The 72,089-nt window shown below is 40.5% G+C and overlaps 1 protein-coding gene across 1 annotated transcript; it reads right to left on the bottom strand.

The window, feature by feature from the left end:
• Positions 1-15,313: 15,313 nt before the first annotated feature.
• Positions 15,314-64,195, bottom strand: ninj1 (ninjurin 1). The gene is made up of 4 exons (XM_060835565.1): positions 63,933-64,195; positions 32,733-32,958; positions 28,672-28,848; positions 15,314-19,391 (listed from the first exon to the last, which is right to left on the bottom strand). The coding sequence occupies exons 1-3, from the start codon at positions 63,999-64,001 to the stop codon at positions 28,688-28,690; spliced, it is 456 nt and encodes a 151-aa protein (XP_060691548.1). The 5' UTR covers positions 64,002-64,195; the 3' UTR covers positions 15,314-19,391; positions 28,672-28,687.
• Positions 64,196-72,089: the final 7,894 nt, after the last annotated feature.

The following is a 72,089-nucleotide window of genomic DNA, read 5'->3' as shown; positions in this document are numbered from 1 at the left end:
TTGGCCATGCTAAATTGCCCGTAGTGTTAGGTAAGGGGTAAATGTAGGGGTATGGGTGGGTAGCGCGTCGGTGTGGACTTGTTGGGCCGAAGGGCCTGTTTCCACACTGTAAGTAATCTAAACAAAATCACTCTTCAGTTCCTTTAATTTTCCTATTATTGATTATTTATTACAGCTAATTTTATTTCAACCCTGTCCCCAATCCTCTTTTAATTTCTTTAGGACCTCCAGCAAGCAATCCTCTCTTTCTGCTCTGAACATTGCAACAAAATAATCAGTCAGCATGTCTGCCATTTCTCCATGGCCACAGACAATATCCCCACTCTCAGCTTTCAGTGGGCCAATAGTATTCTTAACCAGCTGCTTTTCATTTATGTAACTGTAAAATCTTCTCTTCTCGTCTTTTATATCTCTTGCAAGTTTCCTTTTATAATCTTTCGTAGCTGCATTCACGGCCCATGAATGAATTAAAACAAAACCTACATCACTTCCTGTGGACTTTGCTAACATTAACTGGGAGAATAAACTACCAACTCCTTGACTAATTTTGTAATGCCTAATAGAAATTAGTGAAGAATTAACGTGCAAATGGTTATTGGGCCTTCTCTGGCACTGGCTGGTGAATGTATGTTCAGAGATGATTGAGGTTAGGAGTGGGTTAGTTGGAGGCAAGACCAAATGTATTACTAGTATCACAATCTGCCTACTCTACATTTTATTACAAGCAAATTAGGAGGGGTGAATGAACTCTTTTTCTGTGCTGTATCTGAAGTAGCTAGAGCAGAGTTTGCATTTAAAATGGAAGTAGTTTAGTGTAAGAAATAAGCCAACTGGAACCTTGAAGTTGACAAGAGCCAGTTTTATTTCAAAATGTACTCAGGTAAAAATGCAGAAATCATTAACCAAAGGTTTCAAATGTACAAACACACCCAATTACTCACTAATGAAGGAAACAATGCCCACTCCCACTCATACATGTAAAAAACAAAGGCAAAACTGCGGAATATCAGATTTTAAAACTTAGCAAAGCAACAAAGTATTATACAGTGAATATCCAGAGACCTACTTGTAGCTGAAGGACTTTTCCTGTAGTCTCTACTGGTACAGTAATGGAGTTTCTCACCAAAACAGCCACTTTGCAGTTGTGGCTGGGGTCAATTCCCTTGTTCCCTTGGAGATGGTAGAGCTGATTCAGAATTCTCCTTCAAGAGCTCTCAGATTGCAGCAATGAAGACTTCTGAAAGGTCTTAAAATCACAATCACAACCAGCCCAGTTTTAATGGGAGAGATCTCAGAAAAAGAGATTGAGGGAAAAAGATTTTGCTCCTTTTATCCTGCAGCAGTCTCTCTGAATATTGCTTCAAAAACAGTTCATTTTTCACACCCAAGAGCTGGTCATATCATCTTTCTCTGAAAACTCTGTAGAATGTCTCTGATTGAAAACAAATTGTCATAGGTTCATGCAGCACGGAAACAAGACCCTTTGGTCAAATTCATCCAAGTTTCTCAAATCAAACTAGTCCCACTTGTTTACATTTGGTCCATATCCCTCTAAACCTTTCCTATTCATGTTCCTATCCAAATGAGTTTTAAATCTTTGTTACTATAATCTACCACATCCTCTGGAACTGATCTCTTCTGGAAAAGTTGTCCCTCAGGTGCATGTTACATCTTTCTCCTCTCACTTCAAAAATATGCCCCTCTGTTTTGAACTCCCCCCCCCCCAGAGAAAATAACACTCATTGCACCAAATATACGACTACTTTATGCCTAAATGTTGCAACTAATTCATTAAAACTAGGATCAATGTTAGGTTTGACATTTTCTCCATGGATATTGAGACCAATCTCTGCCTGCCTAAATTCTATCAATTTGGTCCAGATCATGAATCAACACAGGAACCTCTCAATATATGGCTTGGTACCACACTTACCAACTTTCCTTTTCAGTTATTTGATGATATTGCATTGCAAATCTTAGTTGCAGTTGATGGGAAACCAAGACAACACGTTATGAAAAGCAAATCAACAGAGCAATCACTCAATATACATTGACTGACTGTGCAGTAAGGAAGGTTTGAAAAGAATGGTTTGTCTTTTAAAACTATTCAGATTGTGCGAGTAAGGAATGATAACTTGTCTTAAATGCTGGTGAATCATAGCGAACATGTCAAACAAAACTGAATGATACATGTGGAAAATGGAAGAAAATGTGACATCCCATTTGCCCCTCATTGTAATTTTGATTATGCAGTGTCATACATGAAGAAAAAGAGAATGGTGTCTTGGGGAATTGACAATTATATTGTCTGTATTACAGTTTAGGGAGTGAGCATGCACATGCTGCTTGGCTGTGAAGTACGAAATATAGTTGATTGAACATAATCCTTGTACTATGTAAAACATTTTGGAAAGTTATCATCTAAGTCTTGTTGGGGAGAATCTGCTATCGGGGTACCTACATTGGGGCTAGGGAGGGGAGCACCATTATTAAAGCAGACACTGTCAGATACCAGCTAAAACACAGCCATGTAAAGTAAACCCAGCCACTGCAGGACTGTCTGCCTGGGGCCACATTCCTGGGGGATTAGAACATGTCCGTCAGTTTCAGATCATCCTGTTACACTCTCATTGTTAATAAAGGAAACCGGTAACTATCGGATAGTGTAAATCGCACCGATACTACACTTGATTGATAAAGTACTTGCTAATGCCTCCGCTGACGTCAAACTCATTCGGGTCCTATGTTAAATGATAATATCTGTATATTCAACTATGGAGAACTATTGTGAACGCCCAGACAGCCAGACGCATGGCAATGAGGAAACCCTTTCAAACAATAAACTTTTAATTTACAAGATCGGAAACTGCCGAACCCAGGATGTCTACCCATTGTTCGGCACAGCAGGAGTGGGACAGGTATCTCGGGGCAGCCAATAGAGACACTAATCCATTCACAGACAGGTGAACCGACCAATGAAAGAGCCGAACAAGGGGAACCTGACCGGGAACTCGAGGAAGCGCGAAGTATAACTGCACCAGATCCGAAGGGAGAGACAGAACGCCTTCTCCAATGAATTTGCATGCTTTTGAATTCGTTGTATAGTTTGCCAGTTTTGATTCTGTAATAAACGGTGTTTTTGCTCCAAACTCTAGCCGGTTTGATCTCTCCTTCCAACGAACACGTGGAGACGAGACCATTCGGTTTCCGTCTCAACAGATGGTGAGCCTGACCGTGGGAAGGGAAAGAGACGACCGCAAGTTGGCCACGTTGGCGGACCGGAGGGCAGACAAACTTTCGGCCGAACTTTTAAAAGTTGAGGAAGCGCCTGTTAAAGCAAAGACTTCCAGTAGGTAAAATTTTTTTTCAGTTAGTCAGTCTTTGTCTGCTCCCTGATCCTCACCAACACAAACAGTACTTTTAAATCAGTTTGGCAGCAACGTTGCAGAGTCCATACTGGTAAGCTATTTTCTCACTTCTTCACTAATACCTGCCTGTTTTCGCGGTACTGAAGTGACTAATTGATCCATGGCTAGCCTTAAGTTAATGCGCTGTTTTTTGAGTTGAGTTTTACGCGTGGATTTCGGATCCTGGACGCGGTTTTTGAGTTCAGTTAATGCGTGGATTTCGGATCCTGGACGCAGTTTTTTGAGTTGAGTTTTACGCGTGGATTTCGGATCCTGGATGCGGTTTTTGAGTTAAGTTAATGTGTGGATTTCGGATCCTGGACGCAGCTTTTTGAGTTTGAGTTTTACGCGTGGATTTCGGATCCTGGACGCGGTTTTTGAGTTAAGTTAATGCGTGGATTTCGGATCCTGGACGCAGTTTTTTGAGTTGAGTTTTACGCGTGGATTTCGGATCCTGGACGCGGTTTTTGAGTTCAGTTAATGCGTGGATTTCGGATCCTGGACGCAGTTTTTTGAGTTCAGTTAATGCGTGGATTTCGGATCCTGGACGCAGTTTTTTGAGTTGAGTTTTACGCGTGGATTTCGGATCCTGGACGCGGTTTTTGAGTTAAGTTAATGCGTGGATTTCGGATCCTGGAAGCAGTTTTTTGAGTTAAGTTAATGCGTGGATTTCGGATCCTGGACGCAGCTTTTTGAGTTTGAGTTTTACGCGTGGATTTCGGATCCTGGACGCGGTTTTTGAGTTAAGTTAATGCGTGGATTTCGGATCCTGGACGCAGCTTTTTGAGTTTGAGTTTTACGCGTGGATTTCGGATCCTGAACGCGGTTTTTGAGTTAAGCTAATGCGTGGATTTCGGATCCTGGACGCAGCTTTCTGAGTTAAGGTAAAAGCGTGGCTTACGGAGCCTGGACGCTTTCTGAAATTAATTAATACAGCGCTGACCGCACTTGACTGATTGGATCCTTTCTTTTTTAATAAGCACTTTAGCTCTGACAACTATCGATAGACACACTCGCTGCTAGCATCCTAAGGGGACAGAGGGCGGATCTCATCTCCTGGATAGGGTTTACCTGCACAGGTGTTTGCCTTAGACCGGTTGTTAAGAGCAGAAATCTGCCACGCGAAGGTCAGGCTTTTGAAAAACGCACTGGGTTTAAAGCAGTACCCACCAGGTGAGATCTGTCATGGGAGACTTGAACTTTGGACCACCAAAAATGACCCACTTTCGACCATTACGCCCCGGAGTGCCCTGGTGGCACCTCACGGTTGGCACAGACGTAACTTGGCATGCCCAATTATTACTGGACAGTGTAACAGTGCACAAGACAGCACTGGATCAAGTGTTTAACCAAGCGCCCGCCCAAAAAGACCTGATATTGACGAGACTAAAAGAGACCTTTACAGATACGGCGCTAATGACCAAAATTTTAAACGGTCTCCTACTCTCGCCGCAGTATTCAGTGCGACAAACCATCGCCCTAGGGCAACCCCCTACTGATTGAGCACCACTGACCGCCGATAAATCCCTGGGGTGGAAGACGAAACTGTTAGTCACATTCAACCCGCAGTGGCATGGGGGCCACTGTATCTCCACCACAGCCCCAGTCATTTCGGACGCCCCTGCCCGAGAATTGCACCACCTCACTGCTGCTGTTTCCATTCCAGCTAATGCACACGCCACTGAACACACCCCACTCCCGAACACCCCGGCACCTCAACCCCTTATGGGAAAGGTGCTGGACGGGATTCGTGCACAGCTCAGAGAAAACAACACCACCAAAGAGGCTCAGCGGACACTCCGCTACATCGACAACAACCTCAATTTCTGGTGGCGCAAGGGCTGCTTCCCTGCTGCTCACCAGCCCTTTTTCACACCAGTACATTCTGAAAACTTCCAAACCAGTCTCCACACCTACTTAGATGGGAAAAGAGATGGGAGGAAGAAAGTTCTTTTCAATCGGTCAGAGCCTTCTGCTAAGGCAGCTGACGAATCTGTCTCCCTACGGGAGCTCTTAGTAAGGTCTCTGACCCATTTGCCAGCCCTGCCCGCAGAGCCGCCGATTCAGAGCGACCACGACCCCCTCCCGGAGTATGAACCCGAGTGGATTCCCCACCAGACCCCACTTTACCCCCTTCCCCACCACACACCCTCAGTTCTACAACCAGCCCAAGCCGAAGTGCACAACATCAGTCCGCCTCCCCCTTCTCCGGATGCGCTGGGCACCCTCAGGCTAAAGTTCGGGGACGGTGTACATGAATATCTGGTGAGGGCCACGGACCTCTGGGAGACTGGCACAGGGGAAAGGCCCAATGGCTCCCCCTTGCCAATAGCCCGTTTTCAACGGGGGTTAATGGAAGAACTTCCCGCCCCCGTACAGAGCAAATTGAATGACCTTGTGGGGGTACACTCAGTGCCGGAGGACCAGTGCGAAAAACAGGCACACCACTATCTATCCAGGTACCGAGCATCAGAAAAGGCGGAAGCCGACAGACAGGCTTCCACACTGCCTATGCAACTTATAGAGCGACTCGAAAAGGTTCTTTTACTGTTGGAGACGAAGTGCGCAGCGCAGGGGCTTATGCCTTCGGCTCCACAGCCGTGCAGTTCCCCTTCGCCCTACGCCCAGGGACTATTGCCCTCGCCCTCCCTTAGCAGGGCAGGCAGTCCTCAGTACCACATGCCTGCCTGCAGTAGACCGACCCGACCGCCCGCTGGGACACGGAAGGGGGGAAGGAGAGATCCATTACCCGGGCGTTGTTGGAAGTGTCGCGAAATTGGACATAATTCTTATAGATGCGATATGGAGACAGATGACTCATGCTGGATTTGTAAAGGGACACGACATAAAGCCCGCCACTGCGGCAGGGAAAGGGTGCAACAAGCGGGGTCCACACTCCCAGCTGGCTCACCCTCTTATAGACACCCTGAGTTTAGACGTGGCAAACCCCGGCAACGGGGGGAAACAACCAAGGGATTATGGAAAAGGGCCCCAGGACGTGGGATAGACAGGAATGGGTGGATGGGTCTTGCCTAAGAATGGAGAACCACAAGGATTACTTGACGGGCCCATGACAAATGGGGACAGCATGGTGAGCTGCGCAACTACTAAGAGCAGTTTTACTGGGGATCGACTGTGTAAGTTTTCCTCCTTGCACCTCACGGTCCGTGCCTGGTTCAGTTGGGACTTCCCTACAATCTCACATTGATTTGTTTTAGGATTGGTAACTTCTGTCCACCCACAACTAAAAAACTGCTTCACTATCAGCCTTTTAGTCAATCTTTTGTCCTTTCACAGCAACAACACACAGGAGATTATACATCATGCTTCCAATTACATCCTTCCCAACAGGTTGAAATCTTTACTTTTTACTGAACACCAAGCAGCGGCATGTTTTTGTAAGGCCGACTTTATTCGGGATTATAGAAACCGGTATTAGGCTACGGTTTCACACAAATTGTCAGTTTCTGCGAGGATGTAATGCCTCGATACATGTCACTAAAACTGGGGACAAGGGACTGCGACAGACTGAGACGAGAGTACTGACATACCGACAGTATGCGTGGGTTGGCATGTATGTGGATGAAAACCAGTGTGGGGCCGGCCCAGTGAGAGAGGGAGTGAGTGAGTGAGTGCAGTGATTTTTAACAGACGTGGCGAACGGAGGTGTCGCAACGAATGTTTCATCCCAGGTCTCGGTGTACAGTGGACCGGCGCCGACAGCCTGAGTGACGGAGACGGCCCGTGGGAAGCCGCCTGGCAGCCGAAAACAGTTTTACAGGTGTCGGAGTGCGTGAGTGTTGTTCTCTACACTTAGCGGTTTGGGATTGATCACTTAACGGTCTGGGATTTTTCTCCATAGTCTCGTCTTGATTTTTAGGATTAAATACCGCTTGCCCCCACTATCACTTTTAATTACTCTTATACTTGGGAAGGAATACCTAGATGTAGGGAGGGGGCGCAGGAAGGGATGGTGGAGCTTTTTATTTTAATAACACTACGGTTGTGGAATCCTAAGACGGTAAATCCCGGGGTGTCCTGTGCTCACCCTAGTTTTAGCGGGTCACCCTTCTCTGGGCGGGTCACCTTAATTCTTGGCGGGCTTTCTTGCTTTTGGCGCGAAGGCTCAGGTTGGGCGGGGCCAGCTGACTTTTGGCGCGAATGCTCAGTTGGGGCGGTGCCCGTTCGCTTTTGGCGCGAATGCTCACTCTTGGCAGGATTGCACAGTCTAGAAGGGGCTGCTCGCCTGCGGACGTTCCGCCACCCTAATAGCTCAACTACCGCGCCACCACTACACCGATGGGTCTCTCAAGCGTCATTGCCCTACTCCATGGGATTGCTCGATGAACAGGTCCACTTCAGTTACTGGGATGTCGATATGATTCATGCCTCTAACCACATCTTCTCTGACAGGTTGCACCTTTTACTTTTAACTATAACGTCCCGACCAACAACATGCGCACTGCCGTATCGCCATACTGTGCGTTTTTCATTTACAATGTTTTGTATGTCCAGTGTTTGGCCGTCCCACTGCCCAAATATCCCCCAACCCACTTATTTTTGTCTCTCTCTCTCTCTCTTTTTCCCCCGCTGGTCACAGGCCTCAGGCCTCCAATTAGGACGTGCTACTCAGCACACAGCAGGGTCCTTGGCCCATCTCTCTTCCTCGCGGCCGCTCACTCATCTTTTTGTCCGCTGACATGGGTGTTTAGGCCATCCCTTTTCCCCTCGTGTTCACAAAGTGCCAAGAATGAGGGGGGCCCACCTACTCCTTCTTCCGTCTATGCCCTCCAAATTTTTCTGCCCCCTCTCACAAACCCATTTTTATCCTTTCTCCCAAGTCCACAGATTTTTTCTTTCGCTAAAGCATTATGGACGCTCATTTTAAAGCAATTTCCTCCTGCTACTTATCCCCCCCCCCTCAAGTTTGCGGCTAGGGAGGGTTGAGCTACTGCTGCCATAGACACTGCCATTTCCAGTCCCTAAAGCGGGTATAGGCAACCATGCGGGGTGAAGATGCCGGCCAGTCTACCTGGCTGAGGCTACACTCTCCAATGCTTTGAACATGCAACCCGTAACTGCCAGTCAGTACCAAACCTTCCCATTGAAATCTAGTACAGACTCCTCTTGCCGATTGTACTGCCCTATCCTACTCCCCGCTCTCCATTCCCCACGCCGTGGTCACGCCCCTTCATCGTCGCCTCCCAAACCTACACACTTTATGGTCACAGCCGGATCTGAGGTCGTCTCAGCTTTGTCCTTCACTCAGCCTGCATTGAATTCACCTGGTTCTCATTGAATTGAGGATCCGCTGATCCCTACGCTCCATCTCTTTTTGAGGTTTTACGCTCCCTGAGGTTTTCTACCAGGACACAGTAACTCATCTTCTGGCCTCATCTCTCCATTAGGGCATTTCACTCACTATGCTTCCACTGCCGTGCTCTGCGCCCCATCTTCTTTCCAAAGTCTTATGCTCCCTGAGGTTTCCTACCAGGATTCGTCACGTCATCTCCAAATAATAAATGGTGCCACCGCCACTGCTAACTTAAAGGTTCCCGACCCCACTGTTGCACTGTGGGCGCTCACGCCTGCCTTTCATTTTCTCTGTTACACTCCTGGCCAATGCTCTTTTTTGTCCTCCACCGCACCTACAGTATCGGCAGCACTTTGCCGTCGCCTTTTGCTTGAAGGCATTATACATACAATCGCCCCCCCACAGGAATCAATACTCAGCTCCTGCCCAAATCCTTCAGTCTCTTCAACTGCGAGTACTCCTCTCCAACTCATCTGTACATATCTTTTGCAAGGCGCTGGTTCGCGCTGAGAACAGCAGGGTCACCAGGTTCCTTTATGATTCTTTTCCCGGGGTATCTTTTATAGGCTGTTACTTCCCTCATACTGATCAAATCCTCAAGTGTCAAACGGAGGAAAGTGCTACACAGACAATTTCTGTCCAGACCTGTCTGACCATCCTTTTATGATTCTCTCTCTCTCCCTCTCCTTTACACAGGGATGAAGTCCGATATGCCCGCAGCACCTGCGCATTCTCTTTTGTCTATGACACACGGCCCTTCACACACAGATTCTTGCATACACAAGGATTATACTTGCACCTCTCGTTCTGTATCTCGTTTGGGGGGTCAAGTCCCCTCAGGCAAACAGTCCAATTTCATCCCACCGCAAATCTCCTAATTGCCCAGAGTTTTACATTGTCCCCCTCTCCATAATCATCATCATCATATCTTATACTGAGCTGGCTGGAAACACATAGGCCACCGCATGCACCACTTCTCTCATTGCTCCAGGCCAGCAGAACCTAATATATCTCTAAAATCACTCGATGAGACACGACCTGATGGGGAGGTGCAGTCTGAGCTACGGCCCGACATGGGTCCATTTCACTAACATCCTTACTCTTCATGTACTTTATTCCACTCTCTAAACTCTTCATTCAGCCTTATCTTAAGAGATCCACCTTGTTTATCATGGACTCCGCTTCGAGCGGGCAAATAGCCGCCAGGATAAGGTTGTGCCCTTTAGCAAGTGGCTCAACCCCTTTCTGTCTACATCGGTCTTTCTCCATTGTATAGGCGCCTTTCCTGATGTTACCAATACTTTCTGCCTCACAGTCGCGGATCGCTCCAATATCCTACCCAAGGGTCCAGGGGCGACAATCCTGCCCTGCCTGCTAAAGGGGGTTCCCGGCTACCTTGCCGCTTATTCTGTGTGCCCTGTGAGGCTAGGGGCATCTCCTTCTCTTCCCTAACCACACACTGGAATTTCACCTGCTCTATTGTCCTATTACCACAGAGCTGATGGGGATCCTCATCATTTTCACATTAATGACCCTTATCCTAAACGGTCTCCATGGGTGGCTCATCAAACGATTGTCCTACGACAGCCCCACTGGTTGTGCACCCCGAACACGGGCAGTTCCCCGGGGTACAAATCGATACCACTTGTGCCCCTTACCGTTCATTATCAAAGCGTACCGTTTGCCTTCCCCTATGCAGTCTACTGTGGTCCCCTTCTCACTATCACCAATCCCACTTCCCTCTCGAGGGACTTACTCTATTTTTTCGACACAACTCTTGGCCAAATGTTTGTTACTCTTCAAACATTGCGTTTTTAATACATACAGGCGTCTGTGCTATCTCTCCGGTGCGTGTCGGCTCCCTCAATGGCCTTCTTTCGAATTCGTCTGATCCTGTTGTACTCATGACTAACTTTTCATCTTCATGTAAGCCAAATGAAGCCTGGTTGTCCAAAGAGCCCCCACTTATTTATTTTGCCCGTTTAAATTGGGGATATGTGAATTGATCCTTCCATAACAGCGGGTGGGTGAGGTGTACTGTGTGCCTTAGCAATTGAGACACTGCTGTTCTCGCAAGCGGCCTTTGCGGACTGTCCAATATTCCTGACTGGCCTCAGCCACCCTCGGAGGCCACTGACCATGTTACTGAGCTGCCCATGCCTGTCCTTGGGGTGGTGAAACAGATGTCGGCATCGATTACTCAATGCAGCACGACTGGTTAGCCAATGACGGGTAAGATCCCTCGGGCGAGGGACAACCTAAGACAGGCACAGTCGCGCATTGACATCGGAACGGGTGGCCTCCGTTCGTCCCCATTTGATGAGATTTCTGCCTTCTTGCATCCGTGTCGGACGGTTGGACAGCACTGCTGCTCTCTGGAGCATACTGATCTACGGGACCACCGGGGCACAGTACAGTTTCACACTGGGTTTCAGATCTCTAGCGGGTACCTAACTGCTGGTACCAGGCTGTTCCTACTCCCTTTCCAAACTTACAACGCCTATTTACATTTGCCGGCTCTTTGGACTACAGATTTGCGTTTACTAAATGGTTTACTCATTCTAACGCACTCGCGTACATTTCGCCAGCTCTGAATGACTTATTGCAATGCTTGTCTAATCCTGTGCTTTTCGTTATTTCTGCAGACACTGCCTCAATTACTTCAACTATTAGTTTAGCTTAGCATGCAGCTGTGACCATCTATTGCTTAATTGTGTAGCGGCACGTTTTTCAGGGCACCCTTCATCCTCATATGACTGTCTCCTTAGAACCGGTGAGTCTGGTCGATACAACACCGGACACCGGTCGCCTCGTGGGGTTGCGTTCCTTACGGGATAAGGGGGTGTAGCCTCTTTCGAGGCCAAGGGAGGGAATGTTGGGGAGAATCTGCTATCGGGGTACCTACATTGGGGCTAGGGAGGGGAGCACCATTATTAAAGCAGACACTGTCAGATACCAGCTAAAACACAGCCATGTAAAGTAAACCCAGCCACTGCAGGACTGTCTGCCTGGGGCCACATTCCTGGGGGATTAGAACATGTCCGTCAGTTTCAGATCATCCTGTTACACTCTCATTGTTAATAAAGGAAACCGGTAACTATCGGATAGTGTAAATCGCACCGATACTACACTTGATTGATAAAGTACTTGCTAATGCCTCCGCTGACGTCAAACTCATTCGGGTCCTATGTTAAATGATAATATCTGTATATTCAACTATGGAGAACTATTGTGAACGCCCAGACAGCCAGACGCATGGCAATGAGGAAACCCTTCCAAACAATAAACTTTTAATTTACAAGATCGGAAACTGCCGAACCCAGGATGTCTACCCATTGTTCAGCACAGCAGGAGTTGGACAGGTATCTCGGGGCAGCCAATAGAGACACTAATCCATTCACAGACAGGTGAACCGACCAATGAAAGAGCCGAACAAGGGGAACCTGACCGGGAACTCGTGGAAGCGCGAAGTATAACTGCACCAGATCCGAAGGGAGAGACAGAACACCTTCTCCAACGAATTTGCATGCTTTTGAATTTGTTGTATAGTTTGCCAGTCTTGATTCTGTAATAAACGGTGTTTTTTGCTCCAAACTCTAGCCGGTTTGATCTCTCCTTCCAACGAACATGTGGAGACGAGACCATTCGGTTTCCGTCTCAACAGTCTCACAAAACTGACAGGAATCAATCTTACAGCAATTAATCTGTGGACATAGCAGTAAGACTCAGCTCTAAAATTAACACATCTCAGGCAAATTTCTTTTCCCTCTCATAGTATATTGGAGCAGACTCTTAGTCATAACATTTAATGTGATGAATATTAAAAAAAAACTAAATGCGCTTTGCGGTAAGAATGGGTTTCAGGACTAAAGTAAACACGAATAGAAATGATTAAATGTTTGCAAAAAAAATTTAATTTAATATAATCAATAGAAGTTGAGTGATATCGGTCTCTTCTGGTTAGGCTCCCAGCATTCTACCTCATCTGACACATCCAACATACAATTAAAGACATTACACAGAGACAGGGCTTTTTTGTGCAAGCCTGATACAGATTAGATGAATGAGGTGAACATTCATTTTTAAACAAACTGCCTGAATGAGTGAATACAAAAAATGATCATGCAATATTTAAGGAAAGAAATGCCTCAAAGGGCTGGAGACTAGGATATGAGTGGCTGGCCTTTGGTATCTATTCACTGGTAACAGAACAACTCAATAGGTGAAAGTAATTAACTGAGTAGTTATGAGGTGTCCACTAGTCCCCAGAGTTAAAGAATATAAGCAGGCTGCCAAGGAGGGAAAACCCACATTGAACAGCAAGAAGGATTTTGGAGGTGAATCCATGTTCTATAACATCTTCAGTTCAGCAGCTTGGCCAACTTGAGAGGCAACTGGAAAAGAGGTGTTATAAAGATCAAAAGGTTCACCTGATCCATTCAGTCCAAGACTGGTAAACTGCCCTTACTGTTAACATATTAATATCAACTATGTCTATTTGAATTGTGTACTGTCACGTCTCAATAAATCGCTATTTCTCAACATTTTTGAGTAATCAGTGATGCTTGATCAAATCTAACATTATCTGTGAACTGTTAAAGCATTATTGCTGAGTAATACAGTAAAGCATAGTACAGCAGAATTTCTCACAGGTACTGTGCAGTTCTATTTGATTTAACTTTGGGAGAAACAGGCCAAACTATTATGCATGGAACAGATGAAGAGGGATGCCGATTTTTAAAAAAATTTCTTTCCGAAAATGTGAGATTATGCATTTTGGCACTGAGATTTGGGAGTCATTGTGCATAAATCTCAAAACACTAGCAAAGAAGTTCAACATGTAGTACAAAAGGCAAATGGAATGTTGGCCTTTACTTCAAAGAGAATGAAGTATAAAAAGACACAAGTTTTGCTAAAATTATGCAAGCCAGTAGTCAGACTACAGTTAGAATACTGTGAACAATTTTGGTCCACTTATTTAAGGAAAGATAGACTGGCATTAAAGGACATTGAGGGAAGGTTCACTAGACTGGTACCAAGTATGGAGGGTATGTCTTATGAGGAGAGGTTGAGTAGTTTGAGCCTGTATGCATTGTAGTTTAGAAGAATGAGAGGCAACCTTATTGAAACATAAGATTCTTTAGTGACTTGACTAGTTAGATTGTTGTTTCCTCTCGTAAGAGAGTCAAACAGAGTTTAGGATTATCAGTCAGCCATGTTCTCAATGAACAGTGAACACAGTTGATGGGGCCGAATGGCCTACTCTGCTCTTTTGTTTTATGGTCTTTACAAGTCCTTGATGTTTGTGTGTCACTTAATATGGTGCTGAAGTTCAATGTTGATAAGTTGCTTAATAATGACAAAACAGGTTAAAATAAAACTCACATTCTAAACAAAATGAAGAAGTAGACCTTAGAAGCAAAAAAATGGACAGACATTTTGTAGAAGTATTTTAATTGTAAAGTGCAATATTTTATAATGAATACATTTAAGTTATCACATGGAATAAAAGCCAAGATGCTTAAAATGTTGATAGCTGCTATATAACTTGGCACCAGATGAATCCTTCATAAATCACATTTTATTTTGAAACTTCTGAAGTTTAGGTATGTTAGGTGAGCACTCTTTGAAAATTTAAGCTTGTTTGGAAAGATACATCAATATTTCAGCAACAAAGCTTTGAGGTAACATTTGCTGAATGGGAGTCAATCTGACTCAGCCTGATGCATATGATGAAGCTGAATGCTGGTCCATCTTTGGAAGAACAGCTATCATAAAACAAGGCAATAGAGGTATGTTGTGGTTCTGTTCGCTGAGCTGGCAATTTGTGTTGCAGACGTTTCATCCCCTGTCTAGGTGACATCCTCAGTGCTTGGGAGCCTCCTGTGAAGCGCTTCTGTGATCTTTCCTCCGGCATTTATAGTGATTTGTACCTGCTGCTTCCGGTTGTCAGTTCCAGCTGTCCACTGCAATGGCTGGTATATTGGGTCCTATAAATGCCGGAGAAAACATCACAGAAGCGCTTCACAGGAGGCTCCCAAGCACTGAGGATGTCACCTAGATAGGGGACGAAACATCTGCAACACAAATTCCCAGCTCGGCGAACATAACCACAACAACGAGCACCCGAGCTACAAATCTTCTCCCAAACTTTGAGCAATAGAGGTATAGACTGTGTTGATGCAGGAAGCTCATTCCTGATGATCAGGGAAATCCAGAACCAGCAAAGTCTAAGGATATTGGGTAAGCTTTATCTTCCCTCCCGCCATTCAATGGGATTCTGCCAAATAACTAGTTATCAGCAGCAACTTGGGCATTCCCATCTATAGAGTCCATCAAAACCTCCCAACTTGCCACATGCCTCTATAAAATTCCATTTGGATATGAACTGAACTTTTTGAACTCTGCAACACTGATGAAACTTGGAGGGAAGTTTTGGCAGTGAACACCACCTGACACAAACACATTCGGGATTAGAGTGGTGCTGATAAAGCACAGCAGTTCAGGCAGCATCTGAGGAGCAGGAAAATCGACATTTTGGGCAAAAGCCCTCCTGATGAAGGGCTTTTGCCCGAAATGTTGATTTTCCTGCTCCTCAGATGCTGCCTGAACAGCTGTGCTTTTCCAGCACCACTCTAATCCAGAATCTGGTTTCCAATATCTGCAGTCATTGTTTTTACCTTGTTGACACAAACATATTGCCTCAATACCAACATCTCAACAATCAGGCTCAGTCTCCTTCTGGAGAATGTGGACAACCTTCAACAGAAGACAAATTAAACATGGCTGATGTGGCCACTGGGTTACAAGTAGCACTGGACAATAATAACTGAATCCCTAATGAAGCAACTAATAATGTCTTTTCCCTGACTCAAGTTTAAAGGTGACATTTGAGAGTTACACTTGCTCTCCAACAAGTCTTCGGACTGGTTAAATAACTTAACATTGAAACTGATGACAGCTTCTGCTCCTAAAGCCATGCAAAAGAAGGAAGAAAATCCCAGAAAGATCATCCAGCCAACATGTCAACATCAACACACCATTTCTTTCATGAATTTCTTAGTTTACACCATGCACTATTTTTGATGTCTTGTTCTGCAAATCCCATTATTGCTTCACTATATAAAAATCTGCTCAATGAGAAATTCTAATGCAAAAGTTGATACATATTTAGAACCGACCTACATGAAACTCAATAGTTGTTCAAAAAATCTAGATGTTCAAATTTATAAAGAAAAGACTCTGAATATTAAGGTCTCTCTAGCTAATAATGCACTGTGCTCCTGCTCAATATAAATGGATATATAATGGTAGAAAATAGTCAAAATGCTTTAATATTTGTTTTCCTTTCTAATATTGGTAAACACTATATATTAAAATACAAGGATGTAATTTATAATCCTTTGTTCATTTAAAACAAAACTAACATGAAAACAAAGGAAGTAAGAGTAGCTTAATATTGCACTCATGATTCACAGTGCCATGGCCATTGTTCGACATTCAATTTGTAGCTGACAACTGGTTTGACCCACATTATTTTAGTTGTTCTGATCTCAGTAGCCAGACTCTGAGACAGAGAACATCCTATCACTTGTGACTATATTATTAATTTAATGATTTTAGTTATACAGTCATACAGCATAGGAACGGAGCTGTCAGTCCAAACCATCCGTGCGGACCGGACATTCCATTCTGACCTCGTCTCATTTGCCAGCATTTGGCCCATACCCCTCCAAAACCTTCCTATTTATGTCACAATCTAGATGCCTCTTAAATGTTGTATCTGCCTCCACCACTTCCTCTGGAAGCTTGTTCCGTACACGCACCACCCTCTGTGTGAAAAAGTTACACTTCAGGTCCTTTTTAAATCTTTCCCCTCTCACTTTAAATCTATGTCCTCTAGTTTTGGACTCTTTCGCCGTAGGAAAAAGACTTTGGCTATTCACCCTATCTATGCCCCTCATGATTCTATAAACCTCAACAAGGTCACCCCTCAGTCTCCACTCCAGAGAAAAATGCCCTCGCCTATTCAGCCTCTCCTTTTCCCTCAAACCATCCATCATCAGTAACATGTTTGTAAATCTTTTCTGGACCTTCTCAAATTTAACAATATCCTTTCTATAGAAGATTGTAAATGAGAAGAGATTTTTTTGACACCTTTTTGGGTGAGATCAGGTGGAACTTACTATTTGCACATGCTGGAAGTAATTGCTGGTCATTTACTTATAGTGGAAGAGATAATGTAGCTTGTTATTTAGAACCCAAGAGATTTCATTTTAATCTTGGTAGGAAAGTATTTTGGGAACAAATTTCCTCCAGGATTTGTGAACTTGGTGTTAAGACCAAAATTGGTAACAAGGTTGTGTTGCAATTTTCTAGGAGCAGCCTCCTAGCTCACCAAATGTGGATAGGTGCCCTTTGGTGCAGGGCCCATAAAGGGCAGGCAGCTCCTGGGTTTTAGCAGCTCCACTGAGGGAGGTGTGTGCTGCTAATGAACAGCAGGGACAGGGAGGGTGCCTCAAAATGGAGCAAGCCCAGCTGGCCTCTACATCAGTCAGTACATGTCTAGCAAACGGTTCAGAGAGGAGCAGATGAATCTTCATTGGCAGAGGCTGACCACAAATGCAGCTTCTCATAATAGTTAGCCCCTTGTTGAGTCCTGTGTCTCCTATAGGTGAGTGTCTTTGAGGCTGGAGGCCTTCACATACTCATTATATGGTCAACAAGACTGTGGCAATGAGAGGTCACCACAACAGAGGGAGAGTAATACAAAAACAGGCAAATGACAAAGAGAGAATAAATGTCCTCATATAAATAGGACACATTTTGCTCTAATGGACTATATTTGACCTTAAATACTTAATCCTGCTTCAGTCTCCATTGATTTGGTCAGCTGCTTCTGTATTTCCAGCATATTTAGTTTTTATTGCAGATTTCCAATATCTCTGGTATTTTGCTTCTCAAATACTTTCTATGTTTAAGAATGTTCGTGCATTAATCTAGAAAAGCAAGTACACTGCAGTTTGTACATATTTTTAAAATGTGATTTAAAATAAATATTTTATGTATTAATGTATCTCAACTGGAAGAATGAGTTCATTGTCAGTCAAAACAGAAAATGCTAAAAATATCGAGCATAACCTGCTGCACCTGTGGAGTCAGAAGTAAATTTAACATTCCAAATCCAAGATCTTTCATCTAAGAATCCATTATTTTGTTTGCTTATGTCATGTAATGATAATCCTCTGATGTTGCCTAAGGGTAAGAAGTGATAGAGAAAAAGTCATGCCCATTTTGAACCAGCTGTACTCTGGGAAATTGTCAACCAGCAAGCTGATGAATGGAATGATACACTAGAAAAGCTAACTCATTTCTTCCTCTCACTAAATATTCTTGGTCAATTTTACATTTTGCTCTTCTCACGAACTTTTATATCTTTGGCTTACAAATCAGTTAATGTGAATTCACCAGAGTGTTCATTTCCATCTTAGCAGTTTAGTCCATCCACATTTTGGCCGTCAATTTATCATGAAACAGTGGAACATAGTCAAGCCTGATGCTATGCCCATCCAACATCCACACCATGCATTTTCACCAGAGGTCACTGATTATGATGAGAAGCAGATACGAAAGTAAGCGATGCAAACGTGTCCATCATGGTGAAGGATCATAAAGCACAGTTGGAGGGAAGTGTAACCTGGACAAAACACAGGCAAAAATACAGAGGGAAGAATTCAAAATGAGGGGAAGAGAATGAAATAAAATATTAAAGGTGTGGTGCAGAGGAAGAAACAAACGGAGAACTAAATGTAAGGAAAACATCATGAGAGGAATGGAAAAATAGATAGAAGAATCCCAAGATTTACAATTGCATTTTAAAGATATGTAAAGGTACACAAGTGAGCATGATCAGAACGCACAGCTACATTAACAAATCATTTTAGCACTTTGGAATCAAAAATAGAGTGTACAATTGTAGCAACATTCCTCTAAAAAAAGTAAAATATTTTCCATTCTCAATAAAGACTTACAATTCTAAAATACAACATTTCAAATGTTTCACATTGTGCAGAAAAGTTCAAAAAGTATACAGGCTGTCCAACTGGCCTTTTCAAAGGTCATGCTCCTATTGGTAAATTTACAAGCATTCCATTATTACTGTCTCAATCTTGCACCTACAATCTGATGCTAAGTTTACTGTTGTTATTACTGAAATGTTCCATAAACTGGTTGGTTGTTATAACATGTTTAAGCATTCCTGGTCTATTTCATAACTGCCTTTATTTCTATAAGCTCTAATTTTCAAAATAATATATCTACTTTTAAAGATGTGCTTATTTACATTTACTATTTGCAACAAAACATATTTTGCTGAATTTCGAAGTGTCACTTATTTCAGATATGCACAATATTGTTCATCAATTGTATTGGCAGAAAGAAAGGCTGTATTTTACAAAACTGTAATGCCCTCGGTACACTTCAAATACTGATGCATGATTCTTTATTCAGTGGAAACATGTAAGTTGTATTTCCTTATGCAGACAGCCACATGTTAAGAGAGATATTTTAAAAGGCCTGCCTTTTAAAAGCTCTCTTGTTAATTTTGCAACTGTGCCAGTGATGCATGAGATCTTGAGAATCCTTTGTAGCTCAGAAAGTTCCATTACAAGCTGGAAAAGATTTTAAAAAAAGGAAATTACCATTTAGAATGGCTAATTCCAACACAACAGCATTTAAAATGGGACATTGTATTACAGATTTATTCTTCTTTATATGAAAAGTAGCCTGGTAGTGTTAATCTTATAAAATTATTTTCACATTCAGAAATAACAGATTAAGAATTCCTGAGATGCTGTTTCTGGATTCCGTCTAAGACTGCTCCGTGACAAGATGTGTTTTAGCAATTGTGGTTTGGCCAAGCCTGTTCTAGCAAGAATAACATCTTATATTAGCAGAATTTAATCTTCAGAAAACAAGAAGGCAAAAGAAATAATTCTATTCACAATCAATCCCACTGGAGACTGACTCAGTATTAAGGCAGACAGTTGGAGGGTCATTTCTTTTAGTGACTTTTCAATAGGAATTTTGCAATAACACAAGGCTAATTCCAGAAATGATCAGAACTCAGACAACACCAGTTACAGTCCCACAGGTTATTTGAAACCACAAGCTTTCAAAGTGTTGCCCCTTTGTTAGATTAACTATAACTATAGTTGGACTATAACCTGGTACCATCTGACCTTGTCCACGCCAGTCCAACACCAGAAATGATGTGGTGATGCTCTCAAGCTACTGTAAATTTCGACATGGCACCATTGTGGAAACAGCTGCTCCACATATAATTCAAGAAGCAGACCACCACTGTCCACACCCCTACCTCTATCTCACAGGAAACAGTATGGATAATAAATACTGGGCCTGACAATGAGAATTCAACCTGATACTGAATTAAAATAAGTTCTCCAGAAAGTGATCTACTCTGATACGGACAGAATACTGCAATTTCTGTGCAATCTTTCTCTCCGAGTTTTCAAATTCTTTTTAAATTTAACTTTAACCTATTGAGCCTTTCACTCTCTTCCTTTCCTTCCTGTAGCTAATTCTTCTGCTTCCTGTTTGGTCGTTACATCTTGGATGAAGTGAAATCATTGAAGCATTTCATTTAGAAACTGAAGCTCAAAGAAAGTGCTGATAATTCATATTATGCCTAAAATGGAACATTATAAGATTAAACCTCTGAATGAAATGAATGTATATTTACAATAAACTTTTAAACCTTAAATGATGAGAGTTCCATTTGGAATGCTCACGTATCTTTTAGACTTAATCGTTCTGAAGGATCAAATTTGAATTACTAGTAATGTCAAGATGGACACTGAAGCTAATTTGGTTGTTGTTATACTGGATATTTTTACCAATAGCAAAGCTGAATTTGCACAATATAACCAAACACATATAACTAAAGAACCCTCTGCCTTTTCAAGCTGTCAGAGGGACATGGATAATTTTCATGTCAAGTATTTTATTCTTGTGAATGTGTTTTGGTCCTGTGGACTACTTTTAGGAAACTATTCTTTAAACGCAAAACAGTTATGGGAAATGTTTACTTGTATATGGTTGGAAATCAATATCTTTTATCCACGCCAAATATAGGAGGTTGTATAATTATCCCAATTTTTTTTAGCATGACTCGGTATTAGAATGCCTCCTTCAAGCTGACAGTCAAAAGGACAGGCATTTTACAGAATGTGAACTTATGCCATGAAAAAAAGAGGGGAACATGAGGTTTACTGGAAAACTTTTGATCTAAATGTTTCTTAACATAAAAATATTTTGGGAAACCCTGACACAGCTTTTGACATGTGACATATTTGCAACTTCTGCTTCTTTAATTTCAAAATGTCTGGAAACCCCTACTGTGATTTAACTATTTGACATATTTTAGCTACTTGGAACAATGCAGTAAAGCAACTGACTATTTTATTAATGTTGACTACAGTAATAACAGCTTGGTCCAATTAAATAATATTCCAATACATATCCATCCTCCTAAATTCACAAGATACTTGTCTTCTAAAAAAAAGAGCTGAGTCACAGCATTCCCTAACTTACATAAGACCATAAGGCAGAGGAGCAGAAGTAGGCCACTTGGCCCATTGAATTCATCTCACATTCAATTAATGATCTGATAATCCGCAACTCCATTTTCCTCCTTTACCCCATAAGCTTTCCTTAATGATTCAAAGTCTGCCTATCTCGTGCATAATATACTTAGCAACCCAGCCTCAACAGCCCTCAGGATAAAGAATTCCACAAATTCACCACTTTCTGAGAGAAAATATTTCTCCTCACCCGTGTCTTAAGACCAATTGATTGAACTGATCCTCTTAAGAAAATCCCTCTGTACCCAGGATCGGCCGAGTGATTTGACTGCATCCAGTGACAGAATATCTTTCCTCAGAAAAGGGATCCAAACTGCTTACAGTAGTCTGGGTGTTGTATGACTAGTGCCCTGTGTAGTTTTAAAATGATTTATTTTTATATTCTATTCCCCTTAAAATAAAAGCTAACTTTCCAATTGTCTTCCTTGTTACACATTGAACTTGGATGCTAATTTTTTGTGATGCACTTGAACTCCCGAATCTCTGTGCTGCACTTCTCTGCAGTTTTTTTTCCAATTTAACAAATATTTAGTTCTTCTATTATTCCTACCCAAAGTGTATTAACCTCACGTTTTCCCACATTTGTACTCTATCTGCCAAGTTTTTTTCCCATTCAGTTAACCTGTCTATATCCCTCTGCAGACTGCATTTATCATCCTCACTAACCCTCCAAAGTGCTTTTATGTCACCTACAGACACATAATACATTCACTCCCTTCATCCAAGTTATTATAAATAATTATTGCCCCAACACTGATCCCTGTGGCACTCCACTAGTCATAGGTTATGAACACAAAAGAACATAAGAATTAGGAGCAGGAGTAGGCTGTCTGGCCCTTCGAGCCTGCTCTGCCATTTAAGATCATGGCTGATCTTTTTGTGGACTCAGCTCCACTTACGTGTGCTCTTACTGTATCCCTTAATCCACTTATTGTTAAGAAAAAATTATCTTAACTTTAAAAACATTTACTGAAATAGCATCAACTACTTCACTGGGTAAGGAATTCCATAGATTTACGACCCTCTGGGTGAAGAAGTTCCTTCTCAATTCAGTCCGAAATCTGCTCTCTCTAATCTTGAGATTATGTCCTCTTCTCTTAGTTTCACCTGCCAGTGGAAACATCCTCTCTGCTTCTATATTATCTATTCCCTTCATAATTGTATGTGTTCCTGTAAGATACCCCCTCATTCTTCTGTGTTCTAGTGAATATAATCCCAATCTACTCAGTCTCTCCTCATAAGCCAAACCCCTCAACTCTGGAATCAACCTAGTGAACCTCCTCTGCATCCCCTCCAATAAATCCTTTCTCAAATAGGGAGACCAAAATTGCACACAGTACTCCAAATGTGGCCTCACCAGCACCCCGTACAGCTGTAACATTACCTCTTTGCTTCTGCACTCACCCCTTTTAGCAATGAAGGACAACATTCCATTTGCCTTCCTAATTACATGTTGTAACCTGCAGACCAACCTTCTGTGATCCATGCACAAGGACACCCAGATCGCTCTGCATAGCAGCATGCTGCAACCTTTTGGCATTCAAGTAATAATCCTTTTTACTGATATTTATATCAAAATGGATGATTTCACATTTACTTACATTGTAATCCATCTGCCAGACCTTTTCCCACTCACTTAAAGTATCTGTATTCCTCTGCAAAGTTTCCCACTTTGCTTTGCCACTCATCTTAGTGTCACTTGCAAACTTTGACACATTACACGTGATCCCCAACTCCAAATTATCTCTGTAAATTGTGAATAATTGCAGTCCCAACACTGATCCCTGAGGCACAACACTAGTCAACGATCGCCAGCCAGAAAAGCACTCATTTATTCCCACTCTTTGTTTCCTGTTAGTCAACTAATCCTCTATCCACGCTAATACTTTACTCGTAATGCCATGCAGCTTTATCTTATGCAGCAACCTCTTGTGTGGCAATTTGTCAAAGGCTGCTTGGAAATCTAGATACACCACATCCACTGGGTCCCTGTTGTCCACCTTGCTCCTAATGTCTTCGTAGAATTCCAAAAGATTAGTTAAGCATGACCTGCCCTTCATGAACCCATGCTGCGTCTGTACCATGGGACAATTTGTATCTAGATGCCTTGCTATTTCTTCCTTGATAATAGACACAAGTATCTTCCCCACTACAGAGATTAAGCTCACTGGTCTACAATTCCTCATCTTTTGTCTATCTCCCTTTTTAAACAGTGTCATCACATTTGCTGTTTTCCAATCTGCTGGGATTGCCCCAGAGTTTAGCAAATTTAGGAAAACTACCAGTGCAATTGTTATTTCTCCCACCATCTCTTTTAGTATCCTGGGATGCATTCCTTCAGGGCCAGGAGACCTGTCTATCCTGAGTTTGATTAGCTTGCCCAACACTACCTCTTCCGTAACAATGATTGTTTCCAGGTCCTCACTTACCTTCATTTCTTTGTCAATTACTGGCATGTTATTAGTATCCTTCACTGTGAAGACCAATATAAAATACCTGTTCAATGCCTTGGCCATTTCATTATATCCTATAACTAAATGTCCCTTCTCATCCTCTAAAGAACCAACATTTACTTTAGTCACTCTTCATCGTTTTATATATTTATAGAAACTTTTTCTATCTGTCTTTATATTCTGTGCTAGTTTTTTTTCTCATTTTCTATCTTACTTTTCTTTATAGCTCTTTTTGTGGCTTTTTGTTGACCTTTAAAATTTTCAATCTTCTAGTTTCATGCTGTTTTTGGCCACTTTGTATGCCTTCCCTTTCAATTTGATAGCCTCCCTTATTTCCTTAGACACCCATGGCAGATTCCACTTTTTCTTACAGTCCTTGCTTTTCATTGGAATATACTTTTGCTGAGCACTTTGAAAAATTGTTTTGCAAGTCCTCCACTGCTCATCAACTGTCCCATCATAACATCTTTGTTTCAGGTCTACTTTAGCCAAGTCCTCATTCATTTGTAATCTCCCTTGTTTAAGCACAGGACCCTGGATTTGGATTTTATCTTCACACCTCTCCATCTGTATTCTAAATTCAACTGTTCTGTGATCGCTCCTTCCAAGACGATCCTTAATGATGAGGTTGTTAATTATTCCTGTCTCATTACACAGGACCAGATCTAGGATAGCCTCCTCTCTCATCTGTTCCATTACATACTGTTCAAGAAAGCTTTCACAGATATACTCAACAAACTCTCCTCAAGATTACCCTAACTGAGCTGGTTCGACCAATTGACATGTAAGTTAAAATCCTGCATGATAACTGCTGTACTATTTTGACACACATTAATTATTTCTTTGGTTATTGCCCACCCCAATGTGATGTTATTATTTGGCGGCCTATAAACTACAGGGGTGGCAAGGTGACACAGTGGTTAGCAGTGCTGCCTCACAGTACTAGGGACCCAGATTCGATTCCAGCCTCATGCAACTTGTGGAGTTTGCAAGTTCTCCCAGTGTCTGCGTGGGTTTCCTCTGGGTGCTCCGGTTTCCTCCCACAATCCAAAGATCTGCAGGTTCGGTGAATTGGCCATGCTAAATTGCCTATCACTATATACTCAGATATAGCGATAGGTGCATTAGTCAGAGGGAAATAGGTCTGGGTGGGTTATTCTTCAGAGTGTCGGTGTGGACTTGAGGGGCCTGCTTCCACACTGTAGGGAATTTAATCTAATCTACACCTATCAGTGATGTTTTCTTCTTAGAATTTCTGATTTCCACCCAAATGGATTCAACCTTATTCTCCATAATTGCTATATCATCTCTCAGCACCGCCCTGATGTCTTCCTTGAAAATCAGAGCTACACCATTACCTTCCTGTCTGTCCTTCTTAACAGTCTGATACCATTGGATATTTAATTCCCAGTTGTGACCATCCTGTAATCATATCTCCATAATGGCTACTAAATCAGGTTCATTTGTGTTGTTAACTCATCAACCTTGTTACAAATGCTACAAGCATTCAGGTAGAGTGCTCTTATGCTAGCTTTCTTACCCTCATGATTTCCAACATCTCTAATAATATCTCCTGAGTTATCCTTACTTCTTTCGTAATCTGCCTTGAACTTAAACCATCCTGCACACATGCTAACCTGCTGCTTCCCATTTTATTTACCATCATATTTCCTGCTGTTTTACCTTTCCCATCTGCCCCAACTCACTAGTTTAAAGTACTAGTGATCACTCTCTGAAAATGTCCTCTTTTTTCCAATTCTGTCTTCTCTACCCAATCTTCTAACCATGCTAATAAACCATCTCAACCCACCACAGGGTGTTATCATATTGATGAACCTTATGAGGGGTACCTTATTAAATGTCTTTTGAAAATCCAAACATATTACATCCACTGCTTCCTCTTGATATACCCTGTTATCCTCTCAAAGAATTCTAATAAGTTTTGTAAGACATGATGCCCCCTTTGTGAAGCCATACTGACTCTGTCTGCCTGCAGCATATTTTTCGAAATGTTCTGCTATTACATCCTTTAAAATTGGCTCTAACATTTTCCATATGACAGATGATAAACTAACGGGCTTATATTTACTTATTTTTGTCTTCCTCTCTTTTTTAAATAATGGAGTTGCTTTAGGAGATTTCCAATTGCATTGGACTTTTTCAGAATGTAAAGATTCTTGGAAGATTACCACCACAACATTCACTTTCTCTGTAGCTACTTCCTTTAAAATCATAGGGTGTGGCTCATCAGGTCCAGGAGACTTTTAAGGCTTTAATCCCATTAGTTTCTTCAGTACTACAGCAGTGATAGCTAATGTGTTTGTTTCCTCCCACTTTAGCCTTTTGTAGTTTGAAGATTGATGCAAAGTATTTGTTCATCTTTTCTGCCTTTTCCTGGCCCCCCAGTTTTACTTCCCAGCCTCAGTCTTTAAAGGGCTTACAGTCACGACTCTCTCTCTCTCTCTCTCTCCCTCTCCCATTTCATACATTTAAAGAGGCTCTTACTGCCCATATTTATGTTGCTTGCTGGTTTTCTTTCAGTTTTTTTTCTCTCCCTTTCATTTGGTCAGATGATTATCTTCAGATATAACTGTTGTTACAATTGAGGTTATTGTGGGAGACCCTGAGTCTCCCACAAAGTGTGGTTGGTAAAGTCACTGTAGACCCATAGGGCTGGTTCCTCATTAGAGATGATTGGTGGTGGTTTAACATGAGGTCACTACACCCAGGCAAGAGGAGAGGTTGAGAAAGAAAGCCCTTTATGATAGCCTCAATCGGTGCAGGAATTAAGCCCATGTTGTTGCCGTCACTCTGCATTGCATACAGCCATCTAGCCACTGAGCTGGAGATGGTGTAAGCAATTGTTCTGTAAAATGTTCATTTGCTTGTGAGGTGAAAGGGAGGTGGGATCAAAAATAGGTAATTAACTGTTCTCCCTGGATGAAATATTGATGTAGTTTATGTTGCTACGGAAGGGTGGAATCATATCTTACAACAACTGTCTGCTTATTCCTTAATTAGATTGGAGAACAGCTGTCTCAATTTTGGCACAGGCCCAGGGCATTAATCAGGAGGACTTGCAGAGTTGATAGGGCTATATGCTATTGTCATGTCCACTTGGTCATGGTGACTACTTGAAAGTGGGTGGTTAGCCTAGTTTCATTCCTTTAAATCAGACTCTGTAGCAATTTTAAATAACTAAGTGGAATGCAGGGCATTTCAAAGGGCAGTTAAAAATTAACCACTTTTCTTTTAATGTTGACTATGTGTTGACAGCCCCACTCCTGAAGATTGAATCTCAGCAGCAGCATTTCATATTTCTCTCTTGAACTCTTACCTTTACAGCTCTTTGTTTCTTTTCCATTTGAAGGATTTGAGCTCCCATCTACACTTTTTTTTTGTTTTGTCCCTTCTATGATACCAAATAGAATTCCTATCCTTTAGAGGTATAACTTAGTATTAGATTATGCTAAATACTTTTAAGTACCTCCCCCTGATCATCTGTAACTTTACCCACCAACAGATTTGCCCAGGTTAATATGAACAACCTCTCATTAATGTCAGAGGAGAAAGTGAGGTCTGCAGATGCTGGAGATCAGAGCTGAAGAAGGGCTTATGCCCGAAACGTCGAATCTCCTGTTCCTTGGATGCTGCCTGACCTGCTGCGCTTTTCCAGCAACACATTTTCAGCTCTCATTAATGTCACTAAAGTTAACCTTACCTAACTCTAAAGTCTGTTTTGCTTTCCCTTCTAAACATGGTGTTAACCTTGAACAAATCATAATTCCAATTTCAGAAATATACATCAGGTATTATCTAAGTTCATTATCAAATTGAATATGGCCTGCCCTCTAGATGACTCTAGGACTTAATGTGTCAGAAAAATATCCAAAACACACAAAACATTCACTAACTTTATGACATGCTCGATGCCTATCCCAATCCATATGAAAGGAAAATAGTCTCCTATTAAAACTACCATTCTTTTGCTATGTTTATCTAATCTTTGCATTTGTACAAGCTACCACTTCACAAATACATCAGGTGGCCTACGCATATTACATTTTTTCCGATTTTATTGTTCTACCGAAAAGACCACACTGCACGCTTATGTATTGTTTACACCCTCTCTTCCTGAGGAAGTGATTTTATTCTTAATCATTATGGTTACTTCACAAATCCAACTATTTCTCTGATCTTCCCTGTAACCCTTAAAATCTACCAAATGTAAGTCCTAGTCCTGGCCAGCTTGTAACCATACCTCAGTAATTGGTAACCTGTCATACCCTCCTTTCAATTTGTTTGTTCCAGAAAGTGTTTGTTTGGCACATACATTCAAACCTGTACTCCTGTTCTAATTTGCTTCTTTCTCTCTCTCGGTTTAATTAGTTTATATATTTCAGTCTCCCCTTCATTTTCTGCTTTAAATTACAATTTCTGTTATTCTACTCATTTCTCTTTATTTGCTTTCAAATTGTTATCCATAATTTTACCCTTGAGCTTTATCCCCATTTATGACGTTAAATTCCTTGTGAGCATCCCTTTAGCTTGGATCCTTATCCCAGTCCTGTTCAGTTTGAGCTGCAAATACCAGTTCCTTCCCGACTAGACTGCAGCCAGTGGCCTATGAAATGGAACCCCTCCTTCCCACATGACTCCTTGAGCTACATGCTCAATCCTCAATTTTTTTATTCCTATGCCAGGTTGCATCCGATTTACCTGACAATCCAGAGATAATCCAGTAATAGATCTAACTCAATACAATCAGACACCAAGTTCTTCAATGGCTTTGCATGAGACACAGAAGGGAAAGGTGCACAATGATATGGAATTACCTTGTTTTGTGGGTTGCTAAAGATGTTGTGGAGCTGTCTCGTAAGAAGGAGGCCGTTGTACTCCAAAAGCTGTGATGAAAATATTCACAATGACAATTATGAAGACGAGGCCTGTGGTGATATTGTTGAGAACGTCCAGCTTGGCTTGTTTGTTACGGTCATTCAGATCATACTTGACTGAAAAGAAGAACAAGAATTGTGTTGGGCAATTGCAATTGAAAGTTCTACAATCATAATGTCAAGGCAAAAACGCCAAGCCACCAATTATCATTGACATTCATTATGGATATCATGAATCAGGCATCTAATTTTCAATTTATGTTTCCATTTTTTGCATTCAAATCTGAGCGTTTTTAGTCTCCCTGAAATGTTTTATCACACTACAGAGGAATGGCAGATGGAGTTTAACTTAGGTAAATGCCAGGTGTTGCATGTTGGTAAGCCAAACGAAGGCAGGACATATATAGTAATTGCTAGGATGCTGGAGAGTGATGTTGAACAAAGAGATTTAGGGGTGTAGGTGCATAATTCCTTGAAAGTAGAGTCACAGCTAAATAGGGTGGTGAAGAAGGCATTTGGCATACTTGCCTTCACTGGTCAGTGCATTGAGTACAGGGTTAGGAAGTCATCTTGCACAGGACATTGGTGAGGCCACTTTCAGAATACTGCATTCAATTCTAGTTGATGTTGTATAGGAAGTACATTGTTAAAGTTGAGGGGGTGCAGAAAAAATTTACAAATGATCTTGCTGGGACTGGAGGATTTGAATAAGAGGGAGAGGCTGAATAGGCTGGGGCTTTTTTCCTTGGAATGTCTGAGGCCGAGGAGTGACCTTGTGGTTATTTATAAAATCATGTGGGGTCTGAATAGGGTGAATAGTCAAGGTCTTTTTCCACAACATAGGGGAGTACAAAACTAGAGAACATAGGTTTAAGGCGAGAGGGGAAAATTTAAAAAGGACCTAAGGAGTAATTTTTTCATTCGGATAGTGCTTGTATGAAATGTGCTGCCAGAGGAAATGGTGAATGTAGGTACAACTGCAACATTTAAAAGGTATCTGGATGGGTATATGAATAGGAAGGGTTTAGAGGGATATGAGCCAAATGCTGGCAAATGGGACTAGATTAGGTTGGGATATCTGGTTCGCATGGACAAGTTGGACTGAAGGATCTGTTTTCGTGCTGTATGACTCTATCATGCTGACTGGATTACAGTGTTTACAAAGGCTGCTCACTGATATAAAGCTATTGGGTGTTTCCCACAGCACAATTATTTTGAGATAATTTTGTCATATAAGCAATAATGAATATGGTGTGATAATAAATACAATCCTTCAAATATTCATCTGACTTATCACCAATCCAGAGAGAGCTTCTCATCAAACCATCCTGTTCTGGGTCACATTAATACCTTTCAGGATGAAAGCTCAATGAAATGAAAGTCTGCCACATTGCTTTGTTTTCCTAAATTATCACATCTCACAAATTGTCAAATGAAGGTATTATGATCAGATTTCACAGCAGTCATGTTTATACACTTCACATTATTTTATCCTATGCCTAATGTCCCATCTCAACCAATAAAATCACCATAAAGAAGCCAATAATAATAAAGATCAAATTATTATTGGAAACACTCAACACTGGATCAACTAAACACCATTCAAGAGTATGAATGCCAAGCAGTAAACTGAGTTTTACTCAAAGACTGCCCTATTTTTGGTAAGGAATTAACTGATGGTAATGAATGTGTATTAATTAAAATATAGCTCCCAAATAGTTTTAATAGCATGATATTTTTCATTTTGAGGCCACAGCTCCCTGGAATATATTTTGTCCTCTCTGCAGTTGTATCGTGTTTTTAGGCTACTTTCACAACGTAAAGTGGGTTTTATATTTCAATTCAATCATTCAAGTTGCTTTCAATTTCTGGTCACTGTTAAAGTTTGAGCTAAATTGAGTAACCTTCCCCCACTCCCAGGTTTGTGCAGGATTGCAACTTACATTGCATTGCCCTTACCCCATAAAATTATACCCACTCAGTGGCTCCCAAAACCACAGCAGAGATCAGGAATAAAGCAATGCCTTGTGTTGGTTCCTGATCCTAATCTCTGAAACTGTGGTATTTTATTTACTTCATTAATAAAAAATTACTGCGGCATCAAAGCAGACTGAGCACAACACCACAGCCTTGTGGACATAGCATCAGCAACCAGTTCCCCTAAACAGATGGAAATAATGCTGACATTATGGTAAATGGGTGCATGGAAACATATTTTCTCATGTTTTGCTTTTAACACATCAAGTACTTGGATAAAGTGCAAGCTGTGATTGTACTGGTGGTGGAGTTCATGCATTTGCAACTGTATTTATAATGACTGGACTTTGCTTTCAGATTATTCAGAATAGAGTAACCCAGTCTTTCATATTGACTGAATTCACAATACAGGTTCTGGCATTTCCAAGCAGCCACCAATTTATTCTTATTATTTTCCTTAACTTTATCATGCAACCATCATCAATAAAATTATTTAGTTCCCATTCAAGTGAATTGAGGTTTCTCTGGGTGGCTGAGTAAGTAATGGCCGTAAGCTCTGCAGACCGGAAGACCAATTCTGAGCTGATCTCCACCACGATACAGTTACTGGATTCAGCACTCAGGGATTCAAAAGGAAAATAACTCAGACAGGATTCTGTTTCCAATTCCTATTTAGTTTTCTATCATGGGATGTGGACATTTGTTGCCCCTCTCTAATTGCCCTTGAATTAAGTGACATCATTTCAGATAACTGTGAAATGTCAACGACATTGCTGTGGGTCGGGAGTCACATATGACAGCAGATTCCCTTCCTAGAATTTGTAAACTAGATAGATTTTTTTACAACAATCAACAACAGTTGCTATGGAGAGATTTGAATCCACGACCTCCTTCTCTCCACTCCAGGCATTTGCCTGGGCCTCTGGATTACCAGTCCAGTGACATTACCTCCACACTGCTATCTCCCTGTTGGTATTGGGAGCGCTATTGAATGATCAGGCATGGCTCAGTGGTCAAACATCATACCAGGACTGTGCCCAGTTAGCCTAGGGCCTGAACAGCTAGGCCTAAAACCAGATTGGGCATCCTTTGAGCAGCCAAAACTGACAGGATTTGGTAGAGTAATTAAGTAAGAATTGAGAATTTTATTGTGAAAGATCAGGGTTTTACATAATATTTGGCCATCTAGTCCCTTTGTGGCTTTCATATATTTGTAAGCTGACTCTGACCTATTTGTTTGTTTCACAAATACAGTACCAGAGTAAAACAAGTTTACATAGAAACTAGTCAAAGTGCAGGACAACAACTCACACGAGATGAACAGGTACTTGTATCTTTGCACTTTTTGTATCTTTGTGCTCTTCCCTGAGGAATGTATAATGGCAATGGAAGGATCCAAAAACTGACAGGCTGTAGCGTGAATGTGACTTGGCTCTTCTACGGTCATGAAAATCTTTTAAATCAGCTTTTGGAATGGTTAGTCCTGTATGACCAAAGATTTCATTAACTTGCCTAAGCCATGCATTGGGAATGGACAGAGGTGGTGGGGGAAAGCAAGCATGAACTTTTCTCTTATTGTTCATGTGGAATTTAGAGCCTGAGCTGTAGGTTTCAGTCAGAAGAACTGTTGGAAATAGGATTTCAATCCTGTACCTTCTGAGTCTGAGGCAGGATCGCTATCATTGAGTTAAGTGACTTGAGAGAAGAAAATTTGAGAAGGGTTGAAAGTTTGAATGCTTTAGAATTTCACAGCATAGATTCAAAAGAAGCTAATTTATACTAAATTGTAACCAAATAAACATTTGATTGGAAGTTCTTGGTAAATATGCTGTTTGTTTTATTTTACAAATATGTTAAAAGTATATTTCACACATTTCTGTAATTTCTCTTGTACCATTATTCTATACTGCAAATCAATATGCTAAAAATATGCATGGATTACTAATAACAGACAACTGATCTGTTCATTCACATTGACAATGTAAAAATGTAATAATCTTACCATAATTCAATATTTAACTTACCAATGAATATCAATAAGATACCCACTATTAACTGAAATAGAAGTGAGAGGCTAATGAGAATGATGAGTGGTATATAGTAGTTGAAGTGAGGCCCTTGATCGACCACTGCTTTGAGCTGGGATGCATTGGCCATCAGCAAGGCAATATCCAGCATGCTTTCTGCTGCACTCTTCTTGTTGGCATAGTGATTGAAGTTGATGGATTGTCTTCGCCTCCTGGTCGGATTCTGTTGTGAGAAAAATACGTTGAGAACAAAATTAGGTCTATGGCGGCACAGAGAAAACTTCACCTTTCATGTTGTTTGATTATAACTCCCAAAAGGTCTGATTGTTTCTTAGCTATGATGCAGCTTTTCTCTGCAGAACATTATCCAAAAAAAAAGAGTCTATAATTCCGATTTGTGCACTGAAGGGGCATTACTTCGGCAGTTCTGAATCATTTTCTAAAGCAATTTGTATTAGTCTGAATTGACAAACTGTACGTGCCAGTAAGACAGTAACAGCAACAACTTGTATTTCTGTTGCAACTTCAAAAAGGTAAATATCCAAGAGTTTTGCACGAGCATTATCAAAAGGAATTCAAAACTTGTTATACAACCACAACATTTTGGAAGATTTACAATTCCAATCTAAAAATAAATCCTGATATCATATTTGACGTCAACCTTTTCCATCATATTTCCATATTTATAATGGAAACTGTCTATGCACATTTGTCACATCATAATTATGTCATCCCATCAGTTCTAGTTCACTGGCACTTCAACTTTGCATCTCTCCTCTGCATGTACTACTGAGAACTCTGGTAATTTGTGCATAAAATCAATAGTACTGCTCTAGTTCCCAAACTGCTGACAAATACTACAATATAAAATCAAAATATATGCAAAAGTAATCACAGTGTAGGACTTTAAGAAGAAGATTGAATTCTATCTGCTCTTACTGGTGCAATTATTCTCCACTTTTTATTACGGTTTCATCAGCAGAGTACAGTTGGTCTTTGCTACCCCTGAGCAAGCTCACAAGACAGCATTTGTTAAGATACTTTATAATTTACAATAGAATTACTTAATCCCTCATTTTTAGATATCTAGGATTTATATCTTTTGAACTAAAGTGTTTTTCAATTTATTTATATTTTCTAATTAAATTCCATGTCACACATATGCTTACAATTTTTCATAATTTTTCAATTAATGGAAGATTATTTTAATTAATGTTACAATAGAGAAAATTTTAAGCATGATGACTGAAATCCTTTTAATCCATAATCATGGAAATATTTGATACTCTCAGGTATGAAAGGAAATCAACCTGAAGTGCTAACTTGGTTTCTCTTTTTCACAGATGCTGCCTGACCTATTAACTTTCTATATATTATCAAGGACTTTTCCATAATTTTAATTTACTCAACCGAGAGTTACTGGTGACTAGACAAATAACCCCTCTTAAATCATGTTTGTTCAGCACAGAATATTAAACTAAATATGGTAATATTTCTATTACAAAGACATCAAATCAAATGCATCTAACATTTGTTATGAAAAAAAATACAATGATCGCTCCAACCATCTTACTGAGGGCCAAATCATCTCCTTACATGCATAAGGTCGAAATTTTTGGCAGGGCAACAAATTGTTGACGAAATATTTTGTTATCTTTTGAGTACTGAACTGAAGTATTAGTTTGTCTTGGTCTGAGATCAGAAAACATTGAGAATCTTTGAGAATACATTATGTCATAATTAGAGAAGATGAAGGGCTTGTCATATGGGGAGCGTTTCAGGACTCTGGGTCTGTACTCGAAGTTTAGAAGGGTAAGTGGGGATCTGATAGAAACTAACAGAATACTGACAAGGCTGGAAAGAGTGGACATGAAGAATGTTTACAGTGGGAGGAGAAATTAGGAACCAAGTGAAGCCTCACAGTGAGAGAATGACTATTAAGAACAGAGATGAAGAGGAATTTCTTCAGCTAGAAGGTGGTCAATCTGTGGATTTCATTGGCGGAGACGGCTGTGGAGCCAAACCATTGACTGTATTTAAGAGAGATAGATAGGGTCTTGATTGTTAAAGAGATCAAGGATTACAGGGAGAAGACAGGAGAATTGAAGATGGCAGAACAGCACAGTAGACAGTGTTTGGACTCTTTAGCCCATCCACTCCAGGCTGGCTACATCCTTTTCTTTGTATTCTTTTTCTTTTGCTTTCATTTTATTCATGTTCTGATGTTGTGGGGAAGTCAGAGCAGGATAGTGGGTGTTGGCTGTGGGGATGGAGGTGCCTGGAGTGAGACTACTGGCTATGGTCGACCCAGAGCCTGGACTCGGAGTTTCAGTGGGTCTTCAGCTGGTACAGGAGCTGGGACCCTTGGCTGCGGTAGGCTTGAAGTATGAACTTGGAATTTTGATGGGGCTTCAGCTGTGGTGGATGCAGTGTTGGAGTGGGGATTCCTGGCTGCGGTATGCCTGAAGTGTGGCTGTGATTGCTCTACCCAGAGAGGGACTCTTTGCGGAGACCTTGCAGAAGCCCTTCAGCTGTTTGAAGACCCGCTTGTTCAGAAGATGAACTCTACTTACGTAATTTCTTTTTTTTTCTTTTGTTCCTCAAGATGGCACTGGATTGTGGCAACAAAACACTTTTCACTATCTTTCTAGATATATGTGACATTAAATAACTCAAATCAAATAAATATCTCAAGCTTTTATTGAATGGTGAAGTAGAATTGATGGGCCGAATAGCCTAATTCTACTCCAAAATCTTATGGTATTTTCATCCTGATGTGCATAATTTAGTGTAGATCTTACGGTGTTCAGTTGGTAACTTTTACACCTTGCAGTAAGTATGAGCTGTTTTGGAGGACTACATATAGAAAACAGGGAAAATCAAACATTAGCTTGGTAAACAGTTCATCAAGCTCCATGAATAAAAGTAAGATTTTTACATCCATATTTTCCAATTTGGAATTAACAAACAATTTTCAAAAGCAATGCTATTGGTCCAAATTGCCAAAGTATGCCTGTCAGCAAGTACTAACAACATCAATTTGCAGTTCGACATAATAAAACATCCAAGATGCTTTACAGGATGTTATCATGAAAAGTGAACCACATAAGGGATATTAGAACAGATAACCAATAACTTGGTCAACCAGATAAGTTTTAAGACATAACTTATACAAGGAAATGGAAGTCCATTAGTATAATTCAACCAGATCCCTCATAAATCCATTAACAAAGTCAGTTAGAGTAAATTAGGGCAGAATTGTTTTGTTTCCTGTGTGTGGATGTGATTATGCACATTAATGACTTCGACTTTAACATTATACTGCATATAATTAGTGAGGTACAGATTGTCCTGAAGAATTCTTGAACTGAGGGTTGCTCCCTGGATTCTGTCACTAGCGGCTAAGGAGAAAAGTGTATTGAAAAGCTTCTTACCTGTGTTCCTCAGTACCTTGGTTATATCTACTTACAACTTCTGCTCTGATCTTATTATATTATTGCAGCTTGTTTGACTATCTCTACCATTCTGCACTTCTATGATATCATTCTTTTGGCAGAGTTACAGGAGAACAGCTGACCTTTTATTCAGCAGTGAGGTCAGTTATACATATTGAAAATACAGTCAGCGAACAGTAAATAGTCAGTTTACTGCTGTATATGAGATATATTTGTGGTAATTGGCTCAAAAGAATACCAGCAACATAATGATTGCAATAAAGTGTGTGGAATCTTTAATGCAGGAATTAAAATGTAAATTGTGAGGAAAATTACGAGTTTTGGTGTAAATTGTTTCTATTCCCCCATCATTTATTTTCTGAAGCTTTGTATGCCATACAGGATAGAATGACATGTTCCAAAGTGTATCCATAGTGGGTTGCTGGAGTGTCAATAAGATTCTCAATAAAACTTTTAATGAAATTTCCCCTCGGGGGAAATGTCCGTTATTTGTCATAGTTTCACTCAACTTTAAATTATGATTTGTCACTGAAGTAAAAATATATCACCCAATACTAACTGAAATTTTGTCTCAAGGTATATCAAGTTGACAGGTATTACTGAATTTACACTGCAGTTCCTTACATTAAACTTTGAGGCATAGAAAATTTTGGGACTGTTCCATTCTACCTTGTATGAAGACATATTCATCTGAATTAAGAATATACACAATCTTTTTTCATTTAACTCCACTCTCCACTTTGGAAGACACAGTCAATGCACTGAACGTAACCATGCAGTGTATGTATTGCAATGAGCCAAACAAGAAATTCCACTAAGACCAATGCCTATCTTATCCCAAACTGTCCTTGGTGGTGAGGGCGAGCTACTATCTTGATGTCGGGCAGTTAAACCCACACTGCTATGCCAAATGGAATTCTAGGATTTTGACCTAGCAATAATGAAAGGAATATAGTTCCAAGTCAGGATGGTGTGTGACTGTTGAAAATGTGTTGCTGGTTAAAGCACAGCAGGTCAGGCAGCATCCAAGGAATAGGAAATTCGACGTTTCGGGCATAAGCCCTTCATCAGGAATGAGGAGAGAGTGCCAGGCAGGCTAAGATAAAAGGTAGGGAGGAGGGACTTGGGGGAGGGGCGATGGAGATGTGATAGGTGGAAGGAGGTCAAGGTGAGGGTGATAGGCCGGAGTGGGGTGGGGGCGGAGACTGACTGAGAACTTTCAGGTGGCGCTTACCAAATCCTCAGTTACATGTGTCCAAAGCAGAAAGTTCAATACAATTAACAATTTGGGTGCACAGAATTTACTATCAACACAGTAAACCTTTCAGAACATCAAAAAATACACTTTTTTTTCAATACATGAAATTCATTTAAAATAATTAAAACCAGGAGATGCAACAATAAAGCAGAGTAGCTTTTTTTTCTGGGAACTGAAAACTTTGTGTTGCTGTTTTCAGAGTCGTATATATTTTGGATTGTCTTTAACTTGAGTGAAGGTTTAAATAAATGATTAAAAACAAACCATTCTGACTGTCAATAATGGGCAGAATTTTTCCATATTGTTTTAAAGTGTGTTCAAGTGGTGACTAACAAACAACACCAATGGCAAGATAATACACCTGATAACTCCCCAGTCATCTTATTGACAGCTGACAGAGTGAGATGTTGATTTAGTTTGTTCACTGCAAAAGCTCTTCAAAAGGATGCCCACTTTGAAGAAGTTCTCTGCCACCCTCAGACGTGCACACTGTGAGTCCCTTTCTCACTGCTGCAATGCCGTAACCTCCCAGCTCTTTGACCGTACAATGACGCAAACTCGCTACTTCAGCCACATGACTTTACCAACCAGGTCGTACCCTCTGCCTGACTTCACCTATGCCAACTTCACTATCCTGGCCCGCTATCCCTTTTACCTGCAGCTTCCCCTTCACCTGCCCCCAATCCCAAAGAAGGGTTACACTTGAAATGCGACTTTGCCATCTCCTGCTGCTGCCTGGCTTGCTGTGTTCTTCCAGGCTCCTGCCTGTCTACTCTCTCACTTATCACTAGCCTCAACACTGGTGATGTGAGTCGCCAGAACCACTGGTCAATCAGAGGCCAGCAGACTCTGGGTCCTAAAGTCCAGTTGAGGCTGACTCGTCAGGAGTCCAATAATGAGGCAGATCTTATTTCAAGCGAAAAGTATCTATGCAAATAACTCTATTGTAAAAGTAAATCAAGGATTTGGACAACTTAGTATGATGTACTCATTTCCAGGCCATTTTCTATACTCATAAATTTGTAAAAAATTGGTTTTACAAATGAAAGCCAGGTTATTGGAAGGAAACTAGAGTCCAAAATCCAGTTTGAACTGATTTCCAGCCCATCTATTGTTGGTATGAGTTTTCACGTCTTGGTCAGAGGAAGTTGGGACCATGTTATATCGCGGACTGTTAATTTGGGCTAGACTGTGCCACTTTCCTGTTTGGAAAAGGAGAAAGTTCCAAAGTGTAGGGCTGATGGCATAAAAATTGACAGGACAAATAGGTGAAAGAGAAGAGATAGAAATAAGGTCTTGTAACTAACCATGCCCTCCCTAATACAGGTCATTCTGCTATAATGCATGTTTCATTTAGCAAATTCGCTGTAACACGATTGACAAATTATGGACACTGTTTCTATATCATGAACATTTAAAGTGTGTATTGGTTATAATGAAATTCTGGTCCCAATAATTTAAAAGTTGCTACTATTACGTGATTTTCTTATAAAACTGGGTTTCACAAGAACAGAACTACCGCGTTATAGCAGAACCGACTGCATATAAAATTTGCGCAATGTAGGTTGCCTGACTGAATTTTGATGAGCCTGTAAACTGCTCTGGGTGACAGTTTATTTCATGGAAATGAATAGGAAAAGTGAGTTGAATTTGTGTTGAAATTCAGCCACAGAAAGGCTGACACAAGTGGGAACTCCCTACTGGTCACTGAGGTTATCTCATCCGGCCACAAGACAAACAAAGAAGTTTATTCAAGTTGTTTATCAAAATTTAACTTCAGGAATATGTCCAGTATAGCCACAAATAGAAACTATTATTCCAGTGAAATAACAACCAATGTATGGCACAATGACACAGCAGCCTGTTTAGTGGCAAATCTAATGAAGATATGTTAAATGGAATCATTTCCTTCCTGGAGATGTCAGGAAAGGGAAATAATGGGTTGAGCTGGGTCTGTATAGAAACTCACCCCCCAGCAATTAAATGCTGGCTGAGAAGGGCCACTGGGGACTTTCTTGATATGTCATTAGTGAAGTCCTGAAGTCCTCAAGTCAATTAACGGTGGCTTATGGGACTCTACTTGCCACGTACTTGCCTTCCCAGTAGTTTTTCAACTAACGAAGGGCAATGAAAGAAACTAATGAGGGAGCAAGTCATCCACCTGCCCTTGTCTCCAACTCCCTATAACACCCTTTCTTGCGCCCCCTCTGAATACTCCAGGGCAAGAGGGTAAAAATGACTTATCTTGTCCCTTTTGAGGATCCGCTGAGAAATAGGCCTCAATTGGTGGCCTTTAGGAACCAGAATCTACTGGCCTCTGAATGACCAGAAGTTCTGGTCACTCTGTTCACCAGGGTTGAGTAATAGCATGAGACTCTTACTCAATTGTCAGTTGTCTATGAGATGACTGGTGGGTTATCAGGTGAGTAACGTTGTCAGTGGGTTGGGTATGTTAGTCTCCACTGAACACACTCACTTCCACACTTAAAACAACATGGGAAAACTCCTGTCATTCTTACTGGCAGTCAGGATTAATTGTTTTTTTTAAAATCTGTTTTTAAATGCTAGTTCAAGTTAAAGCCAATTCAAAATATCTACAACTCTGAAAGCAGTGACACTTCGCAGTTCCCAGAAAATAACTGTTCAACTTTACTGTTGTCTCTTCTAGTTTTTATAAATTAATTTAATAGATTAATTGAAAAAAAATCTTGTGCTATGATGCTCAAAGGGTTCATGAGTAAGAGTGACTCCTCTCGTCACCAACAACCCAGCTTGTTGGTGATAGTGAATTTACTGCATTACACCCAATGTACTGAGGACTTCGAAAACACCAACTGAGGTTTATCTTTGTGTCAAACACAAAGATGACTTGGAACTATGTCCTTTTCACTCTTGCTGGGTCAAACTTGTGGCATTCCATCTCAGTGTTAGCAGCTCACCCCACCATCTTCAAGAGGGTAGTCAAGGATTGGAAGTGGGCATGCTGGACATATCAACAAACCCCACATCTCATGAACAATTTAATAGAAAACATGAACTCCTATTTTCTTGTAACTTTCTGCAATTTGTTCAGGTATTTTTGATAGAAGTTTTTCCTCTTTATATAAAAGGGATAAGGACATTCAAGAATGAGTCAAGCTAAATCAGTTTAAATTGAAAAACTAATTCTCGAGTCCAGAGTTTTCATCAATATAACATAATATTAAAGTGCTCTGTATGACAAGCACTCTAGCTAACATATATTAGACTTTCACTTTTCTTTCTTGGGTTTGGGTGGAGTGTCACTGAATTCTAAACGTTGGTTCTCTCCACGGGTGCTGCCAGACCTGCTGGGACTTTCCAGCAATTTCTGTTTTTGTTTCTGATTCCCAGCATCCGCACTTCTTTTGTTTTTTTTTTAAAAAGACTGCATCATTTAACTAAAAAGGTAAAAATGTGTTGAGTAAAGCTCAAAGTAATTAGATATAATGAGTCCTAACTCCAAACTGAGAGCAACATTCCTTTCTGCACTTATTGGCAGTTTAATTTCCCAAAACAGTTATGAAATGAGTTTACTTATTAGTGCTATATTAAAGCAGTTGGCGTCCACATTAGATTAGATGCCCTACAGTGTAGAAACAGGATCTTTGGCCCAACAAGTCCACACAGACCCTCTGAAGAGTAACCTACCCAGTCCCATTTCCCTTTGACCAATGCACCTAAGACTAGGGGCAATTTTAGCTAGGCCAATTCACCTGACCTGCACATCTTTTGACTGTGGGTGAAAACCAGAGCACCCAGAAGAAACCCACACAGAGACAGGGAGAATGAACAAACTCCACACGACAGTCACCCAAGGCTGGAACCGAACCTGGGACCTTGGTGCTATGAGGCTGCAGTGCTAACCACTGAGCCACCGTGCCACCAACATTAGTAGTAGTCTGGTTCAGAAAGCCAACAATCATCTCACATACAACTCAGAGCAAACAGAGAGAGAAGGCCTTCATCTTATTTATCTTGACTAAGTTCAAAATCACATTTTCAGATATTAAACTGTAGTGTACAAATCCACCTGGTCACCTGTCCATTCTGAATTAAATATTTGGGCCAGTTCTGCTATTTACCAGTTTAAGGGATGAGGAAATACAGACAATATGTGGCCAAAAAAAGTGTGAGAGGATACACTTCCTTTCCCTCCTCCCTCAATGGGTTGTGTTTATGTTCCAGGTTAAATTTTTGTTCAAGCTTTCTTCCTTTGTCTTTCTGAATGAAAGAAACTGCTTGAGTTTAAATAACCTCAACCCTCAGTGGACACAAGCCTAGGTGGTCCATTTGATATTTTCACTGGATCCATAAAATGAAAAAAGTTCTATTCCATAGTACTCAAATCCCTCATCTCTCATCTTAAAACAACTGATGACAATTCTAGAATATAGTCATCTTGTGTATCCATCTGTTCTGATATAATGGAAGCTATGCACTTGGGACTTTTGCTGTGAAATGTATACCTTTTTGATTTATGCATTCATTTTCTTAAGAATTCTGAATGTTCAGACTCTCTTCAGCAAGTATCTTGTGGTTTCTATCAGCAACAGGCCCCAAAGAAATGAGGTCACTTCAAATTCTAACGCTACCATGAATATTTTATTCAAGTTACCTCCTGTTACCTTCTACTATGTTTCTGTTATATCTAGAGACTTGCAATTTAAATAAAGCAAATATTAACAACGGTCTAAACATTATGTGGAAGGTTCTTTTCATTTGATTGTCAAAGATGGAAACAAGCCCAGGCTTCAGTGTGGTTAAATTGTTTATAAGCAATTTACATAGGCCCCTTGAAGGACAAAGAATATTATGCTCATTCTGTAGCTACTTATTCCAGTACAGACAAAAGTTAATGAAAGCTGTAAGCAGAGGGACACGTTATTTATTGGTATAAAATAACACCTCCCCAAAATAGAAAATAAAATCTTAGACATACACAAAGAGAGTAAACAAGTTTGAGGCATTGAAAAGTTGTTTTAAAGCAGTGTTTGCTTCGAATGAAATGTTATCATAGACAAATGTCGTAAAGCTTTAAAAGAGAGAGACAAGTAGTGAGAAACAGCAGAAAGATTACAGATGAAAGATGAGCAGGCAGAATTTCACCAAGACAAAGATCCAATATTTTTCCATGAATAATGCTCTGGGAGATCAACTGTTTGAATAATATATAACAGCAAGAGTCATGTTTTATAGGCAGCAGAACCTCATTCAATAGCATACTGTGATGAGTAGTCACATCTAGGAAACTTTACACTGGCTGTAGTTGGAAACTCAACATGACTTGGGTGAAATTGTACTGAAATAGCCACAAACATGTAACAGATCTTACAAGACAACATCTATCCCAGCAACCCTTCATTCTCAGCTATTGGTTAAATCTCTGTGCACATTTCAAAACAATAGAAATAAAGCAAATAACTCTGGCCCTTTTCTGTGAATAATACTGAGCTGAAGCCAGCTCATTTGATATATATGACTTAAGTGAAGCATTTCTTTATATTTTAAAAAAGTCTTGCCAAGTTTCTGCTGTGATTTCAGGGTAATTTTGGCTTTAGATTGACTTTAGATTGTACTGAATCCAGAAACAAGGTTTTCTGGACACCATGGAACAGGGTTACAGAATTTTATTGCTTAGATCGCTAAGCATTGAGGGCTATCAGAGGGCTCTTATATCATGATTTGAGGGTGGAGGCGTCTGTTTGTCTCTCTTTGAAAATCCACCCACAACCTCCCATTACACAACCTTTTTTTTAATAGTTCTGATGGGAACAGAAACAGTAAGCTACTCAACTTCACTTATGAACATACAAACAAAACAGAATATTTGGCTGCCCAAACCTAGTTCACCATTTGATAAGGTAGAGGCTGATCTGATTGTGGCCTGAACTCCACGTTCCTGCTGACTTCCAATAAACTTTGTGACCCCCTTAATCAAGAATGTATCCACTGTGATGTAAACTGTGTGATAAATATCAGCAATCACTCACTAACAAATCGGATTTTCCATCTAGGTTCTGTGGATCCTTGTGTAGCAGATGAGCACTCGGTCCTAGAGTCACATCTCTGACCACATATTTGGAATTTGTTTCTGGGAGGTGAAATTGTTCCTTAGCCCTGAACTCTTTGGCATTCCTTTCTTTGGTTCCTTTTCCATACTTGTGTCCCTTCACATGGGAGCTTCCTCCAAGTCAGTTTATTCTGAATGAGGGTCACCCACTGTGTTGATGTCTATATTGTATTTCTTGAGGGTGGCCTTCAGGGAAGCTTTGAAATGTTTCCTTTATCCTCCTCTCATTCAAGTGCCTTCCTTGAGTTGGGTGAAGATTTGCTTTGGCAGTAGGAACTCTGATAACCTAACATGCCTGGCACAGGGGAGGTGGTGTCAGCTGATCAAGGTCGAGATGCTGGTATCATTGGCTGCTTCAAGGATGGTAATGTTAGTACACCTCCCAGCTAATGTGGTGAATCTGTCTCATGTGGAGGTACTTCTCTAGGCATTGAGGGGGCATCATAGTCCAAGGTTCAGAGCCATGCAGAAGAGTTAGAAGGCTGGCTGCCTTATTCACAAGGATCTTAGAAACAACACAGATGTCATGGACATTGAAGACTTTCATCCTTAAGAATCCTAAGGCAACTTGTAGATTGGATGTGATGTTGAATCTCTACATCAATGTCAGCCCTAATAGCTGATATATATACACACAGGTAGTTTCCTAGGTAAGGGAAATGTTCTAAGTTTGGATGCATTTCTTCTCTGATGCCAATGGCGGGATGGACTGGAATTTGACCTTAAATGGGTTAGTAAAGAACTTGAGTCATCTTGAGGTTGAAACCAATTCTTTGGTATGCTTCTGCAAAGGCATTAAATGAGGCTATGATATATATTTAACATCACTTATTGTAAATTTGGAGTTCTGCTTTTAGAGTCAGTAATCTGTGGGTCTTCTATGTGTCCGAGGTTAGAAATTAAGTTGTAATTATTTCTGTAGCCAATGTGATTTCCTTGTAAACAGTTTTAACACCCAGCTTTAGAGTCAATACATTTTTGTGTATCATTCAAAGAATCTTTTTGTTTACCTTAGATTGGTTTGCAAACCAGCAAGGTAACTAATGAAGCAAGGCTTGTTGGCAATTTTGGTAACATTTTTTTGAGCTTTAGGGAAAACCTCAGTTTAGAGTGGAAGACTTTTGGTTTTAGATTTACTGAGTTTTGTGCAGTCCTGTGGAGTTTTTGGAATAGGATGGCTATATAAACCTGTGCTCCTGAGAACGGATGGATATATAGTGAATCCGGTTACTTTAGAGTGGACAGTTAGTACTGATCTCCTGCCAGCAATGTTAGTATAAAACCCAGAAGAGGTTACTTAAAGCGGAGTAGATTTAAGCTCGGGTGAACAATACCTCCAGGAAGAAGCCACCTGCAATTCTAGTCTAAAAGTGCAAACATCCCTACTTTTACAGTTCATTGAATGGACACAATGGGTGTCCATTCAGTTATTGTTGCTTAGGAATTGGTGGTTGAGACCCCAGGGCCATAAGGTCTGTGAAGTGCAGATCTCATGAGGGACAAAGGAAAAATGTATATGGCCCAATATGCCAGCCTAGCTGAGGACTAGCATAGCAAATTTCTTCATTCAGTCTTCTTAGCACGTGGAATTGATCCATGGCTAGAAATATGCTCAACAGTGAGGGACGCAACATCTCCAGTGTGGGCAGAACACTTACCCACACTAAGAACTGCACTCTAGACAAAGTGAAGTACTTCCCTCCTACAAATTGCAGTGTGACCATTCTAAAATGTATAAGATATGATGTTCTGGAACTAGATCTTTAATTTTAGGATTAATTAAGGAGTTCATGTAATTTGAAATCTGCTTGACAGTAATTCTGGTTGGTTTGATTGGTGCAGAACAATGGAATACTCAGATTGTTTTACTAGTAAGAAAAAGTGTAAAGTAATTATATTAGGAAGGAATGACAGCTCAGTTCACAACTTCATCTTTCAGAGTGTCAGAGATATGCTGAAGGTATTGGATTGGAGACATTTGTGCTTTATTTTGTCTCCCTACTTCAAAGATGATAGAGTTGGAGTCAAGAATAGATAGTCAGTATGTCTACCTGGAAGCAAGGTTAATGCCCTTCACATTACTATGGGTGAAGATGCCAGGGAAAACTATTTTGAGATTATGTTACAATCTTTCTTACAAGTCAATGAATCTCTCAAGTGGACAACAATTCTGTGTGGTCAGCAGAGAGAACATGTTTTACTTACAATTTTCCTAGCTGGATTCAGGGGGAAGACAGACTCTGTTCAAAGTGATGCATTCTGTAGCCATCTAAGAATTCTGAGATTAATATGACACATCTGAGGAGAGCTCTGCAAATAGTCACCAAAAGTTACTACACAGAGAAAGTAGGGGATTCAGAAACCCATTGTTGGAAGAAACTGTGGACTGTTTGCCAATCCCATGGGGAGTCCAAGGTGTGTTAAGTATAAAAGGAAAACATTCTTTTCTGTCATTTACATTGCCTATAAAAAAGAAAATAGCATCTGGTTAAAGCACATGTAGTAATTTGTCAAGTAAAAGTTTCAGAATTCTAAATCTTCTGGTCATCCTTTTCAAATATTTATTGGAAATTTGAATTTTATCTTTAAACATAAGAAACCTCTATAGAAATTGTAAGAGATCTTTTTGGATGTTCCTGTTTTATCTCTATACAAATTCCATTAACGCAGAAATAAGAGAACTGAAGTATGTATAACTGTATGAAAACTGTATAATGAGTTGGAATGAACCACTGCCATGACCAGTGAATTCAGTCACTGAGAAACATTATCATTGTCTTCTACAAAGCAAACCTGACAAGGAAGTAATTTTCAACTTCAAAAATGTGTCAGTCAGTCAGACAAAATGGTAATTTCTGATGATACTTCGTTTTATCTCTTTATAAGCCTTGCTATTGCAACTGATGTTCTATTTTAAACGTTTATCCCCGTGGAGATGCTAATATAGTACTCATACCGAGCACCTTGAACTGATGTAGTCACCCAGCTGATTTGCATAGAAACCTTATGTCAGCTCATCTTATGGAAGAAAGCAAATTCACCACCCAATGTCAATATGACCAACAAGGAATAAATGTTTCTTGATAGACTGGAAATAACATTTATTTCATGACCTTTAAATGAAAAGTTTTTGCTTTCCTGCTGAGTTTCTCTAACAATTTCTGTGTTTATTTGTTTCAGATCTCCAACATCTACAGATTTTTTTGTTTTATATAAGTGCAAGTTAATCCTTCTTTCTTTGATAGAGGTAAACTTGCAAAAACAGCAGAAAATCTTGGTTTTCTCAAAAGAATTGAAGGAACTGATTAAACAGTTTCCTTTCCACAAAAATATTTGGCAAACATGAAAGTAAATTACAGGAGGAGTTTTCTTTTCGTCATTGGTGGTGCGTTCCAAATTCTTTCCATGTTAATGGACCCTTCTAAATTTTCACAAAAAATAATTATCAGTGTCGGGAAAAATCCAACTATCCCCCCTGGTATAACCAAAGTAAATATGCTCTGCTGAGACTGAAGTGCAATGATATGCACATGTATTAATAAAACTGCCAAGCAGTGGTATACTGTAACTGGATACTTCCCAATTCCTCTTCAAGAGAGTTCAGTTAAACTCACCAAGTATTCTCTCATCTGACTTGGTGTCTGCAAACTGTAAAAATTACTTTCCAAATGATGCTCACAGGAAAAAGGCCCTGTCTGTCAGGAGTGCAAGGCAGTAAAATGAAACACTGCTCTTCACATTTCTTCATCTATTCATTTTAATCATGAGGATCTCCCCTGTAATGTCTATTAGGGCAGATAAATTCTCCTCTGGGAATCCATTCTGTAAAATTAGCCGGGTGGTTAAACTTTCCTTACAGTTTTCTGTCAAGGCAGTTTTTTTAAAAAAATAGAAACCCCATAGTGTAGAAACAGGCCATTTGGCCCAATAAGTCCATTCAATCCTCTGAACAGCATCCCCAGGCTCAGCCCCCATCCTATCCTTGTATTCCCTATGCTGAAACAGCTAACCTACACATCCCTGGCCAATCCACCTAACTTGCATATCTTTGGACTGTGGGAGGAAACCAGAGCGCCAGATGGAAACCCAAGCAGACACAGGAACAACGTGCAAACTCCACAGAGACAGTCACCTGAGGCTGGAATTGAACCCGGGTCCCTAGCAATGGCAGCATTGAGCCATGGTTGTTAGGACATGGGTACTACCAACTGAAAAATCATCTAGCTTGTTCCTTCTCTGTGCAAAAGATCAAACAGTACACTACATATATGGCAGCATGATGGCTCAGTGGTTAGCATGCTGCCTCATAGCACCAGGGACCCAGGTTCAATTCCAGCCTTCAGTAACTGTATGGAGTTTGCACCAACTCCCTATATCTGCATGGGTTTCCTTTAGATGCTCTGATTTTCTTCCACAGTCCAAAGATGAGCAATTTAGGTGGATTGGCCAAGTTGAAGTTGTCCAAATTGTTCAGTGCTAGGTAGATTAGCTATTGTAAGTGCAGGATCATGGGGATGCAGTCAGGATCTAGATGGGAAGCCTTTAAGAAGGTTGGTGTGGCCTTGATTGTAACCTATTTGTACTATAGGAGTTCTATGATTCTGTAACTACATCCATTCTAAACAATTTCAGGTATTACAGAACACAAAGTCACTTTGCTGGTGTTATTTTAATTTCATTTTCTCTTAGCACTTTTCACTTTTTTCATTTTAAAAAAATTAAATAATATAATTTGTTACATTAAAAAAGACAAGTTTTCAAAATTTCTCTTTTGTACTCTGTACAGACATCCTCAAGTTTAAATGTTTCTCATGTCAATAAAAGAGGGATAAAGGAAGATGGTAATTTTTTTAGAAAAATTCGCTTGGTGATCCCTATTGTTTTTATTCCTATCTTTTTGTTCCTTTTTTTCCACATCCTTTTTCTTTATATTGCATCATATGGATTTCTTAGAATTGCTAAGTGTTCAGTGAGAGCATCTAAACAATGTGAAGTGATCAATGTAGCTAAGAAAATACCAGGATATATCATCAGAGTGTGAGATTACATGTTTTGTTCTGCAATTAAACCTTGTGTAAATCATTAGTGAATCTCCTGTAGTGAATACAGTTCAATATTTGGCACCCTCCCTTCAAAGAGAACATTGATGTGTTTGGAAAGGCTCAAAGAAAATTCTAATGGACTTTAAACCTGAGAATAACAATCGTTGTAAATTAGGATTAGGCTGTACGGACACAAGTGGCAAAGCAAATGAGAAAAGATTGAAGTTCAACATAATTATAAATGATAGTTAATGTAATTGCTAGCCAATTTATGGAGTTTTGTTTAATTTATATTGGGCAGGTCATGAAATAACATTTTTCTATGCAAGACCAAAGTATGATCTACATTCACAATTCCTGTACAACTGAAATTTTATCTGGAGTTTGAATTCAAGCCATAATTAAGTCATGTTAACCTAAAATGTTAGCAATTACATATGTCTCTACTGAGATGATTAGCAACAAATTAAATTCAGGCTTTGTAAATTAGTTCACTGAATTACTGAGTGTATTTGCATTCCGTCAACAACTGGCATTAATCATTAACATTGTCAAACATCCAAGGCATTTCACATAGTACAAACAAACAAAAATTAACACTGAGGCGAAGAAGGAGACCATAAAGCAGATGACCATGTATTTGGCCAAAGAGAAAAAATGCTGGTGATCAGGCCAGGCAATATGTTTAAGAAGAGAATAGAGTTAATATTTCAGGTTGTGGACTTCAAGTGCTGGTCAGTTATTACCATCTGTTTTAGTTGCTTAGTTATATTTAGGATTGGGTTTTATTAAGATAGCAGAAACTTAGATTGTAGATATATGTTACTTCTTATTGAACATTATGAACATTGAGCAGGAAAAAGGCTTTACATGAGGCATCCAAATAAAATCACCTCCCAAAAGTTCTGGTTATCATGTGGTCTTAGATCATTGATGATGCTGATTATTCTATTTACACTTAACATTAACCCCTTTACAGATGTGACTTGAAAAGCTAACTTTTAGTTTTTCTCTCTGCAGATGCTGCTTGGCCTGCTCCATAATTCTAGCATTTTCTGTTTTTATTTTAGATTTTCAGCATCCACAGCATTTTGTCTTTGTACTTGGTTGAAGTGATGTCTTAAAGGAGGGGGAGCAAAGTGTTTGGAATGGGAATTATGGAGCATTTGACTGAGACAGCTGAAGAAATGGCCACAAACAATGGCCATCGATGGAACAAAATGGAGTTTTGAACAGTGAAGGGCTTGAGGAGAATATGAGTGAGGAGGAAGTGAATCATTGAGAGAGAGGTCATGGAGGGATTTGAAAATGAGGATGCGCAAGGAGAACTTCAAAATCAACAGTTTGCAATAATTCAGTGTCTTTAACATTGCAAAATATCTTGGAGTGTTTCACTGACCATAATCTGATAGCATTTGACAAAGAATCACATACAGGAAGGTGACAGCCTTGTGGTATTATCACTACACTGTTAATCCAGAGACATACTTAACATTCTCGAGACCTGGGTTCAAATCTCGCCATGGTAGATGGTGGAGTTTGATTCCGATTAAAAAAGAAAATCTGGAACTATGAATCCAATAATGACCATCAATTCATTGATGACTTTTGGAAAATCCCATTGTGTTCACTAATGTCTTTTAGGAAAGGGAATTACCATCCTTACTTGGTCTACATGTGACTCCAGACCACAGTATTATAGGTCCTAACTGGGAAATTAGGGATGGGCAATAAATGCTGGTCCAGCCAGTGATGCCCACATCCTGTGAATAAATTAAAAGAAAGGGAACCTATGGTTTAGAGAGGGGGTGGAACTGAAGGAAATCAGTATTAGTAAACAAAATGGTGCTGGGGAACTTAATAGGTTAAAGGCTGACAAATCACCAGGGACTGATAATCTACAACCAAGAGTAACTAAAGGATATGGACCTGAAAATATTCAATGTATTGGATCTGTGGGAGTACATTGGAGGGTAGCAAATGTAACATCATTATTTAAAAAGGAAGAGAAAAAGTAGAGATTTACATACCAATTAACCTCACATCAGTAGTGGGGAAAATGCTGGAGTCGTCTACTTTAAAAGATTAGATTACTTACAGTGTGGAAACAGGCCTTTCAAGTCCACACCGACCCACCGAAGTGCAACCCACCCAGACCCCTACATTTACCCCTTACCTAACACTCCGGGCAATTTAGCATGGCCAAGTCACCTGACCCGCACATCTTTGTGACCGTGGGAGGAAACCGGAGTACCCGGAGGAAACCCACGCAGACACAGGGAGAACATACAAACTCTACACAGTCAGTCGCCTGAGGCAGGAATTGAACCCGGGTCTCTTGCGCTGTGAGACAGCAATGCTAACCACTGTGCCACCATGCCACCCACAATGTAATAACACAACTAGCATTAATGGGTTTGGACAAAGCTTGTGTTTATGAAAGACAGATTATGCATGTAAAAATGTGAACAGATAATAGAGAACCAGTAGATGTGTGATGTATTTGGATGTTCAAAAGGTCCTTCATAAAAGGTTAGTAGAAAAGTTAAAGGACATGGGATGGGGGTAATACGTTGGAAAGGATTAATAATTGATTAACACATGGGAGTGGGAATAAAGGTCTTTTTCCAAATATCAGGTTTTGACTCATGGGTACCTTAAGGATCAGTGCTTGGGCCCCAGATATTCAAAATTCACATATAACCTGGATGAGGGAATCAATGCAACATTTCAAAATTTGCTGATGACACATAACTGGGCAGGATTGAGAGTTGTAAGGAGGAGGAAAGGAGGCTTCAAGGTGATTTACAAAAGCTGAGTGAGTGGACAAATGCTTGCAGACACAATACAACATTGTTCAATGTGAAGTTATACATTTGTGCGTGATAAATAGAAAGGAAAAATATTATTTAAGTGGTCATTTATTGTGAAGTGTGGATATACTAAAGGATGTGGGTGTCCTTGTACACCAGTCAATGAAAGTAGACAGGTAGGTGCAGCAAGCAATTAGGAAGACAAGTAGTTTATTGCTCTTATTGCAAAGGAATTTGACATCAGCAGTAACAATGTCTTACTGGAGTTATACAGTACCTTGGTGAGACCATATCTGGAGGATTGTGTACAGTACTCCCTACCTAAAAAGGATATACTTGCCATAAAGAGAGTATAGCAGAGGTACATGAGATAGATACTGGGATGGCAGGACTGTCCTATGAGGAAAGGTTGATCCGGCTGGGCCTATATTCACCAGTGTTTAGAAGAATGAGAGGGGATTTAATTTACAAGGTATAAGCTTCTAATAGGGATGGACATACTGAATACAAGGAGTTTGTTTCTCCTGGCAGACAGGTCTCGCACCACGGATACAATCTCAGGATATGGGGTTGACCATTTAGGACTGAGGTGAGGAAATACTTCTTCACTCAAAAGGTAGTGAACCTGTGGAATTCTAAAAGCTATGGAGGCCAAGCCACTAAATGTATTCAAGAAAGACAGACACATTTCTAGATTTTGAAGACATCAGTGGTATGGGAAAAACTGGGAATATAGTCTTGATAATGAGGATCAGCCGTGATCCTACTGAATGATGGAACAGAGAAAGGGCCAAATAGCCTATTCCTGCTGCTGGATTTCTTTTCTATAAGGAGATTATTGGGTGGGTGACTTAAATTATAGTAAACAGGTATATTTTGGAATATCTTACAGGGAGAAAGGGTGAGAGGCAAAAAGCTTTAGAAAGGGATTTGAGGCTAAGGCCCTGGTTGTCATAGATGAGGCCAGAATGGGAGAAACACAGAGATCTTGGTGAGCTATATGGTGTGAAGAGTTTATAGAGATGGGAATAGATCTAGCTCTGGAGGAACTTAATAACAGGGATAAGAATGCTAAATTTGTGACAATGCCAGAACCAGAGCCAAAGTACAGAGGTAATAGGTAATCAAAACATTGAGCAAAGTAGGAAAAACAGCCCCTGATGGACACAAAACAGCACCTGCTGATTTTCCAAGGATAGAAAATCAGAGGCTGGCCAGGACAACTTTGGAATACAGCTGAAAATAAAGAGGTTTTTTGTCTTGCATTTATAAAGACAATTTACAAGAATACCAATGCAAAGGGAAAACAACACTTACAGTATAAAACAACTTTGACAACAGTACCTCTTTACAGCATTACTCAAGTTCTGCACTAGGAAATCACTATTTAACATTGAAGTAAATTAAGCTGGAGGTAACAAAAATTAACATGAGAGTTTAAACAACACTTTAGGTGAGGCAGAGGTACAGACTGTGGTATCATGGGTAGTGGAAGGCAGTCTTTGTCATGGACAAAATATGTGATTGGAAGCTCAGCGCTGGGTCATATAAGACAGCAAAACTGTGAGCAGTTTAGTTTAACTTGAGACTGTGGTCAATGTGAACGACAGAATTTGTGGCTAGGAAATGGAGTTTGTGGTGGCGACTGAAGGAAATGCCTTTGGTCTTCCTAAACTGGAGAAAATTCTGACTCACTCGAGTTTGAGCATTGGGCAAGCAACACACAAGCAACATTGAGAATTATTGTATGGAGGCAAAACTAGACTGCACTGGCATGGATATGGAACTTGACTTTGTATCCGCACATGTTACCAAGGACAGCAGGTTGATGAGAAATTGGAGGGGGCCAAGCTCAAATAAACTCCAGGGGTAACCACGCAGAATTGGAAGGTACAGGAGGTATTGACACATCACACTACCCTCATCTCATCAGTGACGTTAAGGATATTGAGCCTCTGGTTAAGATAAGAAGGAGGCATATGTTAAATAAAGATAACTGGGATCAAGTGAATCTCTTGAAGAGTAAAAGAGATGCAAGGGCATTAAAAGAGAAATCAGGAGGGCGAAAAGGGGATATGAGATAGCCTTTGCAGAGAAGCTAACGGGTAATCCAAAGAGATTTTACAAATACATTAAGAACAAAAAAGCAACTAGGGACAGAATAGGCCCCTTAAAGGTCAACAAAGTCATCTATGTGTGAAACCACAGGATATGGGAGAGATACTAAATGAATATTTTGCTTCAGTATTTACTGTGGAAAAAGACATGAAGGCAAGGGAACTTGGAGAAATAAATATTGATGGCTTGAAAACAGTCCACATTACAGAAGTGGAGATGCTCGAGGTCTCGAAAAAAGATAGTTAGATAAATTGCTGGGACCTGATCAAGCGTATCCCATGACATTGTGGGAAGCTAGAGAGGAAATTGTGGGGGCCCTAGCAGGGATATTTGTATCATCTACGGCCACAGGTAAGGTGCCGGAGGACTGGAAGGTGGTTAATATTGTGCCCTATTTTAAGAAAGGCTGAAAGGAGAAGCATGGGAATGGTAGACTGGTGAATCTGACATGAGTGGTGTGTACGTTGTTGCAGGGGATTCTGAGAGATGGGATTTACATGCATTTGGACAGGAAAGGACTGACTGGGGATAGTCAGCATATCTTTGTGCTTGGAAATCATGACTCACAAATTTGACTGAGTTTTTGAGGATGTGACCAAAACGATAGATGAAGGCAGAGTGGTAGACATGGTTTGCATGGATTTTAATGCAGTTTTTGACAAGGTTCCACATAGTAGTGTGGTTAGTAAAGTTAGATCACAAGATGAGCTTGCCAATTGGATACAAAACTGACGTAACAGTAGCAGACAGAGGATGATGGTGGAAGTTTGATTTTTGGGACTGGAGGCCTGTGACCAGCAGTGTTCCACAGTAATCCATGCTGGGTCCACTATTGTTTGTTATTTATATGAATGATTTGGATGAGAATTTAGAAGGCATGGTTAGTAAATTTATGTATGAACCAGAATTAGAAGTGTAGTGGATAGTGAAGAAGGTTTTATAATTGGGTACCGATAAGTCACCGGATAACAATTTTGGCAGCAAATATTGTGGTGATCTGTAGTGCAAAGATATGTTTTGTCTCGGGGCATATTTTGCTAAATATCAACACTTGCCAGTGAATAGGAAGCTGTTAAAAATTATTTCATGCAGACATGTGAAACTGTTCACATTATCAAATAATCTTTTGAACTGGTAGGATTATTACAATTGATATTATAATGTTGTTGTCCTCTTAAAAAGCTATCCTGGATTCATTTTAAGAATTCTGCTCCTTCCAAACCTTTCACATTATGACTACCATAGTTAATGCTCCCATCTTGTATGTGGCAGATACTCATGTGACTCAGCCAATGTTGTCTATCTCATATGCTGCAGGCAAGGATGCCCTGATGCATGGTACATTGGCGAAACCAGGCAGAGGCTATGGCAATGGATGAATGGATACCACACAACAATCAACAGACAGGAGTGTTCCCTTCCAGTCAGGGAACACTTCAGCAGTGGGTCTGTGACACTTGGCCTCAGAGCTTCAGGTGACCATCCTCCAAGGCAGACTTCAGGACAGGCAACAACACAAAGTGACTGAACTAAGGCTGATAGCCAACTTTGGTTCCCATGGAGATGGCCTCAACCGGGACCTTGGGTTCATGTCACACTACAGGTGACTCCACTGCACTACACACACACGCAGATTCTATCTCATACACAAGCTCTCCCTCATATGCTCACTTTAAGCTCCCATACTCACACATCATCCTCTCAAATACGCCTCCCTTTCCACTCACACATACACACACTCTCTCACAGATACTTATAACCATCACCCCACCTACACACACACACACCCAATGCACACACACGCATATAAGTTTATGGGGTGAATTTGTACTTGCAGAATTACATTTTACTTTGCTCAAAAACTGCATGAATCCATGTAATATTCTGTAAATCCACTTTTTGGATTAGAATCAGTCTAAACATTGTGACACAGACAGTCTCACACTAAGCAACTCACACCTTAAATGCATTATCTGGGCAGACATGACACCAATTGTTAAAGATCACTTGAGAATGTAATTTTTAAAAAGTTCTGCGATTTACATATGAAAGACCTGAAACCAACATGTTCATTCCAAAAGATGAGAGACTTAACAAACAATCCAGGTCTTTTTCAATATATCGTTTCAGTTGCATCACACTGTCAACTTTTGCTATAAATTCTGTGTCTTACGATCTTATACTCCACGACCACCTGATGAAGGAGCAGCGCTCCAGAAGCTAGTGCTTCCAAATACACCTGTTGGACTATAACCTGGTGGTGTTGAGAGATTTTTAACCTTTTAGTTAATGCTGGGGAAATTGAAATGCCCTACTATCACTACCCTATTAATTTTCCACTTTCCTAAAATTTGCCTATGTGCCTATTTTTCTATTTCTCTCAGGGGCCTATAGTACATTCCCAGCAATGTGACTGCACCTTTTTGATTTTTACGTTCCATCTACATGGTTTTATTTGAGCAGCTTCGAGGACATCATCCTTTCTTACTGCTGTGATAAATTCCCTGATCAAAACTGTTATACCAACTCCTCTTTTACCTCCTTCCCAGTCTCAGGTGAAGACCCTGTATCCTGGAATATTGCACTGCCAATCCCGTTCCTCTCTCAACAATGTCTCAGAGGCAACAATGACACCTTACCCCCATGGTTTCATTTGTGTCAATGTGTTCTCTCCCTTTAGGTGTAGCCTCAGTGGTGGTCACATTAGCACTGATGCTGCGGAGGTTGCTGGCTCGCTCTGATTGGACTGACAACTCTTAGAGGGCAGGAAACCACCCTTAAGAATGTAAGAAAATGGAACAGGAAGTAGGCCATTCAGCCCTTCCAAGACAATTCCACAATTCAATGCGATCATGGTGATCACAGAATTACAGAATTATTATAGCCCAGAATGAGGCCATTCAACCCATTGTGACTACACTTGCCCATATCCCTGCACACCCTTTCTATTCACATAATCATCAATGCCCTCTTGAATATCTCAGTCTCCACTTCATTTCTAGTCAGAGCATTACTTCAGCAATTGAAGATTTTTTTTTGCACATCACCCTTGCTTCATTTGAACATCACTTTAAATCTTCAAAGTTCAACACTTCCCAGTATTTCTGTATTTCTACTTTTCCTACCAACATGGATAATCTCATATTTATTCATATTATATGTCCATTTGCCAAATTTTTGCACACCAACTTAACTTCTTTAAAATCCTTTGAGAAATCATTGTATCCTCTACACGACGCAACTCACACTTCTGCTTTGTTTTGTGTCATCTGCAAACATGTAACATTCAGCCAAAAGGTTTTATCCATGGTATTCACAATGCCATGCATATTTCTTGTTTTCTTGCTGGGCAACTGTTATTTTAATTGACATCAATGATTATGGTTGGCTGAATACTCATGTTTCACCCTGCTCCATCGGATCACATTCCACCTAAATTGGTGAGATGAAAGATTATGCTACCTATTAACTCTCTGGGTTTGATGTAACTTTGTGCAATGATAGCACAAGTCCTCCTGGACACATGCCACAGGACAACTGACATGAAAAATTAACATGAGCACAGGAACGGTTAGTCTCTGAAGATGTCTAAAATGTAAAATGCTTCATTCCCATCATTACAATCCCTCAACCTACATGTCATCCAACCTTTTGGTACCTTTTTGTGTTATTATAGAGTCATAGAGATGTACATCATGGAAACAGACCCATCGGTCCAACCCGTCCATGCTGACCAGATATCTCAACCCAATCTAGACCCACCTGCCAGCACCCAGCCCATATCCCTCCAAACCCTTCCTATTCATATACCCATCCAAATGCCTCTTAAATGTTGCAATTGTACCAGCCTCCACCACATCCTCTGGCAGCTCATTCCTTACACGTACCACCCTCTGCATGAAAAAGTTGCCCCTTAGGTCTCTTTTATACCTTTCCCCTCTCACCCTAAACCTATGCCATCTAGTTCTAGACTCCCAACACCCAGGGAAAAGGCTTTGTCTATTTATTCTATCCATGCCCCTCATAATTTTGTAAACCTCTATAAGGTCACCCCTCAGAATCCAATGCTCCAGGGAAAACTGCCCCAGCTTGTTCAGCCTCTCCCTGTAGCTCAGATCATCCAACCCTGGCAACATCCTTGTAAATCTTTGCTGAACCCTTTCAAGTTTCACATCTTTCCGATAGGAAGGAGACCAGAATTGCACACAATATTCCAACAGTGGCCTAACCAATGGCCTGTACAGCTGCAACATGACCTCCCAACTCCTGTACTCAATACTCTGACCAATAAAATGAAAGCATACCAAATGCCTTCTTCACTATCCTATCTACCTGCGACTCCACTTTCAAGGAGTTATGAACCTGCTCTCCAAGGTCACTTTGTTCAGCAACACTCCCTAGGACCTTACCATTAAGTGTATAAGTCCTGCTAAGATTTGCTTTCCCAAAATGCAGCACCTCGCATTTATCTGGATTAAATTCCATCTGCCACTTCTCAGCCCATTGGCCCATCTGGTCCAGATCCTGTTGTAATCTGAAGTAACCTTCTTCACTGTCCACTACACCTCCAATTTTGGTGTCATCTGCAAATTTACTAACTGTACCTTTTATGCTCTCATCCAAATCATTTGTGTAAATGACAAAAAATAGATGGCCCAGCACCGATCCTTGTGGCACTCCACTGGTCACAGGCCTCCAGTCTGAAACACAACCCTCCACCACCACCCTCTGTTTTCTACCTTTTAGCCAGTTCTGTATCCAAATGGCTAGTTCTCCCTGTATTCCATGAGATCTAAACTTGCTAATCAGTCTCCCATGGGGAACCTTGTTGAACACCTTATTGAAGTCCTTATTGAAGTCCATATAGATCACATCTACTGCTCTGCCCTAATCAATCTTCTTTGTTACTTCTTCAAAAATCTCAAATCACGTTTGTGAGACATGATTTCCCACACACAAAGCCGTATTGACTATCACGAATCAGTCTTTGCCTTTCCAAATACATGTGCATCCTGTCCCTCAGGATTCCCTCCAACAACTTGTCCACCACCGAGATCAGGCTCACCGGTCTATAGTTCCCTGGCTTGTCTTTACCGCCCTTCTTAAACAGACATAAGATATTTCTCCTTTTGATCTCCGTGTGTATTCATTGAAGTTTTCTATTTTTCCTCTTTTTAAAACTTCAAGTAATGTAATAGATACTTCTTGTATTATAAAAGGTTGAGTAATAATATTGAGATCTTTGTTTACTATATAATTTTTAACAATGTCCCCTTTATATCAATGCAAAATTTGTACATTAATAGGTTTACATTTCATCACTTGACTATCAGTATTATTCAGTTGTAGTTTGTAAGAGAATTAAATGCTACGTTGTAATAGCAATACTGTCTTTAACTTGAAACATGTGTTCAACTCCAGCTCTGACTCAAGGGAATGAAGGTCACATTTCTTTCCTTGGCAATGGGATCTTATCCAATTATGCTATTCACAGCTTAGTAAAGCACAGTTGTAGGCATACCAGATATTCATACCACACCCATTTAATCTGTTAATAACATGAAGCGGCACTGTAGTAGTTTTTTTTCTCTTCCAAGTCTGGATTATATCTGTAGTTCTTGAACAAGTCATCTGAAATACACAAACATCATTTGTTCCATCATATTCTCTATCTCCCTCATTGTCTATAAAACCATGGCTTTGATTATCCTACTTTCTCACTTGCTGAAGTGTATCTCCTATACTTCCTACTTAATGATCATGATTGTTTAATTACTGTCCTTCTTGTCCATCTTTGGTTCCATTTTATCCAGGCTAGATCACGTTTCAGCCCATTAAAATTAGTTCTCTTCTAGTGTCAATGGTCTACATTAAATTGTTCCTTGCTTTTGTCCATTACTAATCTAAATCAAACCATATGGTGATCGTTCTGATTCAAGAGATGCCCCATAAACATTTGGTCACTCTCAATCATCAGCATCATATCCAGCAATGCTCTTTTCTAGTTGGGCTGAGAAGCAAAGTTCTCCTGAGCATGTTACAAAACATCTTTCATGCATAGCAACATTATTTACCATATTTTCTTTACAAACTTGCATTCTAAATCTGCATTTGTCTCTTTTGTTGTACTTTTTCGTTTCCCTTGTTTAATCAGGTCCCAGTCCAGTTGAGGTTCAACCAGTCCCTTTTGAAGAGGGACCTCATACCCCAAAACTGGTTCCAAAGCCACATATCTGAAGTCCTCCCTCCTAATAACATATCTCAAATCACACATTGATTCTCCTTAACTTTCTATCTCTGCTTTCGCTATCATGATTGGGCCTATTTTTTAAACTTCCACTCTAGCTCCTAAAAGTCTGATTATAGAACCTCAGTACCTGCCTTTGTTATTAGTATCACAACTGCTGGTTCAATCCTATAGGCGTGCTGAAGACACCGTGTGGTGTCCTTTGTCTTGGCAATGTTAGAAATGCAGGTTCCTTTAAGGGTAGACCATAATAACTTCAGGGTTAATTGGGTGTAGATGATGCTCATTGGTGATTACTTAACAGCAAGGTCTCCAGAGCTCATTGAGATTGCAGTGCATTATTTCCCCCACCAAAACTATTTTGATTTACTGTCCTCCCTCTTTTCCAACCCTTCCTTCTGTAATTGTTGCACTGTCCCCTGTGGGCACTGATTGTTAACTGGTCTTTTAATTGGAGAAATGGGTGATTTTGTGGTGGTTTATAAAGAAAAAGAAATAGGTTTCTGTGATGAGATGGTAGCATAGTGGTGATATAGGTAGACTACTAAACCAGAGGACTAGATTAATTCTCCAGATACGTGACTTCAAAGCCCATCATGGTAACCTTGATATTATCATACCATAAAAGAGCTGGGTATTTCCACAGTATGAAACTGGCTTCTGTCTAAGGTAAGGGTGGAAAATAGTAGTTTTGCTGAAGTATAGGTTAATGATAAAACAGTTGTAAGTCACAAAAATCCATCATTGTCTGGTTTAGTACATGGATAACTTCCTGTTAAACATGATAGCACAGGATTAAACTTGATCTCTTCAGGTAGGCAGAAAAAGGTCGCAGAAGGTAATCTCGGTTTATAAAGCAAGGCTACTGGCAGCGTTTATGGGGAAATGGCTGAGTCGCATGTTAGGATCATGAACCACAATTAGTTATAGGTCTTTTTAGAATTGGACACATTAAATATTGAAAGAACATGTTGGAAACGTGAAATTGGGTCATTTCTCTAGCCACCAAGAAGCAAAGTATGGTTTTGGATTTTCTTTACACGAAGGAGCGTGAAATAACTTCACAAAGGCCAGTACCAAGTCACCCTTTATTTACATGTGGATAGTCTTTGGCACTGATTCAGCTTCCTCAGAGCCAGGTCTTGAAGTGAACAAGATGTCTAACACTCCCGTTTTTATCCGTCAGCCAGGCCTTCCTGATTGTGACTGTAAATCTGGATCAATCAGGGAATGTATATTCCATGAGGTTGACCTCATTACATTTACTACAGAATAAGATTAGGAATAAAGTATGTTTGGAATTGGATGTAACTAATTGAGGTACAGAATCATAGAGATGTACAACATGGAAACAGACCCTTCAGTCCAACCTGTCCATGCCGACTAGATATCCCAACCCAATCTAGTCCCACCTGCCAGGTGGGACTACTGACTCCAACTCAAGTTATGGACAGAATTTACAAAAAAAAGACTTATTGGAAACCTACAAGGCAATTTCAATATTTGATAAGTTTATGAAGATGTACAGTCAGTGTAGGAATATATCATAGATTTTGAGATGTTTATAAAAAAAACACTAAAGAAATTCAATCCAGAAATTCTGGAGTCTGTACTTGCATTCAAACTTTGAGATTGTGTCACAAATCTTGCATTCAAACTTTTGGTTTTGACAGATGGTGGAAATTCTGTAGTGAGGCGGAGAATGGAGGACTCCCTGACTGACTCTCAAAGTCAAATTGGGGCTAGGCACAAGTGCTTGTCAAAGAAAGAACTGCTGAAGGATGTTTTGAAGGAATCATAACTTTAAGAGATTTCATGATCAAGGAAAATGCAAGATTAAGGTAATAGCCAACAACAAATGACTCCAGCAATACTCAGAGAATAATTGCCAGTAATAGGTTTGGCTTGTCTCACTATGTAAAGAAGTGTCCACAAAATCAGGAGGCACTCAAAACAGAAGGTTCCAATGATTAATATGATAAGGATGAGCAGCGAGAAAATATTTCATTAGATGTACAAGACTTGAGTCAGTCCATGAATATCTTAATTGCCAATTCATTCAATTGTGCCATACTAGATGGTGACCATACCTCAAGTGTGTGGGGTCAATTTGCTTAACTGTTATTTGAAACTATTGTCAAGCAGATAAAAAATAAAAATGAAAGCACTGCCTGATTTTGATTTGGGAATATGGGAAATTAAATCCAGTGCCATGGATTTGAGGAAATGGACAAGGCTCAGAATATTGATCTGTTATATTTTGCTCATATGGTAACCAGGTTTACAGTATACCCACTGTAAGAAACAACAAGGACATACTACTGTAGTGGATAAAGTCCATCGATATGCATGCAAAGATTCACATCATTTACATTTATAAATCACTCAAAAAATATAATATCATGTGTTAGGATGCAAGATAAAATGATCTAAAACACTAGCTAATCATTTAGTTATAGTCTAAAGTAAAATTGCCTTAGTCTTAGACTATACCATAGGATTGCTCTTTCATTAGAAAGCGTACACTGGTGGTGGTTTAACCTGCGGGTCACCATGCCTGAGGCGAAGGGATAGATTGATAAGGAGAGTCCTTCATGGTAGCCTTAGCTGGTGCAGAAAACAGCCACGTAGTTGGCATCACTCTGCTTTGTAAACCAGCTATCCAAACAACTGAGCTAACCAATCACTAAAGGGAATGAGGGAATTGGCCTTCCTGACTCTGTTTGGATAATGTGACTCTTAGTGATACAATTGAGACTTAACTGCACACTGAAATGGCTTGTCCTTTTTTAAGAAAGTGGCAATTAGGGTTTGACAAATAACCAGGGTCACACATAGCAAATAAATGAATCAGACAGATACAAAAACAAAATACTGCAAATGGTGGAAATAAGAAACAAAACCAAAAAATCTTGGAAGGTCATCTCAACCTCCAATAATAGCTCTATTATCTCTATAGATGATGCCTGACTTGCTTAGAATTTCAGCAATTTTTATTTATATTTATGTTTATGTTTTAAAACAGAAAATGGTCTCATTTCAGGAATGGAAAACTGCTGTCTTTACCCAGTCTGACCTCACAAACCACTGTTATAAATGGAGGATGGGTAATAAATGCCAATTTGCCAATGCCACCCACATACTGTGTATGTCTGAAAATGAAAGTCCACAAAACGAGCCAGGTCACATGGAGACCGTGACACCTGCCGTCCACAAATGAAATCCGAATGCCTCCGACCACAGAATATGGGCTGCCCAAATAAAAGTTCTGCGAACCGTTGGAATTTCTCAGAATTTATAAATCACACAACACCTGGTTATAATCCAACATGTTTATTTCGGAGCGCTGTTCCTTCATCAGGTGGCTGTGGATCAGGACCATAAGACAATTTATTTAGATATAAACTCTGTCTTTATGGTCCTGCTCCACAACCACCTGATGAAGGAGCGGTGCTCCGAAAGTTAGTGCTTCCAAATAAACCTGTTGGACTATAACCTGGTGATGTGTGATTTTTAACTTTATCCACCCAGTCCAACACCGGCTCCTCCACATCAGAATTCAGACATCCCCAGGTCTAACATTATCTGACATTTGACATACATTGAACTACGGTACACGTTATTACTGTATTGCCTCTCGGCCCAGCTATAAAGTAATATAGGGTATAAATAGTAGTGGCGAAAATCTCGACTCTGCTTTTGAAGAAGTGTTTGCATTTATCATTTATCGACTAATGTCTAAAACTTCAGATGAAATGAACAAGAAACAGAAATGTATTTGACAAAGTTGTTTTCTTCCATTCACTCGGAGCCAGATATCTGTCTTTAAGCCCGTTATCTGGGAAAGCACACCGATTGCAACATCTCTGGGCCATTCTTAAATTTCAAATGAAATATTTTATGGACGCGTTCATTTGGAGTTATTATGTACAATGTTTGCATTCCCTGATGTTGTTTCTATAATCTCCATGTTACAATAGAACGGTAGGAAAATCGGGCCTAATGCTCAGAGCTAAACATGTCCACCTTTGGCCAGGAGCAGTAAGTGGTGAGGCCAGTGGGATGGTTTGGGGTTCGCTCTGAACTCTAGCTTCGCCCGCAGTGTCCACAAAGCGGACTCTCTGCCTGTGTGTGTGTGTAACTGCAGCCACTCAGTGACAAAGCCGCTCCTACCTCCCCCGCATCCCCAGCTCTGCCGCCGTTTCTCGGATCGCCGTTCAGCTCGATGCTTTCGGACTCCATCGCTTTGACCCTGTTTCTTTTTTTCTCTCTCTCCACAATCGAAGAACTGTTATGCCGAGTGCGGGGGGAAAGGCTCAGGGCCGAGCGCCGGCTCTGTAACCTCTCTGGCGCTCACACAGGGATGAGGGCGTCCCCGCTGTAACCGAGCTAGAAAGCAGTGAAAAGCCAACGCCATCGGAAACTCCACCTAGTGGGCTCATGTCACCCCAGTCTGCTGCTGACGCTCAACTCATGAGCTACTCAGAGAAAGCCTCAGTCTGCATTTTAAGAGCACGGGACTTTCCAAACAATGAAGGCTTTTTAAAAATATATTTTTAAAAAAGGCGCTCAGTCGTCTGATTGTCCCGATGAGTGCTATATCAAGGCAAATCTTCCTTGTATAAAGATTAGTTTCTTCAGTCCGAGAAAATACAATTCATTCACATTCATTCTTCTGATTGACCTGTTTGCAGGGATTGACGCTGGGAAATAAACTGGAAGATTGCACTCTATGGCGTTAAAGTGAGCGAGTTTGAAATCTCTAGGGGCATGGCCATTCCTGCCTTCCATTAGTGAAGGTCTCATGCACAGGATTACTGACCGGCGGAACGACAGGTTTCTCAGCCATGATGGCCCGCAGTTAAAACCGATGGTCACAGAAGCACAGGATCCCCTAAAACACTCATGAGGGAGCTAGTGGGAAACCAAGCCCATATTGCCCATTCACATTGAAAATAGGAAGGTCTTAAGCATTTCACGGGAGATGTGGAGAAATAAATGGAGGAACTGCTCCTGGACACATCATTAGGATAACGGAACATTCCTCAGTCAGGTTCATTATGGCACAGAAAGAGACCATTCTGCCCATTGAAACCACGCCTGTTTCATGCAGCGCAGGGTAGGAGTTCAAGTTCTCTCTCACGTCCGCCTGGTGAGCAAGTTTGCTAAAACAGCAACCGATGAATTTCAAAAAGAAATCGAAAACAATAAAAAAAAGTAATTTAAATAAAGGATTAATTATTAGAAATAGATATTTAAAAATATCAAGCAGCAGAGCTAACGAACAAAACCGCTTTGTCATCTCCATTAAGAGGCCACACTAGACAGAGACAAATTACTCCATTGTCCTGATCAGTGAAAGATGCAAGTTAGGACCAGTGCGGGGAGCCACATTGTTTTTTTTACTAACAATGACCTTGTGTTCACTTCTGGCGTGAGCCTCAGCAAAATTCATGTGAGAATTGGGATTGGAAGCTTGTTTGTCCTCATTCAGGGAGTTTCCCCACTTTAAGCCTTAATTATTCATAGAATCGAATGGAACCATAGAATCCCTAAAATGTGGAAGCAGGCCATTCGATCCATCAAGTCCACAGCTCCCCTCCAAAGAGCGTCCCACCCAGACCCACCCCATTCCTGAGACTCTGCATTTGCTATGGCTAACCCACCTAACCTGCATATCTTGGGACTTTGGGAGGAAACTGGAGTGCTCAGAGGAAATCTACATGGATGCAGGGAGAATGTGCAAAGTCCACACAAGGGTAGAATCAAACCCAGGTCCCTAGCGCTGTAAGGCAGCAGTGCTAACCACTGAGCCACCATGCTGCCTGTTATGCATAGATTATTCAGGAGGAGGAAGTGGGGAAGGATTGGTAGATGAGCAGCTCACTTAGTCTCAGGACTCACATGCACATACTCTCTCCCCCACTTCTTCCTATCTTCCCCATCCCCAAACATTAATTCCTTTTCACACAAATACTATCACTCCCTCAGAATCATGATCCCTCCCACTTCATCCCATACACACTCCCTCTCCTCAGTCCCCTTCCTCTCCCCCTCCCTTTCTCCAAAATATTTGTTGATATTTTTCCCCTTGATTTCTGTTTATAAAGCCATATGAGTAAAAAGTGAGGTCTGCAGATGCTGGAGATCAGAGCTGAAAATGTGTTGCTGGTTAAAGCACAGCAGGTTAGGCAGCATCCAAGGAACAGGAAATTCGACGTTTCGGGCCAGAGCCCTTCATCAGGTGAATTTCCTGTTCCTTGGATGCTGCCTAACCTGCTGTGCTTTAACCAGTAACACATTTTCAGCTATAAAACCATATGCACCAATCAACCTGCCTGTAGCTATTAGGAATGACTTTATAATCTTTCCTGAACAATTGTGCTATGTTTACCAATTTCCAATTCTCTGGTACATATAGTTAGGGAAGGTAGCCTGCCGATTATCTCAACCCCGATAAGCCATCAGCACTAAGTCTTTTCAGTACATGCTGGTGATCAAATTTCATCCCATCCATTACCTCTGTCATTTCCATGTCTACGAATATTTTGTCAATTTCCTCTTCTTTATTAAATACCAATACAAGACATTCTGGACTATTGATCCTTGCCCCATATCCCTAAACATACATCACCATATAGTCCTCAGCAACTCTACATCACCTGTTTAGACTTCACCTGCACATAGAGGATATTTGGGTTACCTTTTAGATCATTGTATTCCATCCTCATATTAGGTGGTTGACAGCCTTATTGTCCTCTTCACTTCCATTGTCAACTTGATATATTTGGCTTGGATCTTGTTGCAAGAATTCACCTGACATACATCCTACTTTTTTTTGTTATATTCTTTGTCACTCTCATCATTCAAGGAGCACTGACTTTGGTTCCTCTGGCTTTTCCTCTTGTTGGTGTGTACCTAGCCTCTACCTCAAACCATCTTTTTAAAGATTAGACATCACTCTAGTTATTCCTCTCAAACTCTGATTCCAGTTTACCCTGGCTAGATCCCTTTTTCTCCCCATTGAAATTAGCTGTCTTCCAATTTAGATGGTCAACTTTTGGTTGTTTCCAGCTGCTCTCCATTATTAATTTAATCCTAATAATACAATAATCATTCATATTCAAGTATTCTCCTCCACTTGGCTCACTTCATTCCCAGCACAAGATCTGCCAAGTTTCCTTCCGACTAAATATCACTCCACCTGCTGGACAGTCGGTGCTACTGAACGTTATAGCCTCCTAATTTAGATACATAAACAAAGGAAATAGATTTTCTTCAAATTGACTTAATCTTGTAGAGAAGACCAATGAGTAGAAATTAATTAAATCTACTCACTACTTGCAGCTTCCTCAGCACTGAAAGCGCTGAACACTCTGCCCATTTGCTATCTACAAAATCAAGAAGCCTCTGAAAGGGAATTACACATTACTGTGTTTCATTTACAATGTTAATGATGAGAACCTGGGAAGTGATGATTTGTAATGAGGATCTGAGTTCAAATTCACCCCAAAATAGTGAAGTCAATATAAGCTGCCTCTGTCTAAAATATAGAAATTAATTACAATTAGACACAGCCAAAAACCTGTTCACACATTCCCAAGCCAAAGCCAAGCTTTTGTAGAATCTTATCGTTGTTTATTGCATTTAAAATTGACCATGTTTCAGGAGAATACACCTTCAAAATCCAAAGCCAATTTCAGTCTAGAAAATTCCAGTTGAAGCAGTAACTACAGACTTTTGGAGGTAGAGTATAACATGTTCACTACCCTTATATTAGAAATGATATTAATCATTTCAAATGTTTTGTCCTTATCTACTCTATTATATCATTATCATTCTAAAGACCTTAATTTTTAATCTATGGGAATAGAAGCAATGTTTCTGGATCCATCCTCAGTACAGTTTGGATTCAAAAGGCTATCTTAAAAGATTTAAGGGTTTTAATATGGGTTTAAAAGATTAAATAATGAGAATGGATTTTGATAGCCAATGCATCTTTCCTGAGGCTCAATGTCTCTGGTGAAATGTAAAAAAAGGACTGAAACTGAAATACAAAAGAAAAAGCCACAACTAAATGTAACAAAAACAAACAAAAAAGCAAAAGGAAAACCAATTAAACTTGTAAGTGGACAACTTTTAAATGTTTTGAATGTAGGTCCATTAGAATGAATGAGTTAGGTAATTCATCCTGGCAAACCTTTTCTGCAAACATCTAGTGGGATCAAAGCTGATCTGTATATCTAACCTGTCCACCTGCCTTGTCTTTTTATACATTCATGCCCCTGGCTAACAAAGATGTATCAATCTTACTCTTAAAATGATTAACTGAACAAACATCTCTTGCTTTTGAAGGTGGAGAGTCTACCCTTCCATCACTTTTTGCATGAAGTTTCTCTCCAGTGACTTGGCCCTGATTTTAAGTTTAGGTCTCTTTATCCTGGGCTCCTCCACCAGAAGAGAAAAGGCTGATTTCTAACTATACTATGCATTCCTTTCAACATTCAAAAAACATCAATTAAAATAGCACTTACATTTCAGTAGCCTGATTTATTTAACATTTTCAACCAAACAGTCAGTTTTTGCACTGTGTGACTCTATGCCTCTATAGCCTTTATACCCAGCTAGTTCAGTCCAAGATGGTGGTGGAGTAGGGCTCCTGTGTCAGAGCTCATCTACTCTGACCACATTTTTTTCTTTGTCTTTTTTTCTCCTCCTTTTTCTTTTTTGTTAGTTACCTAACTTGTCCTGAGCCCTGAGCTTGGGCAGCAATGGTCGTGGTGAGAGCCCAGCACATGGACCTCGAGTGAGTCCAAGGCATGGACCTTGACTGGACCCAGGTCACAGAATCCAAGTGTGCCCAGGGCAGGGGCCTTGAGTGGGCCCAGGACACGGGCCTCAAGTGGACCCTGGATGCAGATCTTGAGCAGGCCCAGGGCATGGACCTTAAGCAAGGTCAGGGCATAGACCTCGGACAGGCCCAGGGCATGGACATCGAGCGGGCCCAATGCATGGATCTTGAACAAACTCATGGCACAGACCTTGAGCAGGCCCAAGGCATGGATATTGAGTGGGCCCATCACACGGATCTCAAGTGGGCCCAGGGCGTGGACCTCGAGCAAGCCCAGGGCAAGGACCTCAAGCAGGTTCAGGTCATGGACCTTGAGCAGGCTCAGGGCATGAACCTTGAGCGAGCCCAGGGTGCGGATCTCATTGAGCCCAGGGTGAAACCTTGAGTGGACCCAGGGTGCAGAAGTCAAGTGAGCTCACGGCACGGATCTCAACCGGATCCAGGGCATGCAACTCAAGCAAGCCCAGGGCATGGACCTCGAGTGGTTTCGAACTAGACCAAAAGTGTGGACTTTGAGCGGGTCCAGCATGGAGAAGAATGAGCCCCTACTTACTTCTCCAGAGCAAACACAGGACCTGGAATTTGCTGCTGCTGCACTGGCAGAGGCAACAGTAACAAGGTGGGTCCAACAGCAAAGGATGGTGCATGAGGATTGGAGATTTTCGTTTTGGTTGGGTCCCGTGTAGATGGCAGCGAATGGTGGTGGACGGATGGTTTCCCAGGCAGCATTTCGCTGATGATCTGGCTCAGGATTGATGAACTGTTGTCAAGCTATATCTTTCTTTTTATTTCCTTATTCTTAAATTATTCAAAATGGAACCATTTTGTGGCGAGAAATTTAGTTTATTGTATTCTTATGGGAAAATACATGTAATAACATAATCAAAAATCAAAAACAAAGGTAGTATTCTGTGAATTTGTGTTGCACTTGTTCTAAAGCCACTATATTCTTTTGAAAATCTAGTATCTCGAGTTGCTGTTGTACTCCAGATGAGGATTTTCTACAGTCATTGTAAAGCTCCCTCCACTTTATATTCAGTTCCTCTAGTTGTAAAAGTGAACACTTAATTACATTTTGATCATGTTTCGAACATAATTATTACACTTTAGTAACTTGTGCATAGATCCCTAAATATGTTTGGACATCCACTCTTCCTAACTTTACATTATTTGGTAACTATTCTGATCCATCAATTTTAATCCAAAAAGGATGACCATGCCCTTAAATTTCCTTAACTCCATCTATCAAAGTTTACCATCTCACCTAATCTATAAATGTCTCTTAAGAATGCTGTTTCCAAAGACACTACTTATTATGCTGCCAATCATCTGCAAATTTGGATACATGGCTCTCTATTCCAGTTAATAATTATAGTGAAGGGTTTTAGATCCAAGTACAATTTTTTTATGGGGCACATTAGTCACTTCCTTTCAATTCTACTATGTAACCATTATCTGTACTCGTTCACCTCTTCTGTCTAACCGATCTCCTATCTAGTAATTTGCCTTCAATTCCATAAATTATTGATTTGTAGCCAACAGTCTCTTCAATGGAATGTTACTGAATATCTTCTGAGAAACTATATAAGCCACAGTGGTAGGTATTCTCTTTTCTCATGTTTTAGTTATTTCTTCAAAATATTCTGTTCTGTTTGTGAGACTTAATGTTCTTGTTACAAATCTATGTTGTCTCTCTCCAGCCAGCTCACATTTCAGTCACTCTGTTCTTAATTATAGATTTCAGTAATATCCCACAGTATTAGACTAACAGGTCTATAATTTATTGGTTACTGTCTCTCAGCTGTTTTAAACAACAGTTACTAAGCTCTCATGTTCCTTAGATTACCACAATTCTGTACACCTTATGCGCATTTCCTGTAAGTTCATATTATTTCATTTGTAGTGACTGCATTTCACTTCTGTTTTAGCAATTATTGGAAGGTGCAACATAGAAGAGAACATTGCATAATTTTAAATTTTGTTTTGAATCTCTAACAAGACTTGCATGCTGGCTAGTCTCCTGTTCCTCCAAAATTGCTTGTTGTTACTCGTAAAACATGCCATTTTGTAAAACCAACTATTATGTTTCAGAACTGTTTCTACTTTGAGATGTTTTTGTTACTTGCTTGTGTTTTTTTTTCTAACTGCTGCCTGCTGCTTTGGCCAGACAGTTGATTTTGTTACTATATCAAAATCAGAATCTGTTGTTTTTTAAGCAGTTTGTATCGAACTGGAAAATTTTGACCAAGAGTAAGGACTAATGTTAATAGAAACATGTTTCTAACATGAAACTGATGTCCTAAGATATATATCTTTATGAACTCTTCCTGCACTTGATGGTGTCTCCACATTGTGATCCAAACTAAAGATTTCTACAACTCCGAATCAGAGTCTCAAGGTAGAACATTAAATTTGCAGTGAGTTTAAGTAATTCGGGAAAAAAAGCTGAAGAAGCAAGAGTGAGGCACTCTCTGAACAAGAGGAGGGCAGTATCTCTCAGGGTTAAAGTGGAAGTTAGACATCACAGCATATTTCTGTTTGGTCCTTGTTTATATAGAATGATGGCTGGGAAGGGTGTGTTACAGACAAGTGAGTATTCCGGACATGGTTATTGTTGTGGAATGTTTCTGTGTGACAGTCTGTCTGTTGGTTCAGTCTGGTACAGGGTTTATTTACTGTTATGGGAGAGCTGGATGTGATTGGGTGGGAGTCACAGTACCATGGACAAAGGTTTTATGGTGTCATAAGGATGGTTACAGAAAATTAGGTGCATTTGGCTGTGAGAATCAGGGTCAACAGGTCCATTGGGATCTTGGTAATTAGCGACTTAAGGAGCAAGAATAGGGGATCAAATATAAAAGTTGACAGGATTGGCACAATTGGGTGGAGGGAGAGAGACAGGTGGGTAGATGGTGATTCAATGACTGGGAGGAGTGGTGAAATGATATGGGTAAAGGGTTAAATGGAGATTAGATTAGATTTTTTATTTTATTAGATTATTTACAGTATGGAAACAGGCCCTTCAACCCAACAAGTCCACACCGACCCGCCAAAGCGCAACCCACCCAGATCCATTCCCCTACATTTACCCTTGCCCCTAACACTACGGGCAATTTAGCATGGCCAATTCACCTAACCTGCACATTTTTGGACTGTGGGAGGAAACCAGAGCACCCGGAGGAAACCCACACAGACACGGGGAGAATGTGCAAACTCCACACAGTCAGTCGCCTGAGGTGAGAATTGAACCCACATCTCTGGCACTGTGAGGCAGCAGTGCTAACCACAGTGCCACCGTGCCGCCCATCTTGGTAATTGACAGGGAGTTGATGGATGATATTGCTCCTGACTGTAAAAGTGGAGAACACCATATTCCTGTAAGAATGCTGCACTCACAGGAGCTGGTGAAATGACAGTGGGAAGAGGATGTTTTTTGAGTGGGTAGAACTTTTTGGTCAACTGGAATGGCATCTGTTAAT

Source organism: Hemiscyllium ocellatum, chromosome 14 (genome assembly GCF_020745735.1).
Source record: "Hemiscyllium ocellatum isolate sHemOce1 chromosome 14, sHemOce1.pat.X.cur, whole genome shotgun sequence".
Taxonomy (NCBI): domain Eukaryota; kingdom Metazoa; phylum Chordata; class Chondrichthyes; order Orectolobiformes; family Hemiscylliidae; genus Hemiscyllium; species Hemiscyllium ocellatum.
This window is presented reverse-complemented; position numbering and strand designations above follow the sequence as displayed.

Coding starts and splice junctions, on each gene's coding strand:
- ninj1 (XM_060835565.1), bottom strand. CDS start 64,001: ATGGAGTCCGAAAGCATCGAGCTGAACGGCGATCCGAGAAACGGCGGC. Junction 32,959..63,932: donor GAGCTGGGGATGCGGGGGAG/GTAGGAGCGGCT, acceptor TTCTCACAACAG/AATCCGACCAGGAGGCGAAG. Junction 28,849..32,732: donor TATCTTATTGATATTCATTG/GTAAGTTAAATA, acceptor TCTTCTTTTCAG/TCAAGTATGATCTGAATGAC.